The 69,109-nt window shown below is 54.3% G+C and overlaps 4 protein-coding genes across 4 annotated transcripts in view; 1 reads left to right on the forward strand and 3 right to left on the reverse strand.

Moving 5' to 3' along the window:
* Positions 1–1,669: 1,669 nt before the first annotated feature.
* Positions 1,670–24,368, forward strand: PPP5C (protein phosphatase 5 catalytic subunit). The gene is made up of 13 exons (XM_008154444.3): positions 1,670–1,870; positions 7,963–8,204; positions 15,197–15,344; positions 16,035–16,156; positions 19,143–19,208; positions 19,525–19,623; positions 20,554–20,659; positions 21,371–21,513; positions 21,670–21,757; positions 22,205–22,245; positions 22,330–22,508; positions 23,631–23,712; positions 23,882–24,368. The coding sequence occupies exons 1-13, from the start codon at positions 1,750–1,752 to the stop codon at positions 23,942–23,944; spliced, it is 1,500 nt and encodes a 499-aa protein (XP_008152666.1). The 5' UTR covers positions 1,670–1,749; the 3' UTR covers positions 23,945–24,368.
* A 17,961-nt stretch (positions 24,369–42,329) lies between these two features.
* Positions 42,330–44,559, reverse strand: CCDC8 (coiled-coil domain containing 8). Its single transcript, XM_054710976.1, has 2 exons — positions 43,119–44,559; positions 42,330–42,965 (listed from the first exon to the last, which is right to left on the reverse strand). Exons 1-2 carry the CDS (start codon positions 44,397–44,399, stop codon positions 42,591–42,593), a joined length of 1,656 nt encoding a protein of 551 aa, XP_054566951.1. The 5' UTR covers positions 44,400–44,559; the 3' UTR covers positions 42,330–42,590.
* Positions 44,560–50,433: 5,874 nt separating this feature from the next.
* On the reverse strand, positions 50,434–51,045 carry PNMA8C (PNMA family member 8C). The gene has a single exon (XM_028129483.2). The coding sequence runs from the start codon at positions 51,043–51,045 to the stop codon at positions 50,434–50,436; it is 612 nt and encodes a 203-aa protein (XP_027985284.2).
* Positions 51,046–66,280: 15,235 nt separating this feature from the next.
* Positions 66,281–69,109, reverse strand: part of PNMA8A (PNMA family member 8A) — a 2,835-nt gene continuing 6 nt past the window's right edge. The window contains exons 1-3 of the mRNA XM_008161552.3: positions 69,072–69,109; positions 67,615–68,952; positions 66,281–67,149 (exon numbers count right to left, since the gene is read on the reverse strand). The exon at positions 69,072–69,109 is cut by the window's right edge and continues 6 nt beyond it. Coding sequence (XP_008159774.3) covers positions 67,133–67,149; positions 67,615–68,878 — 1,281 coding nt within the window. The 5' untranslated portion in view covers positions 68,879–68,952; positions 69,072–69,109 and the 3' untranslated portion in view covers positions 66,281–67,132. The remainder of the gene's footprint in view (positions 67,150–67,614; positions 68,953–69,071) is intronic.

A 69,109-nucleotide genomic window follows, 5' to 3' on the forward strand; every position in this document is an offset into this window, starting at 1 on the left:
TCCTCATACTTTAGATGCAGGCTCAGACGTCCCCTCCTGTAGAAAGTCTTCCTGCTTGTCCCAGCTGGATGAGATCCCCCCACAGCCTCCAGACAGTCCCCAGTCCCCGTCACAGCTCTAAGCACTCTGTCCCACTCAGAATATTTACAATGGAGTGACTGTAAAACGCACTGACCCTGTCAGGCCCTCTGCCAAACATGACTCCTGTGATCTTATCAGACTCTCCTCTAAACCTATACAACAGGCATGACGATTATCTCCATTTTACAGAGGACAAAACTGAGGCTTAGAGAGGGTGATCATTTGCCCAAGGTCACAGAGCCAGGAAGGGCTCAGCTGGACTTAAATCCAGAATTTGTATCCATCATGGCAGCCTACCCACACAGACACCAAAAGATTCCCAAAAATTGCTCTGGCTGGCGTTGTAAGTGGTTAGAGCATCGGTCCACACACCAAAGGGTTGTGGGTTCGATTCCCTGTCAAGTGTAGGTACCTGGGTTGCTGGGTTGCTCCCCACCCCAGGTCAGGGCGCATGCAGAAGGCAGCCAGTCGATGTGTCTCACATTGATGTTTCTCTCTCCCTCTCTACCTTCCTTCCACTCTCTTCTCTGAAAAGCAATGGAAAAAAGATGAATAAAACACAACAAAATCTATCCCACAAGGTGGGCTCTGGAGCAGCAGAGTAGGAATTCAGAGCCCAGGAATCAGGTGGGACAGGTTCATAGACACTTTTGTTGTATGATCTTGGGTAAGTGCATTGACCTCTACAAATCTGTGCCCTCACTTGTAAAATGGAGATGATACTAGTCTCTTCTGGGGTGATCTTTAGCTGATAAGGGGTGGGGAGTCAGTCAGCCACAATTAGATTTGGGGGTGGGATAACTTGCGCTTCTGGGAGGGAGCCAGGGCAGCACCCTAAAGGATTTAACGCTAAGGTTAGGCACCAGTAGCGGTCGAGGACGGAAAGGGTGGTCTGGAAGTGTGTACCATGTGTGAGGATGGCGTCTGGACATGTTGCATGAAGCTAGACTATACAAGGTCTCTTAGGCCATCAGAAAGTCCTTAAATTTCCCCCTAAAGGCAGGAGCTATGGAAGGGAGTCGGGGGGGGGGGGGGGGTGAGAAAGAAGGGAGACAGTGCCTTGCTCAGGATTAGGGGACCCAGGGATCCTTCGGTTAATAACTTAGAAACACTGACCCTCAAGGTTGGAACTTGATTCTAGTCTGAGAAACCACCCATTTTTCAGAGAGGGGTAACAAGCCCCAGAGAGGAGAGGAGTAGGTGTTCAAGGTCATAGAGGTAACTGACAGTAGGGCTAGACTCCCAGCTCGGATTCCGCGTTGGGCTTGGCGCACGCAGCCTTGCCTGAGCCGCACGCACCGGCGGCGTGACCCTCCAACCCCGGGAGACAGCGGATAAATCCACCTCCCGCCCCCGGAATCTCCGGTCTCGGAACGTGGCCACTTTGGGGAGCAGGGGCCAAGCCGGGCCTTTTCCCCACCGCGCGCCCCTTTCCACCTTCCCCTTTGGCTTATTCTAGGAAGGGCGACGTCTGAGGACCCTGTGGTCACCTTGTCCTCCGCGCGCTCCACGGCAAAAGAGACCTGCGCAGGCGCGTGAAGGGAGCCTTCGGGGCCCGCGCTTTACGACACTTGTGCAGCAGCGGCAGCTGTAATTCGGCACTCCTTCGCGACGCTGAGGCCGGGTGCCGCTGGTGGCTGTTGCCAGGGTGGGGGGTCGCTTTGCGGCATGGCGATGGCGGAGGGCGAGCGGGCTGAGTGTCCTGAGCCCCCCCAAGACGAACCCCCGGCTGATGGCGCGCTGAAGCGGGCAGAGGAGCTCAAGACGCAGGCCAACGACTACTTCAAAGGTGCGCCCGCTCTCGGGGTGGCGAAGGGGGGTGGAGAGCTGCCCGGGTCGAGGGGCGCGGGGCCCGCGCGGAACCATGGCAACGCGGAGCGGCAGCCTGCGCCCGGGCCCTGCACTACCAAGTGACCCGGCGTGGGAAGGCCCGGGGAGGCCCGGGATGGCGCTACCCAGGGGCGACAGAGGGGGCTTCTGAGAGAAAAGGTGATACCTAAAAGTGGCGGACGGAGCGGATGCTGCTAACTATGGAGACTGAGGAGGGCGCTACCTAGTGTGGGGCGGGAGGGGGGAGGGGAATGAGGGTTCCACCTAATGGGAGACCCGGGGAGCTGCTAGTCTGTGGTGACACCTGAAGAGGACGCTATCAAGTTTTGACGTGGGGCGGGGTAGTGATGGCGCTACCCAGTGGGGAGACCTGGGGTGGGTGGCGCCAAGTGGGGGTTTGAGGGGACCGTCTCAGTAGAGAATCGTGGGAGTGAGGGATAGATCATTAGAATGGAGGGCAAGGAAGTAGGAGATGTGGGGAGGCCCTGGGAGTAGAGGTGGGAGAATCCCAAGAATAATAGTATGTATGACAGGATCTTGAGAAAGAGAAAGATAGGGGCGCACTCATTCATTCATTCATTCATTCAGCATGTTTGTTGAACACCTGCTATGTGCTAAGGGCTGTGCTAGATTCTGGGGAGGTAGCAACCCATGAGATAGATGCAGCCCTGGCCCTCTACAGCTTGAATTTAGCAGGAGAATCAAACAATGAGTTACTGCACAAATTAACAAAATACTTAGAAGTTGTGATGAGTGCTTTGCGGGGGGGGGGGGGGGGGGGACAGTGTGAAGAAGATGATGAGGGTTGAGGAGTTGGAGGCTGCCTTAAGTAGGTGGTCCGGGAAGGCCTCAATGAGATGGCCTTGAAGTTGAGCGGAATTGGGGAGGAGTGCGCCCGATGGGCGGAGCCTCGTGTGCAAGACCTGAGGTGGGAAATGAGAGGAGACTGGTGGACCTGGAACTTGAGCACGTTCGTGGGGAGACTGAATACAAGTGAGGTTAGGACAGGGGCCAGGTCATGTAGGGTTTCATACGTCATTGCAAGGACTGGTTTGGATTTTGCTCGGCCATCCAAGAGGTGACTTTGAGTCGATGGCTAGGCCAGCGTGGAGTTCCAAGGAGAGGATCCGCCTGGGGATGGAATAGCACACGCTGGGGATGGATGAGGTTAGCCAGGAAGAGAAGGGGCCAAAGACGGAACCGTGAGGAATTCTCATGTTCAGAACAGAAGAGGCAGAGGCAGAGGAGGGGTGGTCAGCGGAGTAGAAAGAAAATCGGGGAAAGTGTCTGGGAAGATGAGAGAAGAGAGTGCTTCTAGGAGGAGGGGGCTGTGCCCTGGGTCAGATGCTGCCCAGGTGAGCACAGGGCATCGGCCATTGGGTTTGGCTCCAGGAGTGTTGGTGGTAGCTTGACCAGAGCAGGCTCTGGGGGAGGATGGGGGTGGTGGCCAACTAGGAGGACCCTGAAGGTGGAATGGGAGGTGTGGAAGTGGAGACAGCAAATGTTGACAGTGTTTGAGTATTTTGGTTCTGAAGGGGAGTGGAGAAGTGGGGGAGGGAGCTGCTTTTTTGAAGGATGGAAGAGAGTAGGGTCTGGTGCATGTGAGAGAGAATTGATCCTATAGGAAAGAGGGGAGAATTGATCCTATAGGAGAGAGGGGAGAATTGATCCTATAGGAGAGAGAGGAGAATTGATCCTATAGGAGAGAGGGGAGAATTGATCCTATAGGAGAGAGGGGAGACTTGATCCTATGGGAGAGGGGGGAGACTTGATCCTATAGGAGAGGGGGGAGAATTGCAGCAACAAAGCCCTGGGGAAGAGGGTGGGGAGTGGAATGAATTAGAGCCCTCGGGGAGAATTGGCCTTCAGTGGGAGCACAGACAGATTCAGAGTGGGAAAATGTGATGGGCTGAGGGAGGAGGTGGGACTGGTGAGAGATGGGGAGGGGGAGCCCTGAAGTCCGGTCAGGGAGAATGGATGGCATCCTGGAGGGGTAGGGAGCCATGGAAGGTTTTAAGAGAGGAGCAGCGTGGTCTGATTTGTATTTGAAAAAGACCCCCCAGCTGCCTTCTGAAGCTTGGACACAAGGGTCAGCCTGGAGACCAGAAAGGAGACCAGAATTGTGGCCAGGCGAAAGGTGGTAGAGCTGCTGACCAGGCTGGAGAGACGGGAACTAACTCCAGAAATGTTTCAGAGTGGCTGCCTGGAGAGAGGGAAGAGGGAACTCCGGGCAGAGAACAGATGGCAAAGGCCTGGCACTGAGGTAGGAAGTGGGGCCGGAGTGTAAGAGGCAGGAGGAGTTAGTTTTGGTGAGGCTGCAGGGAGGAGCCTGAGCTTTCTGCCCAGGACTCCGGGGAGCTATGGCTCGTTCTGAGCAGGTGCTTTAAAAATCCCCTCTGGCGGGGCGGGACCCTGGGCCGGAGAGGATGAAGGCCAGGCCAGGTTGGATGGGTCCGAAGGGATGGGAATGAATAGGTTAGAGAGACGTTCAGGAGGCTGATTTGATGGAACATGGTGACTGCCTGGCTCCGGGGCTGAGGGATCAGGGGGTGTCTGGGATGAAGCCCAGTCTGTAGCTGGGGGTGTCTTGGGAGGAGCAGCATGTATGGGGGTTGATGCTGAGGCAAAGAATTCTGGGAAATAGTAAACAATTAGGAGGTGCTCCTTGCCCCTCGGGGCCTGGGATCTGAGTTGTCAGGAGCCCTGGGTTGGGCGGGCAGTCAGAGGTCCTGGCGGTGAGCTGGCATGGAGCACGCCCCTCCTGGGTCCGGCCCTTCTCTGTGTGGCAGGCAGCAGCAGGCAGAGCCCTAGCCTCTGGAATGACAATAAAAAGAATAATTACGGCTCCCCTAATTGAGCCCCTGTGGTGGCCAGGTACACCGCTTTGGTTAACCCTCCCTGGAGCCCTGGGCGGCAGGTAGGAGCAGCCCCGCCTGTTTTATAGAGGAAGCTGAGGCTCAGAAGTGAAACCACGTGCCGAGGTCTGAGTGTGTGAGCAGCAGAGCCCGGATATCCTCCTTCCTCACCACATGCTGGGCTCCCACAGGCTTTACCCTGACCGCCCTGGCCCCCTGCGGGGTGGAGAGGGGCGCCAGGGATTCAGAAGATTCCCGCCCACGCCCATCTTTCCCCCAGCAAGGCTGGCGCCTCTGTGAGCTCTGGCCCATCCCAGAGGCCCTGGCAGAGCCCTGTCCCTGATGTTGTTCAGCTCCCTTCCCCTCTCCCTGGGCCTCTCAGCCCCCAAATCTTACTTCTTCCTCTTCCCTGCTGTGTGACAGAAGACAGCCTCTCTGTGCCCATCTCCTTCCTCCTCTCTACACTGGGGACTGTCTTGATGATGAAACACACAGAACAGGCCCGGGATATGGTGGTGTCTTTGGGCAGCTGTGTGCAGTAGCGGCCCCTCCCGTTTCCTCTGCTCCGTTCTCCTTCCCTTCGCTTAGTCATTCACTTGCTTCTCTTTCAAGTATCTGCTGTAGCCACATTTCATACATGAGTTCATTTAGCCAACCACCCCATGAGCAGGGTTGTTTGTGACTCCACATTTCAGATCATCAAACTGAGGCTCAGAGAGGAGAGGCTCTTTGCCTGAGGTCTCATTGCTGGGATCTGCAGAGCTGGATGCCAGATTCTCAGACACCAGGCTTTCTGCCCCATGCCAGACGGCCATTCAAGTAACACCTCACCCGACAAGAGAGCTGGCCAGTCAGCCTCTGGAACCCCGCCAGGGAGCCGGAAGGAGTCTTCGAAGGCACTGGCATTCCAGGGAGGGTGGGTTCTGCCCTTGCTTGTTTCTGGGAAGTCCTGGGCCTGCCCACCAGGGCTCACAGTCCTGGGGGGACACATTCATCACTTAACAGTGACAATCCAGAGTGGAGTGTGCAGGGCTGGGATAGGTAAGCCTGGAGGGGTACCTGACCCAGCCTGGGAGCCAAGGCGGACTTCCTGAGGGAGGGGACATCAAGCATTAAAAGATTGCCAGATGTTAGCCTGCAAAAGGAATAGTTGTTATATTGTTCCTGGCCATCTCCCTAAGACCTGGTTTCTTCTTTCTCTAGTGTTGGTTATTGGGTTAGTTTGTCTCCCTTCCTTCCAGAACAATCAGTGGAGTTTGGAACCTTATTCCATTCTACTTCTTTACCCGGCTCACTCTTTCTCACCCTATGGGTCTCAGCTCGATATCCCCTCTGGCTTCCCAACCCTCAGCACTCTCGATGATCACATTATGGGGATGGATCTGTGTATTGTCCCCACCCCAGTCTCCACTGGACTATGAGCCCAGGGAGGGCAGGACTGAGGGGTGCTGTATATTAGACAGGGCAAGGACTCAAAAAGAAGACAAACAAGGCCCTTGCCCTCCTGGGGCTTAACTTGAAATTGGGGAGATGGATTATAAGCAAACAAACAAACAAACAAAAATCTAATGGTTTATCAGTGACTCGGGAGAAAAGTAAAGTGGGAGTTAGGGCAGGAATTTCCATTTTAAGCCAGGTATTAAGAGGGCTCTCTGAAGGTGTCCAAGGATACCCAGCTAATAAAAGTCAGAACCAGGAATGGGGCCTAGGCCACCTGCCCCTGTATCTGTTCCTGCCCCTGTGCCAGGCTCCCCCAGAGGCTTCCAGGTGTGGAGGGTGAGAGGGGGAGCATTTGGGTCTTGGCCTGGCTCAGAATCCCCACACTTGTGGTGTGACCTCAATTATGGGCTTTGACTCAATGAGCCTCAGTCCCCTCATCTGGAAAATGGAGCTAATGTAGTTGTCCTCAGGGTTGTTATGAGGGTTCAGTGAAGGGACTCATGTACCAAGAGTCCTGTGTGGCCCATAGTACATCATGGTCCTCCAGTTCTGACAAGCCTTGGTCTTCTGCCTGTCGAATGGCCTCATGGGAGGGGTTTGAGCCTGGCTTTGCTAATGTAGACTGGCTGTTTGACCTTGAAAAAGACCTAATGACTCATCTGTAAAGTGAGCAGCACATGGTGCTTATGCCATGGAGATGTGAGGATTCCACGGGTCGAGATGTAGAGTGCAGGGCACAACCATAGCTCATTTTATTTATTTTTTAAATATATTTTATTGATTTTTCACAGAGAGGAAGGGAGAGGGATAGAGAGTTAGAAACATCGATGGGAGAGAAACATCGATCAGCTGCCTCCTGCACACCTCCTGCTGGGGATGTGCCCACAACCAAGGTACATGCCCTTGACCGGAAACAAACCTGGGACCTTTCAGTCCGCAGGCTGACACTCTATCCACTGAGCCAAACCGTTTAGGGCAACGATAGCTCATTTTAAATAAAATCGATCTTTTACCCTTGGCCGGTCACATCCTCATACCTGGAACATCCATGTCCAGATCCCACTGTGGCCGTGGCCTTCAGGATCTGTCCTGCAGCCTCCATGCCCTCATCTGCACCCTGCCCCAGCTCCCTCTGCCCCAGCCACAGCAGCCTCACTCCCCCACCCTGCCCTCCAGGGCCTTTGTACCCGCTGTCCCTTTTGTCAGGAATGCTCTTCTTCAGTCTGGTTTGTCCCTTTCTGGGGTCTTGGCTGATATGTCCCCTTCTTACCGAGGACCAAGTAGCTTCCTTCTCCTTCCCCACTTTGCGTTCTAGGCCCCCTCTTTGGGCTTGTGTCCTTGTTTGAGGGGCTGGACAATCGAGGGGCTCAGGGCATATTCACGTTTGCTGGTTTATATCTCAGGAGCATGTCCTCTCTGGGCCATGGGGCGGGGGGGATTCAGTGCAACCCTCCTGAAGTCCTGAAAGAAGGGCCACCTGGCCTGGGGCCTGGAGGACTCCTGGTTGGGTGGGCGGGTGTGTGGAAATGACCTTGGGTCCTGGGGATTTGGTCATGAGGAGACGAGGCCTATGTTCGTGTGGGACAGTTGGGACAGGAAAGGGGGGCCGGCGGAAGAGACATTGCTGAGCTCATCTCTGGACCTCAGCTTCCCCCTCTGTGAATGAGGAGACTGGGCCAATACCCAGTCTAGGACCTGTTCTTGCTGGCGGGCAGCGGCCTGCTTCATGCCTCCTCCTCCTCCTCTGTCTCCACAGCCAAGGACTACGAGAACGCGATCAAGTTCTACAGCCAGGCCATCGAGCTGAACCCCAGCAATGCCATCTACTATGGCAACCGCAGCCTGGCCTACCTGCGCACTGAGTGCTATGGCTACGCTCTGGCCGATGCCACGCGGGCCATCGAGATGGACAAGAAGTACATTAAGGGCTACTACCGCCGGGCCGCCAGCAACATGGCACTGGGCAAGTTCCGAGCCGCCCTGCGCGACTACGAGACGGTGAGCCAGGCCTCTGGGAGCAGGCCAGCTCCCTGAGCCAGGTGGATGCTGAGGGCCGACGGGGCGGGCAGGGGAAGGTGTGCGATGTGATGCCTGGAGGGGGAGGTGGGAGAAGGCCGTTCAGGAGTTACTCAGCATCTACTCATCCAGCAAATGCATGAGGCCCTTGTCCCGGAGCAACTGCCTGGGTTCATATCCCGGCTCTGCCGTTACTCTCTGGGTTACCTGGGCAAGCGACCTGGCCCCCTGTGCCTTCTTTTCCACATCTGTGAAATGGGAGCGCAGTGGGGCCTACCTCTCTGGGTTGCCATGAAGAGTAATTGAATTTCTGCTTTTCGAGTGTTTCGAACACGGTCAGTGTTCTGTGACGGTGTGCTGTCATGATTATTGTTCTCTCTGTTGAATGAGAGCCATAGCCTTTCTTCATTGGAAGCATGTAAACAGAATCCATGCAGCTGAGGACACGTGCTGGGAGGAACTAGAGTGGGGTGATGTGCTCTAGAGGAAGAGCAAGTGGGGCATGTGTTGTGATGAGGGACGGGACCCCCTCAGTCACCTGCCGTTCCCGCTGTAATTGCTCTGATAATAGTAATAATGATAGCTGGACGGACCCACAGAGTACATGCCTTCCTGCCAGGCACCTTCTGCAGCTTTCACATCAGCTGGCTGAATGAATTGTGGCTCTGTGAGGTGGGGACTGTGGTTACCCCATTGTACAGATGAGGCCCAGGCTGGTAAGGCACCTGCCCCCCAACATGCAGCCGGTGGAAGGATCGCAGAACTGGGATTTGAACTCAGGCAGCCCGGCCTGCCAGCCCGTCTCCCCTGCCTCAGAGAGTTAGCTTCCTGAGAGTCAGGGTTCATTTGTTCTGTTCATTGGGGTAGTGCGCCCTGCAGTGGCTCAGCCAGTATTTGTGGAGTGAATTCTTTTTCTGCCCTCAATACACACACACCCTCCTTCATTTCACTCCACACATTGAGCAGCTTCTGCTGCGTAGGGAGGGCAGCCAGGGGGGCTAGGAGGCACCGGCTGCAGTTGGGGGGATCATGGTCGGACTGCCCGGCCTGGCTGCTGGCCGCTGGCCTCGGTGAAGGGTGGATTTCAGCCCAGTGAAAGCTGAACCAAGCCTCGGGCCAGGGGACACCTGTGTCAGGGTGGGGCAGAGGTGTGCAGGGAACCAGGTAATTTAGAAACTGAGGGGCAAAATGGAGGAGGATGCTGGGTGACACCCGCAGGATGAGGAAAGGAACCGCAGAACAGAGTCCTTGTTAGCTTGGGCTCCCAAGCCATTCCTCAGTCAGTCCTCCCCTGTCCCTGGTGTCCTCCCTCATCGGGAATGGTGACAGAGGAGTGGCCGTGAGGCTCTGGGAAGTGGTGTGAGTAAAGGTCATTGCTGCTGGAGGGCTCAGTAATGAGTAACCCAGAAGGACAGTGGGGGTTGAATGGGGCAGGGCTTTTCGAGGGCTCCGGGGCAGGGTGGGGAGTCCTAGAGTGGGAGCTGGGCTGGAGGGGGCGTTTGAAAGTGAGATCTGACCTCAGGATCTTCCCCACTCCCAGGGCTGCAGGAGAGAAAGGCTTTTCCTGGGATGAGGAGCAGGGGCTCTCATGGCTCTGGCCCCGCCTGGGCCCTAGCCTGCATTCTCCGTGAGACTGAGATGGTTCGGGCCAGCCATCCTGTGTGTACCGCGTCCGAACTTGATCCCCGGCCTTGTGGATGTCGTGGTGGGGGAGGTTTCACAGTCTTTCTCAAACCAACTTGAGGTGGGGCCACACCCAGCCTTTATTGTGGGGGCTCTGCCTGCAGCATTGGAGAGTCCCCACATGAGCCTGAGATCCTTGCCGGCCTGGGCCTGGGTCTGGCCCACCCGTGGCCAGCCACCCTCATGCCTGCAGGCTGGTCACCCTTCTCCATTCTGACATGCTTCATCAGCCTCTGGGTGCAGGCAGAGGGGCCAGGCCCTGGGGCTGCTCCCCCTCCAGTCTCTCCCTCCTGCCCTCCAAAGCGGTCTTATGACATGTGACTCATGGAGGGTGTGCCCAGGCCCCTCTCAGATCTGGGCATCCTTGGAGGTGGAGCCAAGATGTGACCTTGGTTGAACAAACCAGCCCAAGGTTCTGCCTCAGCACCTGGGCCCTCCGGTGGACGGCCTTTCCTTTCGCAACCTCAGTCTCCTCGTCTGCGTGCTCACTGTGAGCCCAGCTCTGTTGTGAGCTCTTTGCAGGCATGAGTTCAGTTTATTTTACAGGAAGGAAACGGGTCTAGAGAGGGGGAGCCCCTTCTCCAAGGTCACCCAGCAGAGAAGTGGCAGAGCTGGGACTTGAACCCAGAGTCTGTGCTTGTAACTGTTAGAGGCTGTGAAGTCAGTGTAATGGTTTGAGACCACTTTCATCAAATACAATAAAGAAGAAAAAAGGTCACTGTTTGGAGAACGTTGTGTATATGTGGTTCTGTGAAAAAAATTTTCATTTATGTGAATTTACATGTGTGTTAGGTGTGATATAAAATACGTATTTATTTTTTCTTTTTTTAATATATTTTATTGATTTTTTACGGAGAGGAAGGGAGAGGGAGAAGAGTTAGAAACATCTATGAGAGAGACATGGATCAGCTGCCTCTTGCACACCCCCTACTGGGGATGTGCCAGCAAGCAAGGTACATGCCCTTAACCGGAATCGAACCTGGGATCCTTGAGTCCGAAGGCTGATGCTCTATCCACTCTATCCAAACCGGTTAGGATAGATACATATTTCTTACTGTGTATTACTAAAATACATATTTCTTACTGTGAGTCAGTCTGCAGGCCATGGTGCAGCTGGAGGCACGGCCCCCTGGCCAGGATGCCCAGCTTTGAGGGCTCGTCTCCGGCATCAGTGTCCTCGTCTGTGAAAGGGGGAGAAGAGAGGGGGCTGCCTCAGTGACCTTGTGAGGATTAAAGGAGATCAGTACATTAGGGTAGGACCTGCCCCCACTTAGCACTCGGTGCGTTTCCTCCTGGGGGTGTTGGGGAGACACTTGAGGCCCATGGGAAGCGCTGTGTTAGGGACCTGGGAGCTCCATTCTAAGGCCAAGCCTCAGGTACTCAGCTCCCCTCTCCATGGATCCATGATGAACCCTCCGACCCAGCCTCCCTCGTCTCCAAGTTAATCCTCTCACAGGGACCCTTGCTTCAGGATTCCCTGCCCCTTCATCGGGCCCTCTTCTTGGGTCCTTTCCTGTCTCGGTGGAGCTCAGGTCACGTGGGCCCAGGCTGGGTCTGGGGGATCCTCTGCACTCCCTCCTCGCCCCTTTCTGGGGTTTGTTGGCTTGGGTTTGTAATATGGTTTGCATTTGGCTTCTTACAGCATAGTCTGCGCAGTCAGGTAAACGTGTGTCTGCCTTGCAAGCCCGCGCAGGCCTGTGTTAAGGTGTGGACTGTGGTAGTCACAGGGCTAGTCAGCGCTAAAACCCAGAGCCGTGCTCACCACGCTGGGGACCTTAACCCTTTGCCCTCGCTTGCTTTTTTCTCGATTCCTTTATTCTACTCGGGATTTAATTTTTTAAATACCCCAGATTTTACAAAGCGCAGCAGTAGAATAAAAAACGGGAGTTTCTTTTCATACAAACTTATTTATTTGGATTTTTTTATATTTCAAATTATTGATACATTCAGAGTAATTTTAATCTCGACATCCGAGTGCAAAAGGTTAATGCCCTAATAACTCCCGTGGTCTTCATAGCAACCCTGTGCTTTGGGGCCTGTTGTCCTGCCTTACAGTGAGGAAACTGAGGCCCGAGAGAGGTCACTCCCCCAAGACCCCCAGCCAGGAGCTGATAGTCTGCTGCCAGAGTCAGGCTCCTGACCACTGGTGTTCGCCGTGGGCACGTTTCCTGGCGCAGTGCTTGCCCTCAGCTTGCCCTCAATGGCCTTCCTCCCCTCCCCTCTCCTCCCTTCCCTTCCCCTCCCCTCCCCTCCCCTCCCCTTCTCAGAGGAGTGTTGGCTGAATTAATTCACTAGAGGGTCTCCACCTATGGGCTGAAAACCCACGTGTCATACTGAAGACTGTCGCAGTGGAGTGCCTGCCCAAGAAACCTGGCTTCCCTCCGCCCTCTGGGCTGTGCATTATCGTGTCATTATCGATAATCATAATGTCCATCAGTGTTGTCATGTAGGTCCCCTGAGGGTGGGAGCACTTGCCTTGGGCCTGGCTCCTGCTGCTGGTCTGTAGTCTCTCACCCTCAGTTCCAAACCCAGGCCATTCTGAAAACCAGTTTTTCCAGTCAATTTGAGCAACTCATTTGGTGGCAAAATCTGACCTGAACTAATGAGAGGCCGTTCATGGTCGTGATTGCTCCCACGTGATGTGACTAGAGGTTTGGGAGTGTGATGACCAGGTGCCACTCAGACCTGCTGGGGTGTCAGATAACAGCGGGAGCACTGTGTCAACTTTATGAAACCCAGAGACTTCCCAGTTCCCAAACACATGCAGCCCCTGGCTTCTAGGGATTGCCAAGCTGTGCTGTCATTTCATCGATTCCAGCATAATTGCCTGTGAGCAGTCCCAGCTGCAGTACCACTTTCTGAAAACATCTTTTTATTTTGAGAGTGTTATAGGAAGTAATAGATTCCCTTCTCCCAGGTTCCCCAGTGACATAACTACATAAACATCACAGTCAGGAGGCTGGCATTCTGACGATCCAGGTACCACTTTTTAAAGAAAAATGCAGTCTTAAGTTCTGATCTAACCGGCCTCGCCTCCTGAAGAGCCCGCCCCGTCCCTCTGGTCTGAATCACTGGCCTTCCTCCCCAGATGCCTGACAGGGTCCCCCCTCCTTCCAGGGAGCGAGTAATAGCAGCAGCCGCAGTCCCTGGCATGAGCCCTGGCTCACTGCTAGGCCCTGTGATGGGCCTGATGTTAATTCTCACACCACCCTCCGAAGGGCTGCTGGCACCCTCCCCACTTTCTAGAAGCTGAGGGAGGCCTGAGGTGGGGCTGCCTGCCCGGGAAGGCCTGGCCCCAGAGAGGGCGCTCGTGGCCACTTCCCCACACTGCCTCCTGGAGGGCGTGCAGGGCGCTGTGGGGACGGTGGCATTGGTCAGGGAGGGAAATGTCTCAGCGTGTGTGGTACAAGTCAGGAGCCTACACAGGAAGGGAGCGGAATCCTGGCTTCTTGGGTCGGTAACACCTCTCTGGGCCTCCGTTTCCTCATCCATCCAATGGGATTGTGATAACACCACATAGAGCCACTTTGAGAATAAAATGAGCAAGTTAATTGCTTACAAGTGTCAGGCACATAAAAAGTGTCAGAAAATTAGCCGTGTTTTTGCTTCTGTTACTGCTCCTGCTCCTCTCCCATTGTCAGCGTTTGTCCCCATCCTCCACCCCAGACTGGGCCACCGTCCAGGGGCTTGTGGGAGCCCAGAGGGGTGCCTGACCCAGCCGAGTGACAGGGGAAGGGGAGACCTGGAGGAGGAGGAGGAGGAGGAGGAGAGGACTTAGAGGTGGGAGGGAATAGGTGTTCTGGGCTGGGGCAGCCCGTACAGGACCTGGGTGAGAGGAGCTGGTGCGTGTGGGACTTGGAGGTCGGCCTGGCTGGGCAGTGCTGGGCTAACAAAGCGGTTCTCATGAGCCAGGCCAGGTGGTGGTTTGGACTTTATCCCGGGGTGTGGACTCATAACGTCTCCCTGCCGCGAAGGACTCCTGGGGATGGCTGGTTCTGCCTCCCTCCCAAGCCTTGCACCGCACCCATGCCCCAGGTGGAGCCGCCTGGCGGGGTGCCCTAGCCTGAGCCTGTCCAGACAGGGAGGAAGCCATCGCCGGCCGCAGCCAGCTTTCTGCCACACGCCTGGTCTGCACAGCCATTCCCGCGTGGATGGGCCGCACTGACCCTCGGGTTAGTGAGGGAGCCCCGCACAGGCGTCTGACTCACTCTGCCAGGCCTTCTAGGGGGCATCACCACCCTCTCCGCCCCTCCTCACCCCGCACAGGAGTTGTGGGGCCACGGATAACAGTGACAGTAACACATACTATCTGAGGCTCAGAGGAGGGGAGTCACTTGCCCAAGGTCACACAGCAAGCGAGTGGCAGAGCAGGGATCAGAATCCAGCCCTCCGTGCTTCTGAGTTTGGAGGAAGCCGGTGGAGAGAAAGGAGGGGACGGGCTCTTTGCTGAGAACTTATGCGTCCCAAAGCCCTTTTTACACATGAGCTGGTTTAACCAGCACAGCGGCCTGGGAAAGGGGCCATAAGGAGCCGCCGATGGTTACGCAGGGTTGACTGTGGCCTGGCGCAGCTGCACACACTGCACAGCGTTCATTCATTTAGTCTTCACAGCCGCCCTCGGAGGCAGGTACCTACCACTCCATCTTAGAGAGGAAACTGAGCCACAGAGGCACACTCACTTGTCCGAGATTGCTCCACTGATGATTGGTGGAGCTGGGATTTGAACCCAGGTAACCTGGGTCTGTGGCTCACTTCCCTTCAGAAGAGGAAACAGAGAACTCATTTGTCCTGCATCTCCCCAGCAGCCCAAGGTCCCGCCAGGAACGGATGCCACTCCGTGCTGGCTGTGCATGTGTCCTTCCTCATGCCCTTGGCAGGTGGAGCCTGTTCTCGCCTTCGTTCTGTAGATGAAGAGACTGAGGTTCAGGGAATCGGGGTCACCCAGTGGTCATGGGCCCTGTGTGGGTTACTGTGTTTACCCTTCACAGCAGCCCTGTGTGGTCTAGTTTGGGGATGCAGAAGCCTAGGCCTGGAGGTGAGAGGTGTCCAGGGCTGCCCCACTAGCGCATGACGGCCTGGGTGGTCTGGCTTCATCATTCACGGAGCCCAAGGCCGGGCAGACCAGGGGCAGCTGTGGCGTCCCCACCTCCTGACTGCTGTCTGCCCCCTCCTCGGTCTGAGCCTTGATGCCTCCTCCCTTACTCCCTTCCTCTCCCATCCTTCCCCATCCTTCTTCCCTTCATCCTCCCTCCCTCTCCCTTATTTCCCTCCTCTACCCCCTGCCTGCCCAGGTGGTAAAGGTGAAGCCCCACGACAAAGATGCCAAAATGAAATACCAGGAGTGCAACAAGATCGTGAAGCAGAAGGCCTTCGAGCGGGCCATCGCGGGCGACGAGCACAAACGCTCCGTGGTGGACTCGCTGGACATCGAGAGCATGAGTGAGTCGGGCCCAGGTTTCAGCCACACCCAGTCCAGAACATTCCACATCCTTGCGTGGCCTCTCCATTCCCTGTGCACAGTGGGCGGGGGGGGGGGGGGGGGGTGAGCTGGGGCTCAGGGGTGGCCTCCGGTCCCTGTCCCCAGGCTGCTGTCTGTTGCTTCCCTACCTGCCTTCCTGGGGAATCCAGAGTCCGGGTGTGGGATTTGAGTTCCCAGTTTGGGAGATGAGCACCTCCTGCCCCTGCCCACCCCTCCCGGGCCTCCTGTGTCTGGTTTGTCTCTAGGTCTTCTGGGCACTCAGATAATTCACTCATTCATGCACAGCTAATTGCTGAGCACCGGCTATGTGCCAGACACTGTTCTAGACACTGCCCTCGTGGAGCTGGTGTTCTAGTGGGGAGAGAGATGATTAGTCAACAAATGAACTAATAGTGTTAAGTGCTATAAAATCAAATAGGCAGAGGAGAGAGAGGCACAGCGGGCAGGGAGGTCAGGGGGAGGGCCTCTGAGCTGACCCAAATGGGAGGAGCAGGCCGTGAGGGGACCTGCTGGGGAGTGGAACCCCCTCTCACTCCTTCACACCTTAACCTGAGCGTCCAGAGCTGTGTCTGCCCCATGCCTGGGAGCCAGGCCCCCGTCCCACCCTCACAGTGACTGGCCACTGACCCATTCCTTCATTCACACATTAGCTATCGAGGATGAGTACAGCGGGCCCAAGCTCGAGGACGGCAAGGTGACAATTACCTTCATGAAGGAGCTCATGCAGTGGTACAAGGACCAGAAGAAATTGCACCGGAAATGCGCCTACCAGGTAACGCATCTGTTAGGCGCGGCACAAGGCTGTGAGCCCCGGTGGCGTCACAGTGCTGGCTGCTGGAACAGCCACAGAGAGAAGGTGGCAACAGTAGCTGAACACTTGCTGAGCTGGGGGTGTGCTGGGCATTGCCAATTCTCTATTTCTGATATTGTTATGTTTTTTATTTTTAGCATTTCCATTCAGTTCTTTTTAATAGTTTCCATCTCTCTGCCCCATATGTTCATGCATGTTGTCTCCCTTTTCCACTAGACCCTTCAACACATTCATCAGAGTTATTTTAAAGTCTCTATCTGGTAATTCCACCATCTGGGTCATCTCTGGGTCTGCTTCTGCTGTCTGTTCTTCACATGCCAGCTTTCTATTGTGTGCCAGACATTCTGTGTAGAAGAGACTGAGATCAAACGTCTCGGCAGAAAACGGCAGGACTTCCTTCTGCCAGGCAGCTAGTGTGAGGGCTGTCAGACTCACCTGCGGTCGGGCAGCTGTGGTTGGACTGAGTTCACCACCGGCTTTAAATGGTTCAGAGACTCCCTTCAGCAGGGCTTGGGATGCCAGCGAGCGATGTCTTCATGTCGTAAAGTCTCCAGCTTTGGAACTCTGAGCGCTGATTTCCAGGCGCACTGCCAGAGGTTTGGGTTGCTGGGGAGTTCTCTGTTTCCAGTCTCGCCCCCCACTTTTGTGCCTCCGGAAGTGTGTCCCCCCACCATTCTGCCCTGCACCTCACCTCCTTTGACAGCCAGTGAGGGAGTTGGTGGGTGAGGGCAGAGGTGTTGTGGGGCTGGGGCTCTCAGCTGTCACACCAGCCCACGCCAGGCATGGACTTCTGCTCCCTCCCCCAGCCGTGGCCGACTTGCCCTCCTGGAAGAGACCAGATGAAAGCGGTCATGTCTTCTCTCCCAAGGAAGGGCCTGGCACTGTCTACAACTGGATTGATTTTGGTTTCTTTGCATCTTCCACTCTTGGATGTTTTTGTGTGTGTGTGTTTTGTTTTTTTAATTTTGTTGGGATTTTGGCTTGTTTTTATTATTAGGGTGAGAGTGACAGTCTTTTATAATTTTACTAGAGGCCTGGTGTACGGGATTTGTGCACTGGTGGAGGGCGTGGCCTGTGGGGATCAGCCCACTGTGGGAGCACCGCTCATCCTGGTCAGCCGAGCAGCTGTGGACCTGCCTCTGAGCAGCTGTTCCGAGCACTCACCTCTCCAGGGGACTTGGTTGGGGCTGGGCCCAGGGACAATAGCACTGAGAGTTGGCAGCCACCAACCCGCCTCCCAGCCTCCGGGGTCAGCTCTGGCCTCCCAGCCTCCGGGGTCAGCTCTGTAAGCCTGGCTGTGGTGTTGTACGGCCTGCAGGCGTCTGGAGGAGGTGGCAGGGAGCGAGGAGGAGGAGCCTGAGGCAAGGAGGCAACAATCAGCCTGGGTTTCTGCTCATTGGCCAGAGGTTCACAGCGGGAGCAGCCGGTCAACCAAGCAGCGCTCGCACTGTGGGAGCACACTGACCACTAAGGGGCAGCTCCTGCGTTGAGCATCTGCCCCCTGGTGGTCAGTGCGCAGCACAGCGACTGGTCGTTTCACCATTCGGTCGCTGGGCTTTTATTATATAGGATATGTTCTGACCAGAGTGGACATCTACTTTTTAAAATATATATATTTTTATTGATTTCAGAGAGGAAGGGAGAGGGAGCGAGAGATAGAAACATCAATGATTAGAGAGAATCATTGACTGGCTGCCTCCTGCACGCCCCCTAGTGGGGATCAAGCCCGCAACCCCGCGCATGTGCCCTTGACAAGAATTGAACCTGGAACCCTTCAGTCCACAGGCTGATGCTCTATCTACTGAGCCAAACTGGCTAGGGCCGGACACCTACTTTTAACACTTACATTTTTCCACAACTTTTTATTTTGAAAATTGTCAAACCTACAGAGGAATCAAAAGAACAGTACAGTTAACATCCATGTACCCTTCACGTATATTCACCAATAGTTAACTTTTTGTTTTTTTATTCTGAACCATTTGAGGATACATTGCGTCATAAGCTGTCTCTCCCAGAAACAGGACACCCTCCTGCATGGCCAGCTTAGTTGTCCCACCTTAGGAACTAGCATTGATACGGTGCTGCTGACTATGGCAGACAGTCCACAGACCGGCAGTAAAGTCTGGAAACATTGTCAAATATACAGGACATGTCAAGGTCATCTCAATTACTAAAGATGTTACCTACATTTCTAGACAAATATTTAAATGTCCCCAGTGTTCCCCCAAACATCCTTTTTAGCTATTTTTTTTTAAAAATCCAGAATCCATTGAAGGACTGCCTATTGTATATGACCTGCCTTTTGGGGAGGCTCTGAAGTGACACTGACATTAGACGTGTCCAGGCCAGTTGTTTTATAAAATGTTCCACATCTGGATTCATCCATGTGTTTTCACTTCTTTTTCCTTTTTTAAAAAAAATATATTTTTATTGATTTCAGAGAGGAAGGGGTGGGGGGGGGGGGAGAGAGAGAGAGAGAGAGAGAGAGAGAGAGAGAGAGAGAGAGAGAAACATCAATGATGAGAGAGAACCATAGATCAGAGCCTCCTGCACTCCCCCTACTGAGGATGGAGCCTGCAACCCGGGCATGTGCCCTTGACTGGAATCAAACCTGGGACCCTTCAGTCTGCAGGCCGACGCTCTATCCACTGAGCCAAACCGGTTAGGGCTCATCCATGTGTTTCATGATGCTGATTATTTTAAGAGAAACCAAGACTGTCAATTTTCATGTGAAATGTTGAAATGCCGTAGAGGTCACTTGGGTCACAGTTTGGGGGATACTTCTGGCCCCAGCAAGCACCCACTTGTCTGGGCCTACCCCTGCCCATTCCTCTCCCTCCCCCTCAGCCCAGCAGGTTGAATCTAATGAGTCCAGGCCCTCTGGGGGCCAGGGGGCAGGCAGGCAGGCCCTCCGGCCATCCCACTCACAGCCTGCCCTGCCTTCCAGATCCTGGTACAGGTCAAAGAGGTCCTTTCCAAGCTGAGCACGCTCGTGGAGACCACGCTTAAAGAGGTGCGCGCTGGGGGGCGGTGTGGGTGGGCCAGGTGGGGCTCCCTGGCTGGGGAGGGGCCATGGAGCTCAGAAACTCACAGGCCCACCTGGCTTGGTCTGCCTTCCCTCTCCTTCCACCCCGTGTCTGTCTCCTGGATGTCCCTCGTCTCCTGGCCTCTCGGTCTCTGTCCCACCCTCTTCATGTCTGTGTCCTCTGCCTGTGTCTTTGCATGGTTCTTCTTGGTCTGCCATGACCTCTTGCCTCTCCCCTCCCTTCTGCCCCCTCCCCACATCTCTCTCTGGGCCCCTCCCTCTCCGGTGGCCTCTTTTCTTCCAGACAGAGAAGATTACAGTGTGCGGGGACACCCATGGCCAGTTCTATGACCTCCTCAACATATTTGAACTCAACGGTTTACCCTCAGACACCAACCCCTATGTATCCTTCTCAGAAGAGCAAACCCCTCTCCCCCCAGCCTGGATTTGGGAGGAGCCCCCAGCAGAGAAGAAGCCTGAGCACTTACTCGGCACCGGGGTGTGGGTGGACACAGCCAGGCCGTCCCACATGCTGTGTGACCAGGGCAGGTGGCGCAGTCTCTCTGGGCCCCAGCTTCTCTTTATTTTGAACTAGAGGCCCGATGCACGAAATTCGTGCAAGAGGCTCGGCCCTCGCAGTCCCGGCTTCATCCGGCTGTCCAGTCTAATTAGCATATCACACTTTTATTATTATAGATTAGAGATAGGGCTGCTACAAGAGCATATACAGCATCTGGCACTGCCCACACTGGGTGCCCTCGGCTTTGCTACTTCGCAGCTGTGGGACCACAGCAGTTAACTTCACCTGTGGGTGCCTCAGCTTCCTCATTGCAACATGGGGCTGATGATAGGGCCTGCCTCATGGGGTCACTGAGGAGTCGAGGAGTTAATATATGTGAAGTGCTAAGGGGCCCACAGTCAGTGCTCTAAGTATTTACATGTCATTTATGCTAATTGCCTGATAAACGGCCACTGTTAGGTCCACCAGGCCTGAGCAGTGTCGGGTAAGAGGGTCCGTGTCCCATTTCCCCTGGGGCTTGGGCCTGTATTTGGGGGAGCTGAAGCAGGCTGAGCACCTAGTGTCTGCTGCCCCTCCACCATCTGTTTCCCTGAGAAACAGTTGCGGTTGGGGACCTCAGTACATCCTACTAAGGCTCAGAGAGGCCAGACTGCTGCACCAGAGCCACACAGCGAGGAGAGAGACAAAAGCCAGACCCCCCCAGGCCCCGCTGACATCCTTGTTCCTAGACAGGTGCTGACAGGAGCCGTGGGTGTGGAGAGACTAGGGAAGGAGTGCCCCCTCCCGCCCCCCCTGTTTTCCTTAGCAGGGCAGATATTTAACGGCGACTTTGTGGACCGAGGCTCCTTCTCCGTAGAAGTGATCCTCACCCTTTTTGGCTTTAAGCTCCTGTACCCAGACCACTTCCACCTGCTTCGAGGTGAGCCGGAGGCCACAGGAGCTGGGGTCGGCGGGGCGCTGGTGGGGCCTGGCTTTCTCCTCTGTGAGCTTCCAGTGCCGCACCGGGAGGCAGCGAGACCAGTTGCAGCTGTGTGTGTGTGTGTGTGTGTGTGTGTGTGTGTGTGTGTGTGTGTTCGTTCGTGGGGGGCTGCCCTGTCAGGTCGGCAGGTGTGCACTGCACATGGCCTTGCACACATGGAGCTCTGTGGGCCTTGAGGAGGAGTTGGGTCACGGGAGGGCTTGGAGCAGAGGAGGGTCAGGGGCTGACTTGGGTGTTAACAGGGTCCCTTGGGCCTCTGTGTGGTGAACAGACCAAGGGTGGGAGCAAGATGTGGCGTTGGCCCCGGGGGTTGGGGAGCAGTGGTTTTGGCAGGAGCGCCTGGAGGCCGGTGGCTGCCCCTGGCAGACAGGGAAGACGGACAGAAAGAGCAGCCACCAGCCACTCCCATGGCAGTTCCTACAGCCCAGGCTTCGTGACCACATGCCCATGCGTGCTCAGCCCGGGTGCCCCTCCAGAAGAGAGGCCGAGAGCATGTCTACACCTCATCAGTGTCTTTGCGGGCCAAGGAGCTGAGGCGTGGACGCCATTGGCTTGGAGCCGCCACGCAAGCCTCCCTGGGCCCCTGGCCTGAGTCTGAGGGCTCCGGGGTGGGCGGAGGCTGAGGTTTCTCTCCGTCCCGCTGTGGGCCAGGCAACCACGAAACGGACAACATGAACCAGATCTATGGCTTCGAGGGCGAGGTGAAGGCCAAGTACACAGCACAGATGTATGAGCTCTTCAGTGAGGTGTTTGAGTGGCTCCCTCTGGCCCAGTGCATCAACGGCAAAGTGCTGGTGAGAACGGCAGCCGGTACCCACGGGGCCTCTTCCCTACCCGCCTCCCATAGAGCCACGCGTGGGCAGATGTGCCGGCCAAGAAGTCGAAGGGATGGGGGGTTGGGATACGTCTGGCGCCTCCCCTCACACAGCTGTCCCCACCCTAAACCCTAGATCATGCACGGGGGCTTGTTCAGTGAGGACGGCGTCACCCTGGACGATATCCGGAAGATCGAACGGAATCGGCAGCCCCCAGATTCAGGTGACTGGGCGGGCCGGGTGACAGCCCCTTCCCTCCCGGGGCCTCGGGGTGTCCATGCCTGGGCTCAGATCGGAGCTGCTGCGACCAGGGCCCTGTCCTTGCGAGGACAGCAAGACCGAGCCTCAGCTTCCTTAACCGCCATGTGGGTCAGTGCACCTCCCTCCCCTGCTGGCCAGGGAGCATTCGTGTCCTGGGCCCCGGGCACTCTTCAGTCACTGATTTCTTCATGAGTCAGCGCTGGCCTCTGGAGTGGTGCAGGGGCTTCCGTTCAAGTGACTGGGACAGACAGCTGAGGATTCGCATGGGAGCAAAAACACACACACACACACACACACACGGGCAGTGTCAGAGGGCACAGGCTGTGCCGTGGGGTGGGCTGAAGGTGGTCTGAGCACCCACCCAGGCAGGCCGGCCGGTCCCTGACCTTCCCCTCTGCCTCCCCTCCAGGTCCCATGTGCGACCTGCTCTGGTCAGACCCGCAGCCACAGGTCAGTCTGCCCAGGGCCACGGACGGCGGGTGTGGGCAGGGGCTTGGCAGGCGGGCCGGCACACTAAGCTCCCTGTATCCCCAGAACGGGCGCTCGGTCAGCAAGCGGGGCGTGAGCTGCCAGTTTGGGCCCGATGTCACCAAGGCCTTCCTGGAGGAGAACCACCTGGACTACATCATCCGCAGCCACGAGGTCAAGGCCGAGGGCTACGAGGTGGCGCACGGCGGCCGCTGCGTCACCGTGTTCTCTGCCCCCAACTACTGGTGCGTCCTCACCACCCCACACACCCGGCCTCCCCCCAGCCCTGGGCTTTTGCTTTTTATGGTAGAAGATTCTAAAGATATATAGGAGTAGATAAAATCGTATAATGAACGCCCACATACCCATCACCCAGGTTCACCAGTACCAGCTCCCGTCCCTCTCCAGTGCTCCCCGCCCCACCCCGCCCCACCGCAGACCCCAGGCATCTCTTCCACCCATTGATACCCCAGTGTTTCTGAGAGCACCTTTCTTTTTTTCTTTTCTTTTTTTTTTAATTACTTTATTGATTAAGGTATCACATATTTGTCATCAACCCCCTCCCCCCGTTCCCCTCCTAATCCCCCCCACACGCAAGCCCCCCTCCCCCTGTTGTCCGTGATCATTGGTTAGGCTCATATGCAAGCACACAAGTCCCTTGGTTGATCTATTTCCCTTGTCCTCACCCTCCCCTACTTTCCCTCTCTGAGAGCACCTTTCTGTGCATCACCTATGTACCACTGTCAGGCCTTGACGAAGGTCACCGACCCCAGCCAGAGTCCGTTCCCCCGCCTCATACAGTCTCTCCCAAGCAGGACCCAAATGGGGGCCACCTTTCCTGTCTCCTTGCCTTGGCAGTCCCTGTCCCTTGCCACTTTGTGGTTGAAAACCAGGCCACTGTCCTGCTGAGTTGCCCGTGTTCAGGACCAGGCTAATTCCAGTGCCTCTGTCCCCTGTGTCTGCTGGGGCGGAGAGCCAGGCCTGGTCAGGTTAGAACCTAGGACTTGGCAGGAGTCCTGCCTCCCTGGGGCTGCAGCTGCACCGCTCCCCCCCGCCCCTCATGTCTCATCCTCATCTTCCCCCCCCCCCCCCCCCCGCTCCTCCCTTGAGACCCCTCTTCCGTCTGATTCCTCTCTTTCCCACACCTGTCTGACCTTTGTGACCTTGACTCAACATCTGTCTCTCTCAGTGTCAGCCATGACTCTCCCTCCATCTCCCGTTTTTCTCTCGGCCTTTCTGCCATTCAGCCACCCGGCTTTTCTCTCTGTCCCCCTGCCTCTTGCTCCCTCTCTTTCCTTGCTGCCCGGCCCTTCTCTATCCCTCAGCCCCGCCCAGCCCAACTGGCCACTCTGCCCCTGTCCCCACAGTGACCAGATGGGGAACAAAGCCTCCTACATCCACCTCCGGGGCTCCGACCTGCGGCCCCAGTTCCACCAGTTCACAGCCGTGGTGAGTCACCCCTGGCCCCGCTCTGCCTGGGCAGGAAGTGGCTGAGAGGCCGGGGAGTGGGGAGACTGCATAACAACTGGGGGGACGGGTGGGTGCCCACATCTGGTGTTCAGCGAAGGCCCTACAGCTGCCCATCTCTGTCTGTCTGTCCCGTGTGTCTGGTTCACAGCCTCATCCCGACGTCAAGCCCATGGCCTACGCCAGCACGCTGCTGCAGCTGGGGATGATGTGAGGCCCGCCGCGGCCCGCCCCGCGGGCGGCTCATTGGACCCCCTTTTACTTTGTAAAGTTTGTATTTATTCCCCTTTAGGTTTGCAGAGGGGGTCGGGGGTCTGCCAGAGAGTCTGCTCCCTGGACACAGGAGGAGGAGGAGGTGGAGAGAGGCTGGGTTGGGGCGCTGTCCCGGGCATTTGGGAGGGAGGCCAGCTGTGGCGAGGGGCGGGGCCCAGAGGCTTCCCCGCCCCCCTCGTTTGCATGGCCCCTCCCCTGCTAAAGCAATAGGGCCCCGCCTTAGGAAGACCCTTGAAGGAGGGTCATCAGGGAGGCCTCGCCTGCACCCCCTCCTGGCAGCCCCAGGGAGGAGCTAGGCTGGGGCTTCCCCAGCTATTTTATGTCTGTAATTAAATATGTTAAAATAAAGTCATTATTGTAAGTCAGCTTGTCTCGGATGGTAGAGCCACCAGAGCTGCTAAAATTAGGGTGACCACCTACCTCATAGGGAATACGGAGGGGCGGGGACGCCGCAAGAGTCCCAGCCCCTCCTCCATTTCCCTGGAGCTGCCCAGCGGGGCTCGAGCTGACCAGCCCTGTGTCCACCTGTCATGGGCTCTGGAGGGAGAGCTGCGCTGCCTGAGATGGAGAAGCCCCGCCAGAAACATTGTACACACAGGGAGACAACGTGAAGGGGGCCAGCAAGGCTGGGTCAGCGGAAGCTGGAGGAAACTTGTTCTCTGCGGATGCCAGCAGGTGCTTACTGAGGCTGCTGGATGCCGGCCTGCCCAGACCTCTCGCAGCCCCGCCCTCAGCCTCGCAGCCCCGCCCCCGGCCTCAGTCCAGGGTAGACCCCTTTCACAGCGGGCCCAACTTTGGTTCTGACAGCACACCACGAGGCAGACACCCACCACCAAGGAAGACCAGAGGGATTCCCCCTCCCTCCCTCTCCTCCATGGGAGGGTAATGCTCAGTCCCATGCAGGCTGCCCTGCCTGGCCTGGGCCCTCTGGAGAGACTCCTGGTTTCTAGTCTGAGCTCTCCAGGACCCACCCCTTCCCTGGGAGACGGAGCCCTGAGGATTGTCTCCGGGCCGATGACACGGGATGGAGGGTGGGATCTGCTGAGGACTTTGTCCTTGGTTGCCTCCCCAGGGGCAGAAATGAGGGGATCACAGTCCTAATCCTCTTGGCGTTTCAGGCGGCTCTGTGGCAGGCTCCCCTCGGTAAAACAAGTCGGCATTTTGGGAATGTGGACGCGGGTTTGAGTGTCCTGAAGGAGAGGTGTGAGTCCCAGTTGGCCAATCCCGTTCATTTCCCATGAGAGGCGTGCTGTGAGTCCTCCGGCCCGCGGAGGGCGATCAGCTGTGCGGCCGCCAGGGTCCCAGGCACCAGGTGCTGGGGTGTCACCGCTGCGGCACCGCAGGAGTCCCTGGGCCGCCTCGCGCTCAGTCTTCGGCAGTGGTGTCCGGGTCGGCCCCATTCCTCAGGGTTTCCTCAGGATCTGCACTGTCTCCGTGTCACCGGCCACAGCGACACTGTGTCTATACATCTACATCTGTGTCTGCACAGCCCGCTGCGGCCTGTCTGCAGCTGCGGCCACGTGCACAGCTGTGTCCTTGTCTGTCTGTGTCTGTGCAGTGTGGCCTCGTCAGTGTCTAGATTCAGATCTGTGCCCACGTTAGTGTTAGTCTGCGGGCCTTGCCGGAACAATCCCCACAAGCCGGATGCCTAAAACGGCAGAGATGTGTTCTGGCCTAATCCTGGGGCCGGAGTCTCCCCCACGGGCCCGAGGCGAGGACTTGCCTGCTGCTTCCAGTTTCTCGGGGCTCTTGGCTCCAGACGCTCCCTCAGCTTTACGTGGCCGCCTGGTCTGTCTTCTCTTCTGTCTCCTAATGACTTGTCATTGGATTTAGAGCCCAATTGAATCTCCAGGGTGACCTCACCTGACATCCTTAATTATATTTCAAAGATCTTGTTTCCAAGTGAGATCACAATTGCAGGTTCCAGGGATTGGGTTAGAACATGGGATATATTTGGGGGCTGGTGGGAGTCACCATTCAATCCACTGTAATATGTAAATCTGTCCACATGTCTCCTTATCTATACCCCTATCTAGATATACTATCTATCCTTATCTACAAATATTGTTATCTATATCTGTGGACTAGGTTATAAGTATACAACCGGATAGCCTTGGGAGTCATCTTTCTGATCCAAGAATCCTTGCTGATTTTAATGTTTTATGATCTTATATTTATCCAAGTTCAATGAATATGTATTACTTTTATAACAAAAAAATAAGAAATCTATAGCTATATTGAGGAATATAGGAAAATCTTAATTATCCTCTCATTGCAAGCCTCCTCCTCTCCTGCCCATTTCAGGGGGCTGCCCCATCCTCTCTGTCACCCAGAGGGTGGTCCCAGCCTTGTCCTGCCCCCCTCCCCCTCCCCTGTAGCTCTCCAGGCAGCCGCCCTCCCATCTTCCCCTTGTCTGTCCGCGTGGGGTCAGCCTCTGTCACTCTGGCCGAGGGTTCTTTTCCAGATTGAGGGTTGATGGTGCTCTTTCCCTGTTCTAGGCAAATCCATCCCTCAGTGTCCTCAGGATAAACCCCTAGCAGAGCCCCTGGCACAGTCTGGCCTTACCTTGCCATGAACCCTTCACCCCAATTAAAGCTAAATTCAAGAATTGGGGTCTTATATACTGTAGGTTATTTTTAGGCTTCAGAAAACTGTGCTCTGTGTGTAAGTACGCATTTGGGTATAAATATTGAATATGGGGGAGGGGAATATGTGGAATCCATAAAGTTAAAAATGCAACCAGACTGAACATTAAAAATAGTACTTTAGCCATGGCCAGTGAGCTCAATGGTTAGAGCATTGGCCTGCGCACTGGAGGGTCACGGCAGGTACCTGGGTTGTAGGTTCATCCCAGCACCCCCGTTGGGGCATATTCAGGAGGCAACCAATCTGTGTCTCTCTCAGATCAATAGTTCTCTCTGAAGAATCACTGGAAAAAATGTCTCCCTCCTTGGGTGAGGATAACAAGTTAAGTAAATAAGTAGCATGTGGTAGCTGGAGAACGAGTGAGGGCAGAAATTTAGAGGTAACAATACCACTATTGAAGTACGTGTAAAACGTCAAATGAGTATTTGGAGATTCAAGTAAACCATCTTCTCCGACTTGGTCAGACTTCCCACCTGGAGCCAGCCCTCACCCAGCTCTTGTGAGTGCTCTCCCTTGCCGGGCCACGTCTCGGTGAGCCCCGGGCCAGTCTCGGTGAGCCCCGGGCCACGTCTCGGTGAGCCCCGGCCACGTCTCGGTGAGCCCCGGGCCACGTCTCGGTGAGCCCCGGCCACGTCTCGGTGAGCCCCGGGCCAGTCTCGGTGAGCCCCTGGCCACGTCTCGGTGAGCCCCTGGCCACGTCTCGGTGAGCCCCGGGCCAGTCTCGGTGAGCCCCTGGCCAGTCTCGGTGAGCCCCGGGCCACGTCTCGGTGAGCCCCGGGCCAGTCTCGGTGAGCCCCGGGCCACGTCTCGGTGAGCCCCGGACCAGTCTCGGTGAGCCCCTGGCCACGTCTCGGTGAGCCCCGGGCCACGTCTCGGTGAGCCCCGGGCCACGTCTCGGTGAGCCCCGGGCCACGTCTCGGTGAGCCCCTGGCCACATCTCGGTGAGCCCCGGGCCAGTCTCGGTGAGCCCCGGGCCACGTCTCGGTGAGCCCCGGACCAGTCTCGGTGAGCCCCTGGCCACATCTCGGTGAGCCCCGGGCCACGTCTCGGTGAGCCCCGGCAGGCACTCCTGCAGCACCGGCTCCAGTCACTGGCACTTGGGTTGAGGCGTCCACTCCACAGCAGCACTTTGTCAGCCTGAAGAAATTTCAGGCCTGTTTCCTCTGGCTTCAGTCAGCAAATACTTTATTATATTCTCTAGACAAAACTTAAGCTAAATGGCTTGGGAATCATAAGATGAAATAATTCTGTTAGAAGTGTCGCAGTAATGAGAGACTGGCTATCTGGGTGAATGGAATCCACAGAGGACTGTTTTTAAACAAATCCACCCTTATTCCATTGTATGTGTTGGTGACCAGCTGTCTGGAAAAAGGATGCTGAAGAAGCGAACATGGTGCGCAGAAGATTCGGAGATTTTCATTAGAACTACCTTACACCTGTGGCCTCTAGTCAGAACTCCTAAAATGTGTGTGTGTGTGTGTGTGTGTGTGTGTGTGTGTGTGTGTGTGTGTATTCTATATAATAAAACCCTAATATGCAAATCGACTGAATAGCAGAATGACCAGTTGCTGTGATGCACTTTGAGTGACTGCCCCCGAGGCAACCGGCAGTGGCGGTGGGGGGTGGGGCCAGCCAGCAGCTGGGCGCCAGGCCACCAGCCAAGGTGGGTACCAGCGGGTCCCCCATCACCACCACCACCCCCCCCCCCCCCCCCCCGATCGCCCTACCTACTGGTCGCCCCACAGATTGGCCTGATTGCTGGTCAGCCTAGGGACCCTACCCTATATATTGGGAACAGTCTCTTAGATTTAAAAATTAAAACCTGGCAAGGCTACTCTAACACTGAAAAAACAGGATGATGCAGCAATGACATGCATGGACTCGGGCTTGCACATTTTTGTGGTCAGTCCTGATTCTCACACTTATAACTGTGTGACAAAGCCAATTACTTAACTTCTCTCTGCTTTAGTTTTTCCACCCATAAGATGGGGAAAGTGGAACTACTGCCCCAGAAGGATCATGTTATGTACTACTTTTTATAATCAGGGCAAAAAAATGTAGCTGCCCATACAACAGCAAGATGCCTTTCACCTGTATGAAAAGTATGGTCACTAGTGCATGCAGCATCCTGGATTGCGAGAGGGATGTCCGACTGCTGGTTTAGGCCCCATCCCCAGAGATTGGTCCTAAACTGGCAGTCGGACATCCCCTGAGGGTGCAGGCTGGGCTGAGGGACCCCCTCTCATGCACAAATTTCATGCACTGGGCCTCCAGCATTTATTTATGAGAGGAAGAGAGAAACATCAATGATGAGAATCATAAATTGGCTGTCTCCTGCACACCCCCTACTGGGGGCCAAGCTGGGAACCTGGGCATGGGTCCTGACCGGGAATGAAACCGTGACCTCCTGGTTCATCGGTCGATGCTCAACCACTGAACCACGCCGGCAGGACAGAACTCTTATTTATCTACAGACTAGAGGCCCAGTGCACGAATTCGGCCTGGCCAGCAATTGGGGCCATCTCACTCAGTCCCGATTGGGGCCAATGGGGGCCAGCTGGCCGGGGAGGGACTGCAGGAGGGCTCCAGGGCATGTCTGGCCCGTCTTGCCCAGTCCAGATTGGCTGGACCCCAGCAGCAAGCTAACCTACCAGTCAGAGCGTCTGCCCCCTGGTGGTCAGTGCACATCATAGCTACCGGTCAATTGGTCGACTGAACGGTTGGACACTTAACATATTAGGCTTTTATTATATAGAACTGAGGCCCAGTGCACAAAATTCATGCACTGGGGGAGGGGCGGTCCCTCAGCCCGGCCTGTACCCTCTTACAGTCTGGGGCCCATCAGGGGATGTCTGCCTGCAGTTTTCTTCTGACTACTTTTAAGATGTCCTCTGCCTTTGTTTTTTTCTTTTTGTAGTTTCCCTCTAATGCACCCAGGTATTACTTTTCTTTCTCCTCGCAGTCCGGGACCCCTCGCTCCTACCACCTGCCTGCTCACTGCTCCTTACCGCTCGGCTTGCTGCTCCTTAGCGCTGCCACAGACGCAGGAGAGGCACCCGCCACTGCCGCTGAGCTCGCCAGCCATAAGTCCAGCTTCTGGCTGAGCGGCACTCCCCCTGTGGGAGCGCACTGACCACCAGGGGGCAGCTCCTGCATTGAGCGTCTGCCCCCTGGTGGTCAGTACGCATCATAGCAACTAGTTGTTCTGGTTGTTCTACCGTAAAGGTAAAGGTCGCTTAGGCTTTTATTATATAGGCCCTTATTTGAGTCAACATCTTCCCACTACTTATTATATTATTTTAAAAATGCCATTTCCATTATAAAATATACTTGACCAGTGCAGATGCCCTAGAACAGCAGTCACCAACCTTTCGGACCTCACGGACCACCAGTGCCTGGAGAACAGGAAGGCACTGCTCAGACTGCCTCCCGTGCCTGTACGTGCTTGTCACTCCTCCCACCACAAGCGGCAGTCTGCTTCCCCACCTCATGGTTCTAGGCAGACCTTGTGACTTGTTTGTTTTAATATTTTTATTGATTTCAGAGAGGAAGGAAGAGAAAGAGAGAGAGAAACATCAGTGATGAGAGAGAATCATTGATCGGCTGTCTCCTGAACACCCAACACTGGGGATTGAGCCCGCAACCCGGGTATGTGCCCTGATTGGGAATCGAACCATGATCTGCTCATTCATAGGTTGACACTGAACCACTGAGCCACACCTGCCGGCTTGTGACTTGTTTTGACCAATAGAATGCAGTGGGAGTGATACTGTTGTCCATTTTGGGCCTAAGCCTTACTGGGCCTGGCAGCTCCCATTTTTGCTCTCCTGGAAACCAGCTGCCATGTTGCAAGGAAGCTCAAGATTCACTACCTAACAGTGACAGATCACTTGGAGGGAGGGAGAGGGGCCTCATGGAAAACCAACCCAGGTGCCCCGGCCACAGCCCCAGCTCACCACCAGAAGGGCCACGCAGTGACCCCGCGGTGCGGTAATTGTTGCTGTTTGAAGCACATCCCTTGCTCTTGGACTTCCAGCCTCCAGAATTGTGAGCAAATTAATTTCGATTGTTTAAGCCACCCACCCAGTCTATGGTATTCGTTGTGGCAGCCCTAGCTGACTAATACACCATATGGCACAGCAGTTCTGCTCCTAGGTATCGACCCAAGAGAAATGAAAAACCCTGTCTACACAAAAACTAGTACACAAATATGCTTAACATTGTTCATAACAGTAAAAAAGCAGAAACAGCCGAAACCGGTTTGGCTCAGTGGATAGAGCGTCGGCCTGCGGACTCAAGGGTCCCAGGTTCGATTCCGGTCAAGGGCATGTACCTTGGTTGCGGGCACATCCCCAGTAGGGAGTGTGCAGGAGGCAGCTGATCGATGTTTCTCTCTCATCAATGTTTCTAACTCTCTATCCCTCTCTCTTCCTCTCTGTAAAAAATCAATAAAATAAAATAAAAAAAGCAGAAACAACTCAAATATCCATCAACTGATGAGTGGGTAGGCAAAATGTGGTCTGTTCAAACAATGGGATATAATTTGGCCATAGAAAGAAAAGAAGGTCTGGCACACGCTACAATGTGGATGAACCTTAACACATCTTGTTAAGCCGAGCTGGCGTGGCTCAGTGGTTGAGCGTCAACCTATGAGTCAGGTCACAGTTTGATTCCCGGTCAGGGCACATGCCCGGGTTGCGGGCTGGGTCCCCAGAGTCGGGTGTGCAGGAGGAGGCAGCTGATGGATGACCCTCTCTCATCATTGATGTTTCTTTATTTTTAAAATATATTTTTATTGATTTTAGAGAGGGAGGGAGAGATAGAAACATCACTAATGACAGAAAACCATCGATTGGCTGCCTCCTGTATGTCCCCCACTGGGGATTGAGCCCACAACCCAGGCACGTGCCCTGACCAGGAATCGAACCATGACCTCCTGCTTCATAGGTCGACACTCAACCACTGAGCCACACCGCCTGGGCTCATCATTGATGTGTATATCACCATTCCTCCCTGAAATAAATAAAAATACATTAAAAAAAAAAAAGTAATAAAGCCCTAACCGGTTTGGCTCAGTAGACAGAGCGTCAGCCTGTGGACTGAAAGGTCCCAGGTTCGATTCCGGTCGGGGGCGTGTACCTTGGTTGCGGGCACATCCCCAGTGGGAGGTGTGCAGGAGGCAGCTGATCGATGTTTCTCTCTCATCGATGTTTCTAAATCTCTATCCCTCTCCCTTCCTCTCTGTACAAAATAATAATAATAATAGAAAAGATAGTTCCCTGCATCCTAGTTTGGTGAACTTGGTGGTTTTTCTTTTGCGTAACGGCCTTCTGCAGCTCGCCTGTGTGTGCACTGTGAATTAGGGATTCCTTTCCGTTTTCTACACGTGCACTCAGCTCTGCGTGAACCGCCTGCGCTTTTCAAACGCACTGCTGTTCTCACCGTTACCTGTTTATGTGTTAAAAGCACCAGCACGCTGGTTCTCAATCAAGGCATTTTAAATGTTTGCGGGAAAGACAGCGACACCTGCCGGATACCGCGGGAACTACCAGCCCAGGTAGTTGGCAGCTTCCACCTTAGCCAGCGAATGTATCTTGGAGATGTTGCGTTTTCCTTGGTTGCAGGGATAAAAAGCAAACACCCCCCCCCCCCCCCCCGCCGCCAGCATCAGGGAGGGACAGGAAGTGAGGGTGCAGGGCTCAATCCGATCCCGAGGTTTGAGAAGTGCAGCGGCAGGTACACACAGCCCATTAGCAAATAAATATGCTTATTTCAGAATGAAAAAGTTTTCTCTTTCAATCTCCACATTTTCCTATATAATTTTTATATATTATTAAATATGTATATATTTTTTCCCAAAATAGCTACTAAGCTCTTCGGACATAAATACTTACCGGGTTGTTTGGCCCTAACTAGACAGTAAATGAACCTGTTGGGTATTTCCTTGGGACGCCATAAAACATGACTGAGACGTCAAGATCCCGGCACAGAGCCACCTGGGAGCTGTGGGCATAGGGGATTGAGAGCTCTGGGGCCGGAAGACCTGAGTTTGCAACCTTGTTTGTCACACTTGGGCTTCAGGCAATTTCTTCTTCTGTTTCTAATTGATTTCAGAGAGGAAGGGAGAGGGGGAGAGGCAGAGACATCCATGATGAGAGAGAATCACTTATCGGCTGCCTCCTGCACACCACCCACTGGGACTGAACCCCGGAACCTGGGCCTGTGCCCTTGACCGGAATCGAACCTGGGTCCCTTTAGTCCGTAGGCTGACACTCTATCCACTGAGCCAAACCAGCCAGGGCCATGCAACTTCCTTATCTGGGAGTAATGAGTTATGAAGGTGAAGGGCCAAAGCTCACGTAAACTTCTTAGATGATTCCCAGCCTGTGGTTAGCAGGCAGTAAGGGCTCGCTTAATGAAATTAACCAAAATGGAATCATCCTATGTGCATATTTTGACCGATGACTTTTTATGTTGCTGTTAATCCTCACCGAGGATATTTTTCCATGGGTTTTTACAGAGAGGGGAAGAGGAGGAGGAACCCAGAGAGAGAAACACCGATGTGTGCGCTCTGACTGGGGCTGGGGATCGAGCCTGCAATCGAGGTCGGGCCCAATGCTCTAGCCGCTGAGCCAAGCTGACTGGGGCGTGGCCGATGGCTTTTTTTCGGCACTTAATGTTACCAGCACATTTTCCCGGCTCTAAGGGACCTAGGTTGTTCCAATAGCTGCACAAGTAGGTTGTGACTGCCTTTCTCCCCAGTTTGCATCCTTACGGTTCTTTGTAAAATAATAATTTCCAGGACCTCCAGGTTCCCGTGGCTCCCTGACCTTTGATGCCCTTTCCCCTAGTTCTCCTCTCAGACCCTCACCCTTTCATTATTTCCTCCTCCTCCTCCCAGAAAGGAGTGTGTGTTTTTTTTTAATTTTAATATATTTTTATTGATTTCAGAGAGGAAGGAAGAGGAAGAGAGAGATAGAAACATCAATGATGAGAGGGAATCACCGATTGGTTGCCTCCTGCACGCCCCCCACTGGGGACCGAGCCCACAACCCAGGCAGGTGCCCCTGACCCGAATCGAACCCGGGACCCCTCAGTCCTCAGACCGATGCTCCATCCACTAAGCCACAAACAGGCTGGGACCTGAACGGAGTTTCATCTGATCCTGGCATCCCATCCCTGGCTGCGGCCTCCTGCAGGATAAATCATGTCTCTGCTACCTCTATGCCTGGGACCCTGGACAGGTCTCTCACCTTCCCTGAGCCTCGGTTTCCTCATCTGTATAATGGGAATGACAACAGAAACCATAGCATCTGGCTGCTGAGAGAATAGCAGGTCAGCATCTAAGACTTAGAAGAATCTGCCCTATCGCACACAGGTCACGGGGCCGGGGCCTGGCCGGAGGCCCCCTGTCCAAGCACTCCCCATCCTCACCAAGCAGGCCAGCACTGGGCACCACCATCGCTTTTGGGGACCTTGGCAAAGAACAGAGGAAAGAGCTGTGACGGCACAGAGGCTGGGACTGGAAGCTTCTCTGCAGCTTAGACGTGTGACTTGGGAAAATTAAGCAACCTCTCTGAGCCTTCCTTCCCTCGTCCATCTTGGTTAGGTCTCGTCTAGCTGCTGATGTAGAAATGGGGTGTATGGAGCACTTAGAAATGCCGTGTAGCCGACAGGCAGAAGGGCTGAATTGGCAGTTGTTGATATTGTTATTCCTTTCTCAATGCCCCGAGATGGCATGTGCCTTGAATTAAATATGTATTGGGTCAGAGCGCCCTCTGGTGGTCACAAGGAGCCATAGCTCGGGCAAAAGAAAGAAGGACCCGAAGTTGAAATCCACAATTATTTCATTCCTTTGTTCAACAAGCTTCCTTGAGCCCCTTCGTGCTGGGTGGTGTTGGGGATCCACTGATGACATGACAGTTCTGCACCTGTCACCCCAGGCTCACAGTTCAGTGGGGGACACAGAGAGACAGCCCAGAGGAGGCACCTGACCCAGTCCAGGCACTGGGGGCAGGAATCCAGACCTTCCCAACCTCCTGGGCCCTGGGAGACACGGGGCTTTGTCTGAGGTCACTGGGGAGCCAGGAAGTCCTGAGCGGAGGAGGGCAATGTCAGATTTGAAGTTTGATGGGGATGGGTGGGACTGGGGAAGAGAGGCCAGGAAGGAGACTGGGGCTGAGTAAGGAGACACCTGGACAGGGGTGGGACCTGAGATGGGGGAGGCATCAGGGTGAAGCCCATGGCTTCCCGGAGAGGGCTCTCCAACCCACTCCTAGTTTGAGGGAGGATGGGACGGTCTCCGGCCCGATGCCACACCCCACTCCTGCCCAGAGCCGGGCCCAGGCCTCCGGCTGCACATTCCCACCTGGACTTCCCTCTGTACCCCCTCAGCCCAGAGGGTCCAGGTCCCCCAATGCCCTCAAGTCCCGGCCTTTGGAACAGGCCCAGATCTGCCAAGAATGACAAGAAAAAATATGGCGCCAACCTGGGAAGGGAGAGTGGGCACGTGAGTGACAAAGATGAGTGGGGAGGACGCTGGGAATGTGTGTGAGTGGGTGATGGGGCGTGTGAATTGGGAGAGGGTTTCAGCAGTTGTGGGGGGGGGTGTGTCTGAGTCTCTGCGTGCACCTGGGTGGGTGGGTGTGTGATTGTGTGGGTGTGTGATTGTGTGGGTGTATGATTGTGTGGGTGTGTGATTGTGTGGTGAGTCTGGGTGTCAGTGAGTTAGTGTGCATTCATGTGACTGTGACACGGGCTGACATGAGCCCACTCCACACTATCAAACTACCAAACCAGGACCTGCCCTCCCCACACACACCACCCGCTGAGGCTGACCCTGCCCCGGCCTCTTGCCCCGCTCAGGCATGGAGAGGGGTGCCCCCAGACTCCCTCGTGTGTGATGACCAGGTCTTACAACAGTCGGAGGGAGGAATGAGGGTTCCCAGAACAGAAAGCGACCTCCTCCCTGTCACCCCCTGCAGGCAAGACCATGGTAGTGGCGCCTGCCTACTCAAGTCGCAGCGCCTGAGGTGCCCACCAGGGGGCGCTGCAGGACCGCGCGGTGGAAGGCGCTGCTGCAGGGGCAGGTGCGTGGGGCGAAATAACCGGCCCAGGTTCAGCTCTGAAGTGGGGAGCTGGGATTCAGCACAAACTCCAAAAATAACAGTAACATTTTTCTACAGTTCTTACCACATTCCAAGCACTGTCCAAAGACTCAGGCTGGTTGTTTTTTGTTTTTAATATTTTTATTGATTTTAGAGAGGAAGGGAGTGGGAGAGAGAGAGAGAAACATCAATGATGAGAGAGAATCATTGATCGGTGCCTCCTGCACACTCCCTAGTGGGGATCAAGGCTGCAACCCTCACCCCGACCCTTCACTCCCACCCCCCACCCCCGGCATGTTCCCTGACGGGAATCAAACTGTGACTTCCTGGTTATAGGTAGATGCTCAACCACTGAGCCATGCGGGCCGGGCTCAGGTTGTTTTTTAACTTAATTTTTATTTTTAATTAAAATACACATAACAAAATTAACCATCCTAGCCATTTAAATTTTTTAAAATTGTTTTTTAGAGAGGGAGAATGTTTGTTGTTTCACTTATTTATGCATTCACTGGTTGTTTTTTGTATGTGCTCTGATCAGGGCCAGGGCCCATCTCAGCCATTTCTAATTGTATAGTTCAGTGGTATGAAATACCTCCACGTTTTCATGCAGCCATCACCACTACCACACCCATAACTTCTATCATCTGTTAATCTGAAACTCTATATCTATCTCTATATATAAAAGCCTAAGCAACCGAACAACTGGTCTACTGGTTGCTATGACACACACTGACCACCAGGGGGCAGACGTTCAACACAGGAGCTGCCCCCTGGTGGTCAGTGCACTCCCACACCCAACTTCCCAAGGTCCCTTCCCAGGCCAGCCCTCCCCCCACACACACTCCCCATTGCAGGCCAGGCCAAGGGCACCACCTGAGCACAAATTTGTGCACCTGGCCTCTAGTTAAACAATAACTCCCATGCGCCCCCTCTCCCCAGCCCCTGGCAACCACCATTACACTTTCTGTCTTTACGATTTTGACTAAGTCCCTCATATAAGTGGATCATACAGTATTTGTATTTGTGATGGGCATATTTCACTTAGCATAACATCCTCAAGGTTCATAACATATTGTAAAATTAACTTCCTCTCTGAGGCTAATATCCCACTGTATGTATATTCCACATGATGCTTATTCGTTCATCAGTGGATGGAGACTGGGGGTGCTCACGCTGGGGTGGGGAGTGCAGAGATGAGCGTGTCCGCTGTGGAGCAGGACAGAGGCCCGTGTGCTCGGCTGGCCGCCGCCGGCAGAGGGTGCCCCTGGGGAACTGTCTCCAAAATGTCCGCATTCGGTCCTTCCCTCCCTGTGGGCGCCTGGACGGCTTGGGTCCAGAGGTGGAGCCGTTACCCTCCGCTCGAGCCTGGGCTGGGCTTGTGACTTGTTTGGCTTGGTTTGACCAGGAAGTCAAGTCCCAGCCAATCACTCCCTTCCCCAAACCCTCCCAAAGCCTTGTAATTGGCTAGATCTTCTGGGTGCAATACCACGGCCAATTGGGACATTCTAAACTTAACTGTAATTAAATTTAAATAAAATCAAACACCCTTTTTGCCCACTCGGTCTCCCGCTTAGCGCTGCTCATGGCCCCCCAAGCTCACCTGCCTCCATCCTCCCGGCTCCTTGCAGGATGCGAGGTGCATTCCTGCCTCAGGGCCTTTGCACTGGCTGTTCCCGCTGCCGGGAGTGCGCTTCCCTGATATTTACCTGGGTCTGTCCTTCACTTCATGCGGGTCTTTCTTCAGTGTCACTTTGGGGGGCTGGGGGCTCCTCGACCACCCTGTTAAAAAGGTCACCTTCCTGCCCCTCCCCACCTGGTTTGTCAGCTCTGACTGCCACCCGGTGCACCTGCTTCTTTCTAAAGAGCCGCCGAGTGTATTGTCAGGAGAGGGAATTGACAGGAGTTTTGCAGGCAAAGTGCAGAAAGGGGGCGTCGGGTTCCCCAAAGATTAGCAACGCAGCGAGCGGCGCCGGCCCAGGGGATGCTGCTGCCCGGAGCCCAGGCCGCAGGGTCACGGGGCGCGGAGGGTCCCTGGTTCAGTCGCTGCTGCTGCCTCCGCAGCCCAGCAGCCTCCGGACGGCGCCGCCTCCCGCCGCCACCTGCCACCCGTGCCCGTGTCCGTGGGCGCAGCTGGCAGAGGAGCAGGGCGGGCTGAGGCGGAGGGTCCACCGGTGGAGGGGGTGGGGGTGGGGGCGGGGGGGTGAGTGGGGACCGGGACTGGGGCCCGGGGGGCGGATCTAGGGCAGCAGAGTCGGGGCGGTGAGTGTGGTCCGTCCGGTCCCCGCCGCGACCCCAGCGCCAGCCCGGGGCCCGCACTCGGCGGCGGCTGTTCCGGTTGTCGAGTGACTCATGGGCCGAAGGAACCGCTGGGCGAACGCGACCCGGCTGCGCGGGCGAGGACGGCGCTGGACGCTCCGCCGGCGGGAGGGCCCCGGGGCGCGGAGCCGCGTCTCAGGCCCACGGAGCAGCCGCGCCGAGGCCCCTTCGCAGCGGGTTTGTCCCCGCGGGGAGCCCCGAGGTGCCGAGGCCCCGGAAGTGGACGGAGGGGGGCGCGGTCGCCTCCGGTGGGAGAAGTCGGCGTCCCGGGCGGAGGCCGGGGGCGCCTGCGAGGCTGAAAGGACGTGGATCCGGGCCCGGCGCTGGGGCTGGGGCTGCGGGAAGCCGCACCAATGCGGACGCGGGGTGCGGTGGGGGTGGGGTGGCGGCAGGGCTAACTGTCCCGGAGAAGCAGGGCTGCCTTAGACGTGGCGGCTGCGGAGGAAAACCGGCGGGCGGGCCCAGGAGGCGGGCAGGAGGGTCTGCAGTGCCCGCCCGTTGAAGGCTGCGGGGAGCCTCGCTGAGGGGGGGACGCGTGAGCAACACCCCGAGGAGGGAGCGGTGAGGCAGCGGATACCCGAGCGGAGCGCACGCGGGGGCAGGAGCAGCCGGTGCCAAAGCCCCGAGCCAGGGCCGTGGTGCTGGGGGTGTTCGCCTGTAGTCACTGACCCCGCAGGCCAGGGTCGGTGCGGGGCTTGTGTCTCTGTCGAGTCTTTGGAGTGAGTAGATGGGGTGGGGGGAGGAGTCTTTATTTGATTCTGTGGTTGGAATAGTCTTGGGGAAATAGGTTTTATCCCCATTTCCCAGATGAGAAAACTGAGACTCAGAGGGGCGGAGGAAGGGAGCTCAATCCCCCCTCCCCGCCGCGGAGGAAGTGGGCAGGTAGCCCGCACCAGCCGCGCTCCCCCGGTGCCCACCAGAGGGCGCTCCGGGGCCGGTGGCGGTGCTTTAGGGGCCCACCTGGCCTTGGCAAGCCGGGCGAGGGGGAATGGACGCTCCTTCAAGCGAGGTCCTGGGATCAGCAGCATTAGCATCACCTGCGGACTTGGTAGAAATGCATATTCTTGATAGACATGTAAATGTATAGGCCTAGTCGGGTTGGCTCGGTGGATAGAGCGTCGGCCTGTGGACCAATGGGTCCCGGGTTCGATTCCGGTCAAGGGCATTGAACCTCGGTTGCAGGCTCCTCCCCGCCTGGGCCCTGTTCCGGGCTCATGCAGGAGACAACCAGTCGATGTGTTTCTCTCTGTCTTTCTCTCTCTCTTCCACCCTCCCTAAAAATCAATGGAAAAATATCCTCAAGCAAGGATTTAAAAAAAACACACAAAAAAACAGAAATGTCAAGGTATAGATCCCCCACCCCCACCCCCCCAGACCTACAGAATCACTTGGGTTGGGATCCAGCCATCGTGTTGTAAAAGGCCCTCCGAGTGATGGTGATGCACGACCAGTTTGAGGCCTGGTTCTCCCCTGGACCCTGGAGCCGTGTTCTCCCGCAGCGGGCCCATGGGAATCACCCGGAAGCCTCAGGGCTCTGGGTGCCCCAGCCATACCCGGACCAGCTGCCTGGGAACCTCTGAGAGGGCAGGCGGGGCCTGCGTGTTCGAAAGCTCCCGGGTCACTCCACAGGGCGGCCAGGATGGGGCACCGCTGCCTTAGGATCCCCGTCAGGGCTGAGAGGTAGAGAACTGGACGCCTCTGACATGTAACGGGAGTAACACGCAGTGACATCCGCGGAGGCCGATTGGAGCTCTAACACTGCAGCTCTTCAGGCCTCCGAAGTCCTAAGAGGAGAGCTCTGTGATGATCACTCATTCAGAGGAGCACGTGGAGGCTCAGAGAAGTTAAGTAACCCGCCCAGGGTCACACAGCTTGTGAGGGGCAGTGCAGCTGGAGGTGAGATAGGCAGCCTCGCTCCAAATCCCTCCTCAATCTGTCCCTCCGACGGTCTCCTCGTTTCCTGTCACCCCACCTTGGGGCCTGGGAAGGGGGACCCAGAAAGCCCAGGTTGGGGGGTGGCATCTCTCTGTCTGAGTTCCATTGTTTTCTCTTTAGTTACAGTTGGGGGCGCTGGCCAGTCCACATAAAGGCTGACTTGGTGACAAAACTCCAGTGTTGGGGTGGGGGGGCATCCTCCCAGAACCCCCTTGGGTGGAAAATAATATCGAAAGCCCTGGTGCCATCTCAGGTTGCTCAGGGATCCTCCCACCTCGCAGGAAGCTCATACTGGGGACGCGGGGACAGGAGGGACAAACAGAATGAGCAGGCGGAGGGGGGGCGGGTAGGTTTGCCTACAGCCTGAGTCTCCCCATCTCTGCTCCGTTCATCTCCAGCATCCCAAACAGCCCAGGGCCGTCGTAAGGAGGCCCACATTCCCCGAGATGGGCAGTAGCCACGGACAGACGGCCCCATTGCCACCACCAACCTGTCGCCGGGTGCTCACCCAGCTATCCCCCTGCCGCCTGGCCTGCAAAGCCCAGCCCTCCAAGTGGTGTTCAAAGCCCGGGGTGGGGGAGGCGGGGCTCCTTCTTGCCAGGCTGTGAGCTGTGAACCACAGCAGGGCAAAGGGGCTCTTAGCTTCGCAGCCAGCGGCACCCACATGCCCACCTCTGGGGCGGCTGGGAGAGGCCGCTTCGTTCTTCAGTTCCCAGGGGGAAAGCTGAGCCACTCAGGCCAGGCTGCAGCCACAGGCAGGGGCGGGAGCTGCCCTCCAGACCCCCTCCTCCGTGATTCCTTCTCCTGCCTCAGGGAAGTGGGGGCGGGGGGGGGCGTTGCTGTCTAGTTCTCACTGGTGGGGGTCGGGGTGGGAGGACACAAACAACACAGAGAGATGGCCCCCAGCTCCCACGGACCTTAGCAACCCCATCTCTCCCAACTGCAACTACGGGGCGCCCCACACGGCCACACACCCGGCTTGCATCGGCCTGTTCCCGTTGCAAGATTCCCAGGTGTTCACGGGGCTTGATCAAAACAGATTCCTGTGCCCTGGCTGGGGCACTCAGTGGTTAGAGCCCTGGCCCGCACACCATAGGGTCCTGGGTTCGATTCTTGGTCAAGGGCATGTACCTGGGTTGTGGGTTCGATCCCCACCCCTGGTTGGGGCACGCACGGGAGGCAACCAGTCGATGTGTGTCTCTCACATCGATGTTTCTCTCTCCCCCTGACCCTCCCTTCCACTCCCTCTGAAAAGCAATGGGAAAAACATCCTGATCTGAAGATTAATAACAACCCCTGGCCCGGTGGCTCAGCTGGTTGGAGTGTCGCCCCATCCAACAAAAGGTTGCATGTTCAATCCCTGGTTGGGGTGCATACAGGAGCAACTGATTGATGTTTCTCACATCAGTGTCTATCTCTCCCCCCCACTTCCTCTCTCTCTAAAATCTATAAAAACATATCCTAGGGTAAGGATTTAAAAAAACATACAGCCCTCACCGGTTTGGCTCAGTGAATAGAGCATCGGCCTTCGGACTGAAAGGTCCCAGGTTCGATTCCGGTCAAGGGCATGTACCTTGGTTGCAGGCACATCCCCAGTAGGGGGTGTGCAGGAGGCAGATGATCGATGTTCCTCTCTCATCGATGTTTCTAACTCTCTATCCCTCTCCCTTCCTCTCTGTAAAAATCAATAAAATATATTTTTTTTAAAAAAGAAAAAACAGCCCTCGCTGGTTTGGCTCAGTGGATAGAGCGTCGGCCTGTGGACTGAAAGGTCCCAGGTTCGATTCCGGTCAAGGGCACGTGCCCGGGTTGCAGGCTCGATCCCCAGTTAGGGGGTGTCCAGGAGGCAGCCGATCAATGGTTCTCTCTCATCATTGATGTTTCTATCTCTCTCTCCCTTCCTCTCTGAAATCAATAAAAATATATTAAAAAAAGAAAAAGAAAAAACACACATACAGATTCCTTGGCCGCACAGCCAGCCCTAGCAAACACAGCATTTCCCAGGGAGTCTTCTGTCCCTTGTAAAGTGCATGACGTGTATACACTGCAGGCCCTGGACCCTTGGAGCCGGCAGAACCCAGGAGTGCGGGGATGGCAAGCAATGGACATAAACGCGGGGCGGACAAAATCACCCTGGGGCAGTCTTCAGCTGCCAAGTCCAAAGCCAGGCAACAAGTGTTCAAACGTTTTTATTTACATGTTGCAGGTTCCGGGAGGCCGGCAGCTGGAGGTGCAGGGGAGGGAGCACGCCCAGGGGAAGAGGAAGGGATTTCCCTCCGGTCTCGCACCCCAATTCAAGCTGAGCACCCAGGTTGCATTTGAGGAAGTTACCGGTCTCTTTCTTTCCATTCCTTGGGTTACTATAGAGTCTGTATTTTTTTTTAAAATCAATGCATGAAAGATAAAATTTTAACAAGAAAAGAAAAGGGGTGTTAGGTGGAGATGAGGGGTGCTGCTGGCCCTCACTCCACCTCCATTTTCACACGTGGAGGCCGAAACACATCTCCGCCCAAGGGCGGGGGAGGGGCGCCCTGAGTGGCCGGTGAGGGGGCAGGTGGCAGGGCTCTCTGGCTTCCGCCCCCCTCACAGCAGGTCCTCTTGCTCTTCCGGCTCCGCTTCTGCTCTGGCCTCGGCCCTCAGCACCCTGAGGCCCCTGGCCTCGCCTGCCCTGGGGACGCTCTTGGGCACGGTTGGCAAGCGGGGAGTGTGCCAGAAGGCTCTCCGGCGCTTGCGAAACCACGAAAAGCGCCCAGGCGTCTGGAACCTCACTGTCTTGACCTGTTTCCGGGCCCTGGCTCCTGGGGTCGCTCCGGTGGCTCCCGGGGCAGCTAAGGCGGCAGCTTCAGCGGAAGCCTCAGCCCTCTGATTACCCACAGCCCCCACCCTCTGATCAGCTGCAGCCTCCACTCTCTGATCACCCACAGCCTCCGCCCTCTGATCAGCTGCAGCCTCCACCCTCTGATCAGCTGCAGCCTCCACCCTTTGATTACCCACAGCCCTCACCCTCTGATCAGCTGCAGCCTCCACCCTTTGATTACCCACAGCCCCCACCCTCTGATCAGCTGCAGCCTCCACCCTCTGATCAGCTGCAGCCTCCACTCTCTGATCAGCTGCAGCCTCCACCCTCTTCTCAGCTGCAGCCTCCACCCTCTGATCAGCTGCAGCCTCCACTCTCTGATCAGCTGCAGCCTCCACCCTCTTCTCAGCTGCAGCCTCCACTCTATGATTACCCACAGCCTCTGCCCTCTGATTGCCCACAGCCTCCGCCCTCTGATTACCCACAGCCTCTGCCCTCTGATTGCCCACAGCCTCCACCCTCTGATTACCCACAGCCTCTGCCCTCTGGTCAGCTGCAGCCTCCACCCTCTGATTACCCACAGCCTCCGCCCTCTGATCAGCTGCAGCCTCTGCCCTCTGATTACCCACAGCCCCCACCCTCTGATCAGCTGCAGCCTCCGCCCTCTGATCAGCTGCAACCTCCACTCTATGATTACCCACAGCCTCCGCCCTCTGATCAGCTGCAGCCTCCGCCCCCAGAGCCGTGGATGCTGCTTCCTCCCTCCTGAGCAGCCTAAAGGAGGCCCACTTAATCTTGGGCCTCCATCGCCGTGGGGGGGCCTCAGGCACCAGCCCACCGCCTGTGCTCCCCACGTGATCCCCCTGACTGGCGCTGCAGGGCACCCCATCCCTCTCCCCCCTGCCAGAGGCCTGCTGGGCCTCACCCGCTCCGGGGCCGGACCTGGGCGCCCAGCCCTTCACCCTGCGCTTCAGCCTCCCCCAGGACGCCTGGCCGACGCACCCCCGCCACCGGTCCCCTTTGGGCGGCCGCAGCCCCGGGCCGTCCTCCAACAGGGGCACCGGCAGGTTCAGGCGGCGGCGGGCGGGGGCGCCCGGCGGCCTCTCCCCGCGCCGGAGGAAGGCCTCCACCAGCTCCTCGTCGTCCTCGCTCTCCAGGTCGCTCCCCAGGAACTTGCTGCCCAGGTAGCTGACCGGCATCCTGCGCACCTTCCGGCCGCGCGCGGGGCCCCTGCGGCCCTCGTCGCCCGGCCTCCGCGAGGCCTCGAAGTCGCTGAACTCGCTGTCGCTGGCGTTGCTGCTGTCATAGGTGCCCACGACCAGCCGGGGAGGGGGCGTCACCATCTGCGGGACTCTCCTCCTCGCTCGGGGCTCCTTGGGCTTTTGGGGGGGCTGGGGCGGGTGCGGGGTGCTCTTCTCCAGGAGGCGGGCCACGTCCTCCAGGGTGCGGCCTTCTTCCTCCAGAAACTGGGTCAGCCGCTCCCGGAATTCCGCTTCCTTGGTGGCGGGCTTGGAGATGACCCTCCAGACGCCCCCCGCCAGCCGCACCTCGCGCGGGATGAGCAGGCAGTCCACGTCCTCCCCGATCTGCAGCATCCCCACCGTGGAGTCCTCCTCCCGGCGGAACACCTTGCCGATCTTCTTAAAGGTGCCCACGGGCTTCAGGGCGTCCACCAGGACGTCCAAATCCACGTCTTTGCAGACGTCGGGCACGCTCCAGAGGATCAGGCCGTCGGGGGACGGGAGGAAGCCCCAGGGGAACCAGCCCCCCACGTGGCTCTTCTCGAGGGTCTTGAGGATCTCCAGCGTGAAATCCGGGTGGGGGGCAACGAGCCGGACCCGCAAGAAGCCCCTAGACTTGGGGTGGGAGCGGAGATGGGGTCCCGGCCACGCTGCCCGGAGAGTCTCCCCTCTCCAGGGCGGGGGATGAGCCAGCGCCTCCCAATTTCCCCGCCTGCAACAAGTCCTGCTGGACCCAGGCCGGCTCCCCGCAACCAGGGGCGGGAATCCGTTTCCAGGGCGCGCACGTGAGCCGGGCTGAGGCCGGTCCCGAGGCTCACAGCCCCCGGCGAGCGGAAAACGCGGTGTCCCGGCTGCAAGTTGGAGCGCGCGGGCGGCCGTGGCTCCTCCCGGCCCGGGCACGGGGGCGCGCCTGCAACTTGGGAGAGGACTTCGCAGACAAAGACGGCTCTGCCGCGGCTATTCAATATGGCCGAGCGCTCGGAGGGGGCAGCCCAGCCCCCCGGGAGGGTCTCCCGCCCCTCGGCAGGCTGCCACCTGGTCCGGGCTGACCTTGACTCGCCTCCCGCCTCCGGGTCGGCGCGCGCGGTGCCTGGGAGCAAGCGCGGGGGCAGGAAGTTCCTCCTCGCCCTCCCCAGGGTGAGGCCCACCTTCCCCCTTCTCCTCTTACACTCCCGGACAGGGGAAGACTGACAGGGGGGCTGTCCACTCTCTTCGGGGCGCCCTCACTCCCCTCCCGCCTGGGGGTGTGGCCGCGCCCCGGGCCTCGCTGGGGCCAGCGCTTCCAAGCGGAGCGCGCGGAGGCCCACGTCAGCACCTTCCCCGGGAGAGGCTGCCGTTTCCAAACTGTCCGTCCTGCACGTGCGCTTCCAGCCGACCCGGAGGTGGGAGTGCTGGTGAGGCCGTCCTTTCAGTGTCCTTGCCTCCGAATAGCCCCTTTTTAAATGCACAGGCCTTCTGGGACCAGCAATTCCCTCCGACCTACCCAGCCCCCGGGGTGGAGAAAGTGGTACCAGGGTCTTACTGCACCAGCTCCTAGCGTGGGCTTGGCACACAGTAGGTGCTCAATAAATATTTTTGAGTGAAATGAATGAATGAATGAACCCAATTGTTCATCAGTAGGGACTGACTCAATTTCATGACCTAGTCCTACAGGAAAATGCTGAGCAGCGAGGAAAAGGGTAGCCAGGTTTTACGCAGCACTTCCTGAATAGGAGGCACCGTTGTAGGCGCTTTCTATGAAACCAGCTCAGAAAATCCTCACCAGAACACGATGAGACAGAGAATGCGATGATCAGTCCCACTTTATAGCCAAAGAAATAAAATCACGTGCCCAAGATCAGAAAGTGATAGAACCTGGGTTTGAATCTGAAACAGTCTGGCGTGTGTGTGTGTGTGTGTGTGTGTGAGAGAGAGAGAGAGAGGGCCAAGGTCTATACACACATTCTGCACACAGACAAGCACGGCCGGCAGTGGCTGTTTCTGGGGAAGGGGCCTGCGGACGTGTACTTTTCTATATCCTTGTGGATTGCTTGGATTTTTAGCAATCAAAAATGTTAATGAAAAAATTAGCCCTCGCTGGTTTGGCTCAGTAGATAGAGCGTTGGCCTGCAGACTGAAGGGTCTCCAGGATCGATTCAGGTCGGTTGCAGGCTCCTCCCTGGCCTGGGGCCCTGGTTAGGGCTCGTGCAGGAGGCAACCAATCATGTGTTTCTCTCACATCGATGTTTCTCTCTGACTTTCCCTCTCTCTAAAAATGAATGGGAGAATATCCCCCGGTGAGGGTTTTTTAAAAATTTAAATTAAACCAAAGGTCCTCATACTCGGCCGCAGACGTAGTGGGTGAGGACAGCTGGGCCGTGGGGTAGGATTTGCAGTTTCCCAGGTAACCCTGAGGCAGCCAGCTCTGCACTATAGCAACAGCAACGGCATTAGTAATAATAATAGTTAACTTGCAGGGAGGGTTTCCAGAAAACCAGCCACCCTGTGGTGTGCTGAATAGGCCTATTGTTAGGAATCCTCAGAGCTTCATCTTCTCACAAACAGGGCCGCGGAGGCTGGTCTGAATGGTCTGAAGTCGTGCAGCTCTAAGTGACGTAGGCACTGCCGTCACCATCCAGGCAGGCCCACAAGGCATGGCTGATCTGGATCCAAGAAAATGCCTCTTGCACCTTCGCTGCCTGCAATCCATCCCTGACCCAGCAGCTGGAGGGGTCTTTTAAAAACTTGTCAGATGTCTCTCCTCTTTCCAAAGTCTTCATCTCAGACGGAGTAAAATCAAACTCCTCACCATCACCCACAAAGCCCTACCAGGTCTCCCCCACTTCCCTCTCTTCCTCTCTTCACTCCAGTCACCCCTGCCTCCTCTTTACTGTTCTTCCAACACACTGTTCTCGCCCCCAACCCCAGGGCCTTTGCACTTGCTGTTGCCTCCACCCAGAATGCTCTGCCTCCACCTTCTTTGGCAATCTCCCCCCCCCCCTCTACTGGAGATGTGCCCGCAACCAAGGTACATGCCCTTGACTGGAATCGAACCTGGGACCCTTCAGTCCAAAGGCCGACGCTCTATCCACTGAGCCAAACCAGTCAGGGCACTCCTGTTTTTATTCCAGATAAAATGTTTCACCTTTCCTACCCGCTGCGGGGAGCCCCGCATAGTGTGTTTTGTGTTCTCTTGGCCATAAGATCTGATCACACCCCTTTTTAAAATAATGCCTCCATGGTTTTCAGAATGCTTCTTAGCAGCCAGGTTGTTTTTCCAAATTAAATCTAATATCAGCCCCAACCGGTCTGGCTCAGTGGATAGAGCATCGGCCTGCGGACTGAAAGGTCCCAGGTTCGATTCCGGTCAAGGGCATGTACCTCGGTTGCGGGCACATCCCCAGTGGGGGGTGTTGCAGGAGGCAGCTGATTGATGTTTCTCTCTCATCGATGTTTCTAACTCTCTCTCCCTCTCCCTTCCTCTCTGTAAAAAATTAATAAAATATATATATTTTTTAAATCTAATATCAAAGAGCAGACTAATTGCTTTAGCACACATTGATTTTATATTTATTTGATGTTTGCACAACACAGCATCAACCACAAGGAACAATGAAAAGTTTTAGCCGGACCCATTCTTGAAATCCGGGGTTTACAAAGGCCAGCTGCAGCCGCCCTCCGCCGGCCAGCGTGGGGACTTTTGTTTTGGATCTGCTGTGCCAGCGGTGTCTGGATTCACACAGATCAGCGGGATGCAAACCATCCACACCAGTTTTGCACAACAGCTTGCACGGCAGCCTCAGGGAACTCCTCAACTGGTCCGGAAAAACTCCCGAGAGAAGCGGCAGGAGACTGGGGCGTTGCAGGCAACATGAGCCCATTCACTGTGTGCATGGGAAGCGCATGGGATCCATAAGCACACATACAGTCTTCGCACTACAGTATGATGCTGAGGAATGTCACACTGTCCCTTGCTGCTGTACAATGATTGTGCTTTGAGGGGAGAACAGCATGCAATGAACAAATATGCCTGAGGTTTGTGTGGATGTTATTCAAGCTCAGATTCTGAGGAGACAATGAATACAATATTCTTTTCGTGGGTGGGACCAGGCCGGAAATTTACAAAGAATAATAGGACCCACGGAGAGCTACAGTCTTCTACACCAGGGATGCACTCCGAGAAGTTCAAATACAGGTAAGGGCGTGGCAGGGAAAGCTCTATTCCAAACCATCGCACTGAAGAAAAGGATACTGAGGCTTTCGGTAGAGAGTCGGTTTGGGGGTTTGGGGAACGGACAGGAATCAGTCTTCTGGGCTTTAGGTCATGTCAACGCAAGTGAACTCTAAAAATTCCTTCTGTGTCTTGACACCTGCTGGGAACACAAGGACCTAACAGGAGTTTCTGACCATCTGAAGGGGGTCCCTGGCCTGCACCCCGGCTGCCACGGTGGGGTGGAGCATGAGACCTCCTCCTATTGGCTCTGCTAGGGGGGCAAAGTGGGGTGGCCTCAGAAATAAGAAAGGGCTTGGACGCTGGAACCCACAGGCATGATTGCCCACTGCAGGGATACACTGGGGGTCTCCAGTGTTGCAATGTGTCTTTAATTTTACTTATTTTTTAAACTATTGTTGAACAACTTGATAGGTAAGAGTCTGAGCATGCGCGCAGAAATTACATTTTTGGAAAGAATCAATTCAGACTTTTGCTGATCCCTGAACTAATGAAAGTTTGCAAATTCACAGGTCAGACACCCCTGAACAAGAGTTCTGTCTACCCCCACACATTTAGATTTAACCTGATGGGCTTTCTTTTCCCTTCCTTCGCGTATAAAATTTATGACTCCAAAGGAACAAAAAGGATCCTTCCTTCCTTCCTTCCTTCCTTCCTTCCTTCCTTCCTTCCTTCCTTCATCATCAGGGGACTTGGCAACTGAACTTTACTGTGGTTAATGGATAACTCCTGAAGGTGACCTCTTAATTATTTACCGCCTTTTGGACCATTCCCTGCAAGCCTTGCCCTTTGTTCTTTAGAGTGGAGTGTGCCCCTCCCCCCAGGTCAGAGCTCCTAGGGTTTAATCTGGGGAGACCCCTACCCTGACCTCCGGCGCCAATCAGAGCAGAAGGGCCCCTGGCTGACCATCCCGGCCGGGGACACGCAGCGTGTAGAGATCAGCGATCGCTTTTCAGAGCAGTGCGTTCCTCAGACCCGGCGAGCAGGCAGCTCGCTTCCCACTCCGGACAGTCTGTGCCAGAGGCCCATCCCAAGCCCATCCTTCGAAAAGACAAAAAACGACTCTAGACGTTGCGGTGGCAGGATCTCCAGCCGGCCCGGAGGTGGCGGGGTCCGTGCTTCCTTCCCGCAACACACACCCCGCAGGAGGGGCGGTGCTCCCAGCAGCGGCCTCCCTCCCCAGCCCAGCCCGAGTCCCCATCCCCCCGCCAAGTTCCTCCCGCTGCGCTCTTCCTCGACTCCATTAAAGACCTTCTGTAAAACCTTGGAGTCCCGCACCGGGTTTCTCTCCTTCCGTTTCCCTGCCAACACCGCCAGGCGCGGGGTGGGTGGGGGAGGGCACGCGGTCTCCGTGGCAACGGTCCGACGCGCTGCTCCGCTCCGACTGCGACTGCGCGGCTGGTCCCGCGGAGTCTCCCTGTAGTTAGGCGTGTGTGTGTGTGTGTGTGTGTGTGTGTGTGTGTGTGTGTGTGTGTGTGTGTGTGTGTGTGTGTGTGTGTCAAATCATACCCCCCTACATAGTCAGGTGTTACTCCCCAACCACCAACTATTACCCACTCGGACTCGGATGCGGCCCCCACACTCACATGGTACCCACGCTCACGCATGTGGTCAAGTAACTTAGATGCTACTCACACCCACTCAAATTCCTAACACGAGTGCCGTGGGGCAAGGTCGGGGTCTGTTTGTTCCCTGATGGATCCCCGGGGCCTGGAACAGTGCCTGGTACACCGTGGATGCTCGGGAAGTATTTGCTGAATGCATGAGCCACGTGCCACCGGATATGGCCCGCATCTACTCAGATGTACCCACTCCCCATGACTGCCCAGGGAAGGCAGGGTTTGTTCCTCCCGGATCCCCAGCTCCCAGGACAGTGCCCGGGGCAGAGCCAATGTCTGCAGGTGGAATGAATGCATGTCCCACCCTCGCCCAGGCGTTAGCCACACCCACTCAGATGTAGCCCACGAGGTAACTCCGATGCGCCCGCCCACCCTCACTCACACAGCCAGGTGTCACCAGGCCCGCTCGGATGATGCCATCCTTACTCAGGGACCCCCTCGCCCACATGATCCACACTCACTCGCATCCCCCCAACTTACTCAGGTGGTACCCGCCTTCCCACAGTCGCCACCCACACCCTCTCACTCCCTCACTGCCCCTCGCCAACCCCCCAACCCCTCACAGCTTCTTGTCCGATGCATGGTGCCGTCGGCGGTTTTTCTTCGGCTTCCGCTTGCCCCTCTTGCCTTCTCCGGCCTTGCTGTCCTCCGCCGCGTCCAGAGGCGGCTCCCGGGCCAGCCCCGCCGCGGCCCCCGCCCCCGGCCTCTCCGCGGGCCCCGGCGCCCAGTGCTTCCTGGCCGGCGGCTCTCCGGGGCGCGGCAGCGTCGGGCACAGCTCCTGCCGCAGGACCCGGGCCACATCCTCCACCGTCCGGCCCTCGCTCTGCAGGAAGAGGTTCAGCTTGGTCAGGAACTCGATGTCCTGCTTGCGGGGCAGGTAGACCACCCGCCAGGCGCCGCCCTTGCCCTGGATCTCCCTGGGGATCGCGGCGTGGTTGATGTCGCCCATCAGCCTGATGATGGCCGCCTTGGATCGCTCCTCTTCCAGAAAGGCCTTCCCGGCCACCTCGAACTTGCCCAGCGGTTTCAGGGGAGCCCGGATGATCTCTTCGAATTCCTCGTGGCCGCAGTCCTCGGGGATGCCCAGGATCATCAGGGACCGCGAGCTGTCCACCTCCAGCGCCTGGCAGCCATGCTCCAGCAGCGCCAGGTCCTTCACTCCGAACAGCATCTTGCCCAGCTCTCGGAGGCAGCAGTAAGCCCGCTGGCGCGCCCCCGTGCTGCCTCGGGACTCCGAGGAGGTATCCAGGGTGCCACAGTCCCTTCCCAGGGGCTCCGCGCGAGAGAGGCGCACGGCCTGCCCTGCCCAGGAGGCCCCGGGTCCTGCCCGCAGGGCTGCAGCGCCCAGCTCGCAGGGCTGCAGGGTCCAGCCCTTGGGGATCCCAGGGGCTCGCGCAGAGCGAAGCCCAGGAGGGTGCCTGCCAGCTGGCTCGTGGCTCCCGGGCGAGGCCGCACCAGGGAGGGTCTGAAGGTGCTGCTTCCCCTTGCTTGGCGGGGCCTCCAAAGGTCTCAGCAGACTTGGGGCTGCGGATCTCGCTGGCGGGGGCGGATCTCGCTGGGGCTGCTGCCACCGGGGTGCCGGGGGTGGAGGCCTGGCAGGCAGAGCGGCCGGTTCCGGTTCCGTGCCGCTGGCCCAGAGGCTGCTCTCGGTGCCCCGTGACCAGGCTAAGATGAGGCTGTGGCCGCTGCACCTGCTCCCGCAATGACGTCACCGCCTCCTTCCTCTCAGCGGCCCAGCGGTCTCCATGGCAACCACTAGAGCATCGCCTCTGCCATTGGCCAGGCCCAGCCGCATTGAAATCAGAGTCTGAGGGGGTCATTCAGAGGTGAGGGGTCAGCCACCAGCTTTCAGAAGTACCCTCCCCCTTTACCCTTTGGGGAAATGGCTGATTTCGGGGGAGGGGGGACAGGGAAGATACAAATGACCCTGGAACATCTTCTTGGGTCCGGAAGTAAGGAAATGCTCAAAGAATGATGAGAACAGATGGAAAAACACAGGGTTGGCTTGAGGGGCTCCTGCTGAACAAATCGGGGGCACTCTGGGCACCAACGTTAAAACTGGGGGTAACAGCCCTGGCCAGTGTGGCTCGTCGGTTGGGCATCTTTCCTTGTGCCGAAGGGTTGCCTGCTTGATTCCCGGTCAGGGCACATGCCTGGAGTGTGGGCCTGGGGTCCTGCAGGAGGCAACTGATGGATGTTTCACTCTCATGCGGATGTTTCTCTCCCTTCCTTTCTCCCTAAAAATCAATAAACTATTTTTTTTTCCCTTGGGGTAACAGATCATACCGCTTTCAATAAAACAAGCATCCATTGTCCACGTAGATACAAGCAAAGGGACCAGTGGGAAGTCTGGTGGAGGAATGTGGGTTTTTACGGTGTCGCGTATGAAATTTATGACTCCAAAGGAACAAAGAGGATCTTTCCCTTGGAACCTCCTTTTCTGTGGGACACGCCCCCTGCGGTAACACCCAGCCTGTATTCCGAAGGATGCACCAGGCGGCAATTTACTCTCCAAATGGATTCAGAGGAAAGGTTCTTGGCACCGAACTTGCAACTTTCTTGTTTCAAAAAAATTTAAATAAAAAAGAGACGTCCTGCCTATGTGATCACCTTCCCAGCGTCCATTCCTCCGCTCTCTACGCCAGTAATCAAAGCCATACATTTTGGGGCTGGATTGGCAGATTCCAAACTCCTAGCTCCAGCGGTGAATGGTTTAAATTAATTAACCCACCCCTTTGCCACAGTGATTGGCTCGGAATGGTCACCCAGGTAACCGGGGTCTAAGCCAATCAGTGCCTTCTATCTTCCTAGTCAAGAAGGTGGTTAACATAAAAATCCTGGGGGGGGGGGGGACGGGACACAACATAGGCAGTAAAATCTCGGACATTTCTAGAAGCAATATATATTTTTTGATATATCGCCTCGGGCAAGGGAAACCAAAGAAAAACAACAACAAATGTGACTCCATCAAACTAAAAAGGTTTTGCACAGCAAAGGACACCATCCACAAAATGAAAAGACAGCCCACTGATGGAAGGACATATTCGCCAGTGATACATCTGATAAGGGCCGAATATCCAACATTGATAAAGAGCTTACAGAACAACACCAAAACAAACAAACAATCCAATTGAAAAATGGGCAGAGGTCCTGAATAGAGACTTCTCCACAGAGGACCTAGAGATGGCCAATAGACATAGGAAAAGATACTCAATGTTACTAATCATCAGAGAAATGCAAATTAAAGCCACAGTGAGATGCAAATTAAAACCACATCACAGGTGTCAGAATGACTACCATCAATCAATCCACAAACAAGCGCTGGTGAGAATACGAAGAAAAGGGAACCCTCGTGCACTGTTGGCGGGAATTCAGACTGGTGCAGCCACTGTGGAAAGCACTATGGAGGTTCCTCAAAAAATTAAAAATAGCCCTAACCGGTTTGGCTCAGTGGATAGAGCGTTGGCCTGTGGACTGAAGGGTCCCAGGTTCGATTCCGGTCAAGGGCATGTACCGTAGTTGCGGGCACATCCCCAGTGGGGGGTGTGCAGGAGGCAGCTGATCGATGTTTCTCTCTCATCGATGTTTCTATTTTTTTATATATATATTTTATTGATTTTTTACAGAGAGGAAGGGAGAGGGATAGAGAGCTAGAAACATCAATGAGAGAGAAACATCAACCAGCTGCCTCCTGCACACCCCCTACCGGGGATGTGCCCGCAACCAATGTACATGCCCTTGACCGGAATCGAACCTGGGACCTTTCAGTCTGCAGACCGATGCTCTATCCACTGAGCCAAACCGGTTTCGGCTCATCGATGTTTCTAACTCTCTATTCCTCTCTGTAAAAAAAATTAATAAACTATATTTAAAGAAAAAAATTAAAAATAGGACTCCCATATGATCCATCAATTCCACTTTGGGGTATTTCTCTAAAGGAAATAAAACACTTAATTCAAGAAGATATATGTACCCCAATGTTCATGGCAGCATTATTTACAACAGCCAAGACCTGGCTGAATGATAAAGAAGATGTGGTGTGCCTATCCAATGGAATATTATTCAGCCATAAAAAAGGAGACTCTGCCATTTGAAATAGCATGAATGGATATTGAGGGCATTATACTAAGTGAAATAAGACAGACAGAGGAAGACAAATACCATATGATCTCACTTGTATCTGTAATCCTAAGAAAACAACAACAATAGCCCTAACCGGTTTGGCTCGGTGGATAGAGCGTCGGCCTGCGGACTGAAGGGTCCCAGGTTCAATTCCGGTCAAGGGCATGTACCTTGGTTGCGGGCACATCCCCAGTAGGGGGCGTGCAAGAGGCAGCTGATGGATATTTCTCTCTCATCGATGTTTCTAACTCTCTATCTCTCTCCCTTCCTCTCTAAAAAAAAAAAAATCAATAAAATATATATTTTTAAAAACACACCAACAACAATAACAAAAAACTCATAGATACAGAGGACAGAGTGGTGTTTGCCAGGGGCGGGGTGGGGGGGGTGGTGGGCAGAATGGGGAAGGTGGTAAAGGCACAAACTCGCAGGTATGCATACGGTGACGAAGTCCTGGGGATGCACAGCACGGTGACTGTAGTTAGCACGGCCACACCGCGTCTTTGAAGGCTGCTAAGAGAGTAACTCTCAAAAAGTGTTCATCACAAGGAAAGCATTCTGTAGCTCCGTGTGGTGATGAATGTTTTAAAAGCTGCCATGGGTTTCTGCACCCCGGGGGCTCCACTGCACACCCTGGGCTTGTGCACAGTCCATACTGAGGAGCAGAGGACAGAGGGCTCATTCATGTGACCCAGCAGGATGGACTGAGACGCTCCTTGTCCCAGGCCCCGGGACGTGCTGGGCATAGCTGAGTGAGTGAACAGGCTCTGCTTGTAGGAGCTCGGTCCCGTGGCCGTGACAGGCGCGGCCGGCCTGTTTACAGTCAGGGAGAGAAGCCCCGTCATTATCTCGAAGATGTGTTCTGATCCTTTTTTTTTTTTTTTAATATATTTTATTGATTTTTTACAGAGAGGAAGGGAGAGGGATAGAGAGCTAGAAACATCGATCAGCTGCCTCCTGCACGCCCCCTACTGGGGATGTGCCCGCAACCAAGGTACATGCCCTTGACCAGTATGGAACCTGGGACCTTTCAGTCCGCAGGCCTACGCTCTATCCATTGAGCCAAACCGGTTTTGGCTGTGTTCTGATCCTTGGTATGGGGTGTAGACTGCAGAATGTGCTAACTGGGACACGTTTTGCTAACGTTTAAAGAGAGAACTGCAAAAGGGGCTTTGGGGGCCCTGAGCGACTCATCCCACCTGGCCTCACCAGGGAGGGCTTCCTGCAGGAGGCGTCACGGGGAGGGATCTTGAAGGCCGCCTACAATAAGCACAACAGTAACATTTGTTGTTGTTGTTCATCCTCACCTGAGGATGTGTTTTCCATTGCTTTTCAGAGAGAGTGGAAGGGAGGGAGTGGGGGGAGAGAGAGAAACAGTGATGTGAGAGACGAATCGACTGGTGGCCTCCGGCGTGTGGCCTGACTGGGGGCGGGGAGCGACCTGCAACCCAGGTACATACCCTTTACGGGGAATCAGACCGGAAACCTTTCCGTGAGCAGGCTGACTCTCTAACCACTGAGCACACCGGCCAGGGCAGTATTCTTTTTTAAAGCAGGTATTGCTATCACTCACATAGGGCATGCTATATGCCAGACAATATTTTAAGCCCTATCTCTGCACTGTCATTGAATTCTTATTCACAGTCCGGGCGTTAGATATTATTTTATCGATTCGGTTGCTCCTTTATTCAACAAACATTTATTGACCATCTCTTGGGTTTTACAGTCAGGAAAACTGAGGACCAGAGAGGTTAAATCACTAACCTAAGGCCACACAGCTAGTGAGTTTTTTAACTTTTTATTTCATTTTTCTGTGATTTTTCTGTTCATATCTTTCACTCATTTTTTTATTTTATTTTATTTTATTATTTTATTTTTTTAATATATTTTATTGATTTTTTACAGAGAGGAAGGGAGAGGGATAGAGAGCCAGAAACATCGATGAGAGAGAAACATCGATTAGCTGCCTCTTGCACACCCCCTACTAGGGATGTGCCCGCAACCAAGGTACATGCCCTTGACCGGAATCGAACCCGGGACCTTTCAGTCCGCAGGCTGATGCTCTATCTACTGAGCCAAACCGGTTTTGGCTCACTCATTTTTTTAAATTGGGAGTATTGGCCCTGGCCAGTCTGGCTCGGTTGGTTGGAGCAGCGTCCCATACACTGAAAGGTCTCAGGTTTGATCCCAGATGGAGGCACAGGCCTGGGTTTCAGGCTCGAGCCTCAGCAGGGGGTGTGCAGGGCATCCATGGTGATGCTTGTCTCTCGTCAATGTTTCTATCTCTTTCTCTCTCTTCCTTCCTCTCTCTAAAAATCAATTTAAAATATTTTAAAAAATAATAAGCCCTAGCAGGTTTGACTCAGTGGATAGAGCGTCGGCCTGTGGACTGAGGGTCTCGGGTTTGATTCCGGTCAAGGGCACGTGCCCAGGTTGTGAGCTCGATCCCCAGTAGGGAGTGTGCAGGAGGCGGCCAATCAATTATTCTCTCTCATCATTGATGTTTGTATCTCTCTCTCCCTCTCTCTTCCTCTCTGAAACCAATAAAAATATATTTAAATAATAATAATAAAATAAAAACATATCCTGGAGTGAGGATTTATAAAAATGTGGGGTATTGTTTGTTTTTTGCCAAGAAGCAAGAAAGCTTTACAACTGAAAGAAACATGCCCTGAATACGTCACTTGTTAGTTGGATTGTAGGTACGGGGGCTACAGAAAGAACGTGACAGACCGAATTTGCCGCCCCTCTGGGAGCTCACATGCTATTGGGCAGACTGAGAAGATACAAATGAATAAGAAAGATAGATAGCCCGTCCCAGGTCACTCAGTGGTTGAACATTGACCTATGAACCAGGAGGTCAGGGTTTGATGCTCAGTCAGGGAGCATGCCTAGGTTTCGGGCTTGATCCCCAGTGGGGGGCATGCAGGAGGCAGCCGATGGATGATTCTCATTCATCATTGATGTTTCTCTCTCTCTCCCTCTCCCTCTCCCTTCCTCTCTGAAATCAATAAAAAATATTTTTTTAAAAAGAAAGATAGCCGAAACCGGTTTGGCTCGGTGGATAGAGCGTCGGCCTGCGGATTCAAGGGTCCCAGGTTCGATTCCGGTCAAGGGCACGTACCTTGGTTGCGGGCACATCCCCAGTGGAGGGTGTGCAAGAGGCAGCTGATCGATGTTTCTCTCTCATCGATGTTTCTAACTCTCTATCCCTCTCTCTTCCTCTCTGTAAAAAATCAATAAAATATATTTTTTTAAAAAAGAAAGATATATATTATTATCATAAAGCAGGAAAGGAGGATAAAGAGAAGAAGTGTGCCTGGGGGCAAAGGGTGTTGTAATTTTTTGGAACGTGCCGAGAGAGGACTCTCTGGAGGTGACATTTGAGTGAAGACTTGAAGGAGAGGAGGGAGCGACCACGGGAATATTCAAAACAGCTTCTCAAGAAGGAAGAACGGCCAGTGCAAAGGCCCTGAGGCTGCAGCCGCCTGGTGTGTCTGAGGAACAGCAAAGGCGCTAGTGTGACTGGGCAGAGGGGACAGGGGAGAGGAAGGAAGGAAGTTGGAGGAAGAGCGGGTGGGACAGGGGAGGTCACTGCTAGGTTTGAAGCACCTTGTAGCCCCTGGCGGGGACGTGGGACTGCTTTGGGTGAGCCGGGACCACAGGGTGGGGAGGTTTAATGAGGTACCTGAAGGCCAGCCTTTATAGGAGTTTGCCTGTCAGATAGCAGTGCTGGAGAACACGGATTCCTGAGTATATGTATTTGTGGACCCTGAGCAACTAACCCTGTCCTGATATATGTTTATATGTAGGTTCCAAGCTCTGCCCCAAGTCCTGTGCTAACACTGGGAGCACATCCAAGAGGCCAGCAGACAGCAATACAAATAAAAGCAGTGCCAGGGGCTCTGGGAGTGGGTAAGGGGGGCCTAGACCACGCTGGGCAGTCTGTCCTGTTGGAGGCTGCGTCTCAGGGATCTAGGACAAGATCCTGCTTATAGCGCAGGCCCAGAAACACCGTTTGGCTGGATATGCACCTGAATTCCCTCCCTCCCCATTTTCACAGCCCCCACTTCATTCAGGGTCCCAGGATCTTTAACTACTACCTCGTTGAATCCTCACAACAAGCCTTCAGGAAGGTTCTAGTATTATCCCCATTTTGCAGATGAGGAAACTGAGGCACATAGGAACAATTAACTTACTCAAGGCCCATAGCTAATAAGAGCCAACCCAAAACTCAAGCCCAGGCAGCCAGATCCAGAGCCTCCACACGGAGCCGCTCTGGCTAATGGTCCTCCTGAAAGGTTGTATCACATGCTGTCCCCTGCTCCCTCCCACTCAACAGCACGGCAATCTTAATTGTTCTTCTCTCTGCAATCCTCCAGGCTAAAATTGCGTCTTGGAATTTGCATTTTTTTAAGCACAAGAAGCATGCTTCCAGTGGTTACTAAACATTTTGGTGTGTGTGTGTTGTTGTTGTTTTTGTTTGTTTGTTTGTTTGTTTGTTTGTTTGTTTTGGGGGGTGAATTTTCTATTTGTATATTTTACACACATATATATTTTTTAAATTAGGGGTTTAGCCCTAGCTGGTTTGGTTCAGTGGATAGAGCGTCGGCCTGTGGACTGAAGGGTCCCAGGTTCAATTCTGGCCAAGGGCATATGCCTGGGTTGCAGGCTCAATCCCCGTTAGGGGGCATGCAGGAGGCAGCCGAGCAAGGATAATTCGGTCAATTCTCCCACAGCCCAATCATGCCTTTTGGTGTTTCTTTTGGAAATTATAATAGTCCTTGAGCATGGTAAGAAAGTGTGTTTAGTACACTGCTCACGTGAAAAATATGAATACTTAGTATATAATAGGAGAGAGAGACAGAGAGAGACAGAGACACAGAGAGAGAGATCTCAAGGCCGGCAGCTCAGGGTTGCTTGTGGTCGCACAGTCATGAGGGACTCGGGCTCCCTGGAACCCACTGCTCTGCGGTTTTCTGTCGGCGCTTTCCACCTCATGGTCCAAGATGGCTGCGGAGCTCCAGCCATCACATCTGAACTCCAATCATGATGAAAGAGGAAGGGACAAAGAAAGTCACTTCCTTCCCTTCCACAATCCTGTCCAGAATTGGACATTAATGAATGAGATTCCCACACAGCAGCAGGGACGGAGATCAGAGACAAGACGCCAAGGGGAAGGGGTAGGGAACAAGGAGATTTGTGGCAGAACACAAGGTCTATTTCAGAAATCTGTGGACGTTTGGCCTCAGCTTTTGGGTTCAGTGATTAGAGAGCCAGGTAGCCATCTCTGCCTCCCTGAACCAGTGGCATTAGAGATGCTGTGGTTGCCTAGGTAACCATCTGCCTAATCCCCTCAGTGGTGGGGACCAGGCAGGTCATTTCCATCTCCCACACACATGTCCAATTTATAATTGTATTCTTGCTGTAACTAGGAGCAAAAATCTCCTTAGTTCTTTATATGTTGAAATGTTTTTCAGTTGACATAGAGAAGAATAATTTATATTTCAAGAGTAAAATGCTGAAGTAATAAAAGATTATTGTGAGAATGGCTGATTGATGTAGATACAAATATTAGATAATTAATATTAAGAAGGACATTATACACTTTTGAGCCAAAAAAGCTGAAATTAATACTTTTAAATAATAAAAGAACAAATAATAGAGATTAGATTTTATTGTGATTTATTATTATTCTAATCTCTTAGACTCGAGTGTGCTGACATTTATAACATCACATAGAATAACAATTAAGAACTGTATTTTTTTAAAAAAGAACGGTATTTAATATTTAGTCATTTCACTGCATTTAAGCCACGAGCTATTCAAGACAAATAATTAGAGCCCTGGCTGGTTTGGCTCAGTGGACAGATCATTGGACCTCGGACTGAAGGGTCTCAGGTTCGATTCCGGTCAAGGGCACATATTGCAGGCTCAATTCCTGGCCCGGGTCGTGGCACGTATGGGAGGCAACCAATCGATGTTTCTCTCTCACCTTGATGTTTCTCTCGGTGTGTCTCTCTCTCCCTTCCACTCTCTCTAAAAAAAACTCAATGGAAAAATAACCCAAGGTGAGGAGTAACAAAAAAGGAAGGAAAGAAGGAAGAAAGAAGGAAGGGAGGGAAGGAGGGAGGGAGGGAGGGAGGAAGGAAGGAAGGAAGGAAGGAAGGAAGGAAGGAAGGAAGGAAGGGAGATGATTAGAAATTAAAAGCAGAATGTCAAGTTTGCTACTTCAAAATTTGGGGAAAATACTCTAAGATCAACCATAACATCCATGATAAATCATCTTTGATCCGGATTACGAAGAATAAAAGAGAAATAGAGAGAATTTTGTTTTGAATTTTGGACATCAACGAAGAGAATTCAGTCATGAGCCCCCTTTGGTGACCTATTTTCATCACTGATCCCTTTTGCTTCTGTTTTATGTGGGCACTTGATCTATGTGTTTCGTTTATAGCCAACACTCCATCTATTACCAACTTGTAAGGCACTCACTGATGGTGCCCTGGTATAGCTTCCGAGGTTAAGTCTTAAGGGACCTGCTGCTTCTGCTCCTGTCACACACACATCTATTCATACACACACACATATACACAATCATATGCACACATGTACAAAACACATACATGCATGTACATTATGCATGCATATACATGTATGTATATACATGTGTACCTGACTGCCCATGTATAAACATAAATGAACACATATGCATATATACACACACATAAATGCACACATAGACATGCACATATCTACACTAATAAAAGAGTAAGATGCAAATTGGCCGTACCTTTGTGACGCCCACCAGCCAATCAGGAGTGAGTATGCAAATTCACCCAACAAAGATGGTGGGTTAATTTACATACGCAGGCGCTGAGCGGCGGGGGGGCTGGGTGGGATGCTTGCATCATCCCCATGGGCCTCTGGGCAGCATGGGAAGGGGGAAAGGCAGCTCCAGCCGGAGCAAAGGCGGTGCCGGCAGCCAGGGGAAGGAAGGCCCATTCTTGCACAAATCTTTGTGCATCGGGCCTCTAGTGCACATATAGAGAGCTATGTGCTGATATATACAGCAGCATTTTTTCTCTTTTGGAAGCGAAAATGAGAAGCTGTCCTGGTCGCTGGCTGTGGAGGCAGGTAGAGGAGAAGGGGGTGGGGTGGCATTTTCTATTTTCAATTCTGCCCCGTTTGAATGTCTAACACTGTGCGGACCTTCTTTTAAAATGTCCTCAGGGGCTATTTTGGCCGTGGGATTATGGGTCGTTCCTCGTTTTCTTCTTTATACGGAGCCTTATTAAATAAAACCAACCACCACAACCTAAAAATAAAACGCGTTAGAAGCCAAGACCACAGAGCTGGCTGCAGCCACAATGATCCCTCTTTCCTCTCCCCTTGTCCTGCAGGCCTGATTGCTCTTGTCCATCTGCCCCTGCCTAAGGCGTGTGACACAGCCCATCTGAATAGCCGGCCCAGGCGCATCCCTGTATGGGAGACTGGCCAACCCGGCAGCTGCCGCTGCTCACATTCTTGGGGCTCTGAGAAATGACAGAGCATCTGTCAAGGCTTAACCCGGCCTTGGTGACACGCAGCTTCATAACAACAAACGGCTGTGTAACGGGTTTGAGCACCAGGGTTTGCTATTCTAGATTGTTCCACGCTGGCCAATTCTGGGTATTTCCCTGGTGGTGAGACTTGACAAGAGGGTCACATTTCCATTCAGATATTTTTTAACTTCCCCCACTGCCCCACTCTGAATTTTTCTGGACCTGTAAAACCAAATTAGAACAGGCAGCTGTTTTGAAAACTATAACCAAGTCACACATACCAGGGCATTACTGAAAATAAAGTGAGCCCTGGCCGGTGTGCTCAGTGGTTAGAGTGTGGGCCTGAGTACTGAAGGGTCTCGGGTTCAATTCCTGGTCAAGGGCACACACCTAGGTGGCAGGTTCAATCCCGTCCCTGGTCGGGGAACATGCAGGAGGAAATGTGGCTTTTTACATCTCTCTCTTTCCCTCTCTCTCTCTCTCTCTCTCTCTCTCTCTCTCTCTCTTTCTTCCCTCCCTTCCACTCTCTCTAAAAATCAATGGATTAACAACAACAAAAAAGAGACCAATCCATTTAATGAAACATTAAAATATTTAAGAAAAATACAATAAGTAAAAGGTTTGGGAAATAGAGACAAAATAGGAATATATCAGTGGAATGATTTCAAATATATGCATTCACAGTTTGGCAGTTTTTAAACTTTTTAAATGTTCTTTGGTCACATACAAGCTTTAAAATTCAAATGACTCAAACTGCCCCTCATAGCTTCTGAGTTTTCTCTGCTCAGAAAAACATTTCCGCCATGTTTCACTCACCCAAAACCTTTTGCACTTGATGGCTGCATGGTTTGCATTTCCATTGTTGGCCCATCTGGAATTTATTTCCGTGAAAGGCGCATAGGCGTCCAGCTCTCATCCCCTCACTGTCCAGGGAAAGGTTTGACCACTTGTCCCGCTGACTCACAGCACTGCCTTCATCAAAACCGAAAATCTTGTGGTAGTCAGGGAGACCAAACTGCTAGGCGTATACAGGGTAGGGCAAAAGTAGGTTTATAGTTGTTCATATGGAAAATAATACAATAATTAATAAATAATAATAAACTTCGGTACTGTAACTGTAAACCTACCTTTGCCCCACCGTGCATACATTTATAATGCATTTTACGGTCTAATAGGACTTACTCTTGCCCCCTCCACACGTTACACTTCTTTTCAGTTTCTTGATTACTCTTCATGGTAAAAAATTTTTCAACAGCTTCTCTCATACTCAAAAGTTAATCTCCAAGCCCTGGCCAGTTTGGCTCAGTGGATAGAGCGTCGGCCTGCGAACTGAAAGTTCCCGGGTTCGATTCTGGTCAAGGGCACATGCCTGGGTTGTGGCTTGATCCTCAGTAGGGGGCATGTAGGAGACAGCCAATCAATGATTCTCTCTCATCATTGATGTTTCTATCTTTCTCTTCCTCTCCCTTCCTCTCTGAAATCAATAAAAAAATATTTTTTAAAAATTTTCCAAGTTGTTCCACATCAGTGATAGACATTTGAACCTTTAAATATTTTTTTACTGATGAGAAAGAGAGAGGGGGGGCGGGGCGGGGAGAAACATCCATCGGTGCCTCCTGTGACCACCATTTGGGGATTGAGTCTGAAACCCGGGCATGTGCCCTGATGGGGAATCGAACCAGCGACCTCCCGGTACATGGGATGACACTCAACCACTGAGCCACACCAGCCAGGGTTGAACCGTTCTTTTTCATGCCTGCAGTGTGTCCACAGTGGGTACCACAGCTGTCCCACCGTTCATTTAACCAGTCCCATACGGATGGACCTGGGGTTACTTCATTTTTCACTCTTACAAACACTCACCCATAATCTCTCCGGAACGTCCGCATGGCATATGTTTGAGAGGAGTACATCATTAGAGGAAACTGTTAGGAGCAGGTTCCCTGGACCCAACACAAAAGTCATTTTGAAACCTTGACAGCTGTTGCCAAACTGCCCTGGGGCCAGTTCACACTCGCAGCAAGAGTGAGCGGGTGGTTTCGTGTGGGCTCATCAGCACTGGGCGTAACAACCTTTTTTGCTGAGTAGATAGGTAGAAAATGGCATCCTGTGGCTGGTTTTATTTATTTTTATTTTAAAATATATATATATATATTTTATTTTTTTTACAGAGAGGAAATGAGAGGGGATAGAGAGTCAGAAACATCGATGAGAGAGAAACATCGATCAGCTGCCTCCTGCACACCCCCTTCTGGGGATGTGCCCGCAACCAAGGTACATGCCCCTGACCGGAATCGAACCTGGGACCCTTCAGTCCTCAGGCCGACCCTCTATCCACTGAGCCACACCGGTCAGGGCTGTGGGAGGAAATTCTCGCTCAGGGGTCTTGGTCTTGAACATTCTGTAAGTGCTCACATCTCGTACCCAGTGTGAGCGCCAGAGGAGGAACACTCAGAACTCGCCTCCAGCACGATAAGGAACTCCATCAGCTGCATTGTTGACTTGAGCTAGCGTTAGCTGTTGATGCAGAACCTTCCCTGGAAGCCGAGCCCCGGGCGGGGTTTTACTTGAGTGAGACCAGACGTGACCACTCTGCCGGCCTCTCGGCCTCTCTCGCTTCCCCGGTTATGCCAGAATAGATGACCCCCGGCTGGAATTTTAAAAACCGGCTCTTGGGAAGCTGAAAAGTCTCCTAACCAAGAACAGGGGGATGAAAGAATTCGCATGTGCAGACAGGGAAAGCTTTCTCCCACGGTCTGCTGCGCTCACTCGCCTGGCGGCGGAGGGACGTGGCTTCCACATCGAACACATCTGACGTGGTGACTTTTTCAATGCAGGGAAAGTATTAAAAAACCCTCACCTAGCTCCCCTCAAAAACGGCCCAGGATTCAGCTGGCAGGCTTTTTTAAAAATTGAGTTTAAATTCACATCACATTAACTTAAGTGTCCAACTCAGTGACATTTCGTCCATTCATGATGTTGTGCAATGACCACCTCTAGTTCCAGAACATTTCATCCCCCTCCCCACCCCTGCCCTGCCAAGGAAACCCGTACCCATTAGCAGTCACTCCGTATTTCCCCTCCCCCACCCAACCCCTGGCAACCACTAATCTACTTCCTGTCTCTACGGATTTGCCACTCCAGTGTCCATTAGCTGGCACTCCTCTGAGCCCAGTGTCCCTGTTTCTCATGCATTCCCCCCCCCACCCCCACCCCCGACAACTTCTATGCTCCCTTCACAAAACCCCAACCTTGACCCCAAAGGATCTGTGCCTTTCGTGTGCATTATCCCATCTGGAGCTCTCCCACCGACAGTGTATAGAATTCTCGGGAGAAATTAAGATACAGATACATCCCCCAAGGGCCCATTTAACGAAGACCCTAGGGACTCTGATGAAGTGGCCACCCAGGTTCAGGAGTCCCTAGCAGGGGCAGGAGTAAGGAGTAAACGAAGTTTTTAGCTGAAGACCTCAGCTTCTGACTGAGGGGAGGCAAGGACTTCCATCATCCAGCTGCTTTTAAAAATAAACTCAGCCCAGCCGGTGTGGCTCAGTGGTTGATCATCAACCCAGGAACCAGATCATGGTTAGATTCCTGGTCAGGGCACATGCCCAGGTTGCAGGCTCGATCCCCAGTAGAGGGTGTGCAGGAGGCAGCTGATCAATGCTTCTCTCTCAGAAATCAATAAAAAAACATTTTTAAAAAGATAAATTTTAAAAAACAAACTCACATTTTCAGATAATTCACATTGCCAGTTACCTGGTCTAGAAATTTCTAGAAACCCCAAGATCTGCTGGAGATCCTTTCTCATTGGTGGAAGGACATACAGCAAAGAGGAGAGACATGTCAATGGCTTCCTTATGGGAAACTGAAGCTCGAAGGCAGGTCTGACAATAGCGCAACAGGACGTGCGCACTGTTCAGCAGTTTCTCAAATTAAATAGCCCATGCCGCCTCCTCCTACAAAAGACTCAATACTTGATTTGCTAAACTTTATTCATAACATTTACAGACAATTCCTAATCCTGGTGTCTCCATGTTAACACGACGAAGCCCCGAAGGACCTGACTTTGAAATCAGCTGCAGGAGAGCTGCAGGCTTTGTCAGCGGGCGAGTCCTCCCTGCTCCGGTGTTCTGCACAGAGGAGCAGCTGCGGCTGAAACCGCTTTCTTTTTTTCTGCATCTTCATCCAGGAATTTGCAAGGAATTGTCACAAGACGTTTGTTTTCCAAGCTGAATTATGACATCTAACAACTGTTCACATTCTTTACCACAAGAACTGAAGTCAGAAGAGAGACTGAAAACTCTCTGACAGAATATTATTACTGTGGACCACGTTAAAGCACCAACTTGCTATCACACAACTGAGAACCGCGGCGTGGCAAAGCACGTGAATTACAAAGCGCTATTACAGGCATGCACGGGACTGAACTCCCACTGCAGTGACATTTACAAGGTGGCATCAGTCACATGTACAGGAAATGCATTTATATGCAAATAAGTGGCAGAAACAATGAACTTGAGACCTGTACAAAAACAAGCTATGAACTCAAGGTAATATTTTGATAAGTCTCCAATGTGATGGGTTTGGCTGATACACACTCGAGTACCCATTTCTCAGTGGGTTTTTTCAATGAAAAAATAGGTTCGGATTACATCTTTGAGCACACCTTGGGCCTCCTCAGGATAGTTTAGAAACCAATGATAGGTAGCCGCCCCCCTCACCCCACCGGACCCCCACTCCCCCATACACAGGAGACATGGTATTCTGGTCTATTCAGAGGCCAGAAATTGACAGCCAGATATTTTTTAGACTATTTTCCCTTTTACTATAATGTGAGAAGTGTCTTCAGCCTCAAAGATGTTAAGTTTGGTGGCGTTAGATGGACTCAGGGCAGGGAAGCCGGGGTAGCCCAAGTCCCTCCCTACCAATCACCCCTCTTCCCTGCAGGTTCCTGAAAGGGTTTTATCCCAAGGACCATTTTTATTAACACAACTTAAAACTCAAATACTACAAGGCCATTCTTTTTTCCCCAAACTAAGTCTTGGGACCTAATCACCCTCGGGTCAGATAACTGGAGGATGGCTGTTGAAGGCTGGGAGGAGGAGCATTGAAGGCAGGCCTGCATCAGAGATCCTGGCTTAACTAACCTGCCAGCAAAGCTCAGAGACGGTGAAGGGGGAGAAGGTGGAGGGAGAACGCCAGCCCTGTAGAGGTCAGCTGGCCACTCATAAGAAGCAGGGAATGGGGGAGAAAGGTCAAACATAGATGAGCATAGCAGTGACCTTGCCCATGTATCAAGATGAATATTCTAGAATCTTCCCAATCTGCTTATTGACTCACCAACCTCGAAGGTGAGTCTAGCAGGAGGTGAGGAAGCGGGCCTGGCAGAGAAAAAAGCATAGGGTTTCGGATACCGCCCTCCCTTATTCCTCCCCCCTAAGATCGCATGTACATTTACTTCTGAGAACCAATTTCTACAAAGTGGGTCCCTAAGAGGGTCAAAAGTCTTGGTTCATTCAATAACAAGAGAAAGCTTTGTTCCCAACTTGGAACTTCTTCCTTGGTCTTCTTGCAGCTCGCTGGTCCGTCTCAAAGTTTCCTGGGTTCTGCAGATAAATTACAACATTGTCAAAGCAGGGAGAGATGGCAAATGAATTTTTTTTTTCTTTTTTACTTTCTGGGACTTTCTAGTCCTTGAACATTTCTACCCTACCTACCCTAACAAACATTATAACCCCAAGCCACTCGATTCTTTGGAGGGAGATGGTCAGATGGAGCAGCAGAACGACCTGCGAATACCACAGCAATACTTGACAGAAGACAGCTGGGCGAGTTTGCTTTGCCACCACCTGCCCCAATGGCATCCCCATGTTGGCCTTCAGGGGCTCCGAGGAGGGAGGTCAGGGCTTTTGCCTTCTAAATCCTCAACTGGTGTGTCGCCCACCTTCTCCACTCATTGACCATGTGACCTACCACCCTCGTGGGCTCATCAGCCCCTACCAGCCACTCCTGCTCCTCCCCCCTCATCTGCTTGCAGACACAACCCAAAGGACTCCTGTTGTCATTCTCACCTGGAGGAGAGCCTTCTGGTGTGGCCTGTATACCCTGTGACGTTGAGGCCGGTGACCCAGCGGGCCGTGAGCCTCGAAGGGCCCTGTGGCCTGACACACCCCTCCGCAGGCCTGGCCCTTTCTTTGGAATCCATGGCTTCTTCTTGGTGCCTTCCACATCGACAAGGACGTAAGAGACGGGGCCCAGGCTCACCTTCTTTTTCTTCCTCGCGGAGCCTGGGCTCTTTGCCGGGGCCCAGCGCATGGCCTTCTTCTTTGGCGGCGGCTTAAGATCATCATCCTGGTCTGGCTCAAAGGCAACTTCAGGGCCCGCGGCTTCCGATCGGGCATCCTGACGGGCGTTTCCGGGAGACTCCCAGGCCCATTTCTGTACAGGCTTCTTCAGAGCCGACTCCTCCTGCTTCACACAGGGCTCTCTGCTGCTCCCGGGACATTCTGAGACTTCGCTGGTTTCACCATCATCGGCCTCAGGACCCTCCAAGGAGGCCGGGCTGTTGGAATGGGGGCCTTTGGGTTTCTTCCAGGGCACTCGTTCCTGCTTGGGGTTCTTTTTCTGCTTCTTTCTCCTGGAGTGGGCCTTAGCTCTAGCCTTCCGAACCAAAGGTTTGGGAGGGTCACCTTCATCTTCCGTGTCATCCCAGCCGCCTGGGTTCTCCATCTTCAGGGCAGCCCCGCCTGGCTCCTTTCGGACCTTCCTCCCGGCTGTTGAAGCGGCCATGGCCAGGGCGTAGGCCTCCTCGGCCTCCTGGGCCCTGGCTTCCTCCTGGCTGCGGAGCTCTGTATCCATGTGGACGATGACTTGCATCACGGTCCCCAGGAGCGCCCCCAGAGCTTCTACCCAGTTCCCCGGAGGCGGGTTCTGGTTCCGGGGCGCCGGGGCGTTGTTGAGATGGAGCAGGCGGACCACGTCCTCCCAGGTGCGCCCCTCGGCCTCCAGGAACTCATTCAGGTTTTTTAAAAACTCAGCATCCTGGGTGGGGTTTCTGCAGACCACTCTCCAGACACCTCCTCTTCCCGGGAACTCCCGGGGAATGGCCCTCAGGCTCACACGCTCGCCCACCTCAACGAGGGCGGCTTTGGCATTCTCTTCCCTCAAAAATATCTTGTTGAGCACGTGGTACGGGCCCAGCGGGGAGAGGACCCGGTTCAAGGTCTCCTCGATCTCCTCCTGGCCACAGTCCTGCGGGATGCCCGCGACCAGGAGGGCCCTGTGGATGTCCACGTCCATCCCGCGGCACCAGTCCTCCAAGAGGGTCATCGTCATGGTCGCAATGCCCTGCGAGCTCTAACCCCACGCGGAATGAAGAGTTCGCCGGGTGGGGTGCCCAGGAATTAGCCCTGTGCGGTGACAAGAAACGGAGGTCAGATTCCCGGGGCTCAAAGGCGGCCCCTCCGCGGCCGGCCCGCAGGCCTCGCGCTTCCCCAGGGCCTCCTCCCACACCGGCCCGAGTGCTCACACGTGTCCTGGGATCCGCCAAAAACCGCGCCCGGCCTG

Source organism: Eptesicus fuscus, chromosome 21 (assembly GCF_027574615.1).
Source record: "Eptesicus fuscus isolate TK198812 chromosome 21, DD_ASM_mEF_20220401, whole genome shotgun sequence".
NCBI lineage: Eukaryota > Metazoa > Chordata > Mammalia > Chiroptera > Vespertilionidae > Eptesicus > Eptesicus fuscus.

What these genes read in the sequence shown, in the direction of transcription:
- PPP5C (XM_008154444.3), top strand. Translation starts at nt 1,750, where the DNA reads ATGGCGATGGCGGAGGGCGAGCGGGCTGAGTGTCCTGAGCCCCCCCAA. An exon ending in CCACTTCCACCTGCTTCGAG is followed by an intron (nt 20,660 to 21,370) that starts GTGAGCCGGAGG and finishes GCTGTGGGCCAG; the next exon opens with GCAACCACGAAACGGACAAC. An exon ending in TTCTCTGCCCCCAACTACTG is followed by an intron (nt 22,509 to 23,630) that starts GTGCGTCCTCAC and finishes CTGTCCCCACAG; the next exon opens with TGACCAGATGGGGAACAAAG.
- CCDC8 (XM_054710976.1), bottom strand. Translation starts at nt 44,399, where the DNA reads ATGCTGCAGATCGGGGAGGACGTGGACTGCCTGCTCATCCCGCGCGAG. An exon ending in AGAAGAGGGTGGAGGCTGCA is followed by an intron (nt 42,966 to 43,118) that starts GCTGATCAGAGA and finishes GCAGCTGATCAG; the next exon opens with AGGGTGGAGGCTGCAGCTGA.
- PNMA8C (XM_028129483.2), bottom strand. Translation starts at nt 51,045, where the DNA reads ATGCTGTTCGGAGTGAAGGACCTGGCGCTGCTGGAGCATGGCTGCCAG.